The sequence below is a fragment of the Bacillus rossius genome (assembly GCF_032445375.1).
Source record: "Bacillus rossius redtenbacheri isolate Brsri chromosome 9 unlocalized genomic scaffold, Brsri_v3 Brsri_v3_scf9_2, whole genome shotgun sequence".
Taxonomy (NCBI): domain Eukaryota; kingdom Metazoa; phylum Arthropoda; class Insecta; order Phasmatodea; family Bacillidae; genus Bacillus; species Bacillus rossius.
Genome location: NW_026962013.1, coordinates 29,054,738 through 29,115,685, shown reverse-complemented (window position 1 = coordinate 29,115,685; position 60,948 = coordinate 29,054,738). Strand labels below are relative to the sequence as shown.

At 40.4% G+C, this 60,948-nt stretch overlaps 1 protein-coding gene across 1 annotated transcript; it reads left to right on the top strand.

Annotated features, from left to right (window-relative positions):
• The first annotated feature begins 12,036 nt into the window (after positions 1-12,036).
• LOC134542890 (uncharacterized) lies at positions 12,037-32,936 on the top strand. Its single transcript, XM_063387475.1, has 3 exons — positions 12,037-12,340; positions 26,458-26,676; positions 30,603-32,936. The coding sequence occupies exons 1-3, from the start codon at positions 12,037-12,039 to the stop codon at positions 30,809-30,811; spliced, it is 732 nt and encodes a 243-aa protein (XP_063243545.1). The 3' UTR covers positions 30,812-32,936.
• The last annotated feature ends 28,012 nt before the right edge of the window (positions 32,937-60,948 follow it).

Genomic DNA, 60,948 nt, shown 5'->3' with positions numbered 1-60,948 from the left:
AGACACTCAATTCGACACTCAATTTCCATCATCGACACTCAATTTGACACTCAATTTCCATCATCGACACTCAATTCGACACTCATTTTCCATCGATGACACTCAATTCAACACTCATTTTCCGTCATCGATACTTAATTCTACATACTCTTTCCTTCTTCGACACTAATTTTCCATCATCTACATACAGTAAAATGGAAACTTTCCACACACACACACACACAGATACATATATAAATATATTCATACTCAACTCAATTCTTTAAAGTAGCATACACATGAACTTTATTAGGACATGAATAACGACACATTTTAATAACAATTTTTAAAATTATATTTATATCAAAAATACAAAAGTATAAAAATCCGTCAGTCAATACACATTACTAACTTATTATATATACCCTGAAATTCTAAGTTCATCAAGAATAGCCCACGTTTCTTTGATAACTGATACAATTTCGTCATTTTGCGAAACAAGTAAAAGTCGCAACCTGTTCGTTAACACGTTCGGGTCTTTCCACGATATATAATCAATTTCACTTGATGACACCATCTTCTTCGAATGTTTGCTGAACATATTCTGAAAATCGTTGTAATAATGATTATGATAATTTGTATCATCATCATCATCGATGCTATCCACATCTTTATCAAACACACTGACATCTTCATCTTGCATATCCCAGTATTTCGAATTTTTTGACATTGGAGTACCATCATTGGCAACAAGCTTACTTGCTAATTTTCCAAAAAAATATTCCAAAGTCCGTAGAATTCTACTTTAGGACGCCTTGACACTTTTTCTGGAGATGTTACTTTCATTATCTTTTACCTTACTTATATCTCCAACACCATTTAAGCTATATACTTTCTCAAGACCTGGAGAGATTTTAACACAATCGCTTTTAAGACTAGGTCGATCAATTTCATTGTAAGACATACTGTCCCCGAGCATATCGTCTCCATCTTCGTACTTTATCTCCTGAACGAGCTTGGCTTTACAAGTTTTATAGTGTCTTTTTAAATTCTCTCTTCGTGTCATCCGCCTACCACACTTGTCACAACTTAGTATTTGACGGAATGGACTTTTAAAACAATCGGTCTTTTCATGTCTACGAGCATTATAGCTTTTATCAAAGTATTTGCTACAGTATGTACAATGTCCTTCAGATCGAGATCGATATTTGAGTATCGTACTTTCACTAGACTGTATGTACTCCATAATGGTTGAATAGCCACTAAAAGTATTATTTAGGTACTTCGTATTTTTATGTATGAACATTCATTAATTATTTACGAAAAAAGATTTTTTTTTTTCTCATTTTGACTAAAAAACTCATGTTCCACGTAGTTTTACTACCCACCTTCATATTTCCTCATATATTATGTTGTAAAAGCATCCAAAGTTGGTTGTAGGTTACGGAATGCTCACTCACGATCTCTTGAAAAAGGTGTGCCTCCCTAGATCTCAAGAGGAAGAACATTGACCTTATTTAAAAATTAGTGAATAATATCATGACCTAGCAAGACTCACAAGATAATCTATTCACATATTAGCAACCATAATGTATCAGTTGTCTGTATATGCAGTCTCTGTTGTCTGTATAAGTAGACAATGTTTTGTGTGGGATGCGGGATGCTCCCTAACGATCGCAACAGAAGGAGGACTTCGCTAGAACTCAAGGGGAAGGGAAATCTTCGTGTGTGATAGCTTTTTCCATTTGTTTCAAGGCATAGTAATCGTCTGATTAATGAACTTTGGTTTTTGTGTGATTTCCACCTGTTAAAATTATTTTTTAAGTGTTGATTTGATAATATGACTTCGGAAATTTACACGAAACTCTGAATAAAATTACCTGTCTTAGACACCAAGGACAGTACAGTTTGTCTTTCATGTTAATGCTTCTCAGATGTCTCAAAGCATATTATTTGTCTGAGTAAAGTTATTATTTTTTTTAATCCACCTGATAACAATATTGTAAGTGCTGATTTATTGACAGAATTTCACTGATTAAATTTAACTCTGAATAGAAATAACATGAGTCAGTAAGTAAAAAATTCTTCATGCAGAGATAGATCTCTCGCAAATAATCAGGAGCACTCGGCGAAATCCATCAGATGTCTAGCCAGGAATAATCAGAAACACTTGGAGAAAGCAATCAATATAATATCAAGATTAATCAGAAGCACTCGGAGAAATCCATCTGATGTCTTGTTAGGTATAATCAGAAGCACACGGAGAAAACCACCATAATATTGTCAAGAATAATCGGAAGCTCACGGAGAAAACCATCAGGGAGGATGTCGTTTATAAACATCATAAATTACCAATTTTTTTAAAAAGTCCAAATTTAATCCTGCTTAAGCAAAGAGTTCACAAGCCCGCTTGTGAACTCTTTGCTTAAGCAACATGAGAGTTCTAGCACAAGCCAGCTTGTGAACTCTTTGCTTAAGCAACATGAGAGTTCTAGCACAAGCCCGCTTGTGAACTCTTTGCTTAAGCAACATGAGAGTTCTAGCACAAGCCAGCTTGTGAACTCTTTGCTTAAGCAACATGAGAGTTCTAGCACAAGCCCGCTTGTGAACTCTTTGCTTAAGCAACATGAGAGTTCTAGCACAAGCCCGCTTGTGAACTCTTTGCTTAAGCAACATGAGAGTTCTAGCACAAGCCCGCTTGTGAACTCTTTGCTTAAGCAACATGAGAGTTCTAGCACAAGCCCGCTTGTGAACTCTTTGCTTAAGCAACATGAGAGTTCTAGCACAAGCCCGCTTGTGAACTCTTTGCTTAAGCAACATGAGAGTTCTAGCACAAGTCCGCTTGTGAACTCTTTGCTTAACTCTTTCCTGTTTGTACATTTCGTTTTCCTGTTTGTACATTTCGTTTTCCTGTTTGTACATTTCGTTTTCCTGTGTGTACATTTCGTTTTCCTGTGTGTACATTTCGTTTTCCTGTTTGTACATTTCGTTTTCCTGTTTGTGCATTTCGTTTTCCTGTTTGTACATTTCGTTTTCCTGTTTGTACATTTCGTTTTCCTGTTTGTACATTTCGTTTTCCTGTTTGTACATTTAGTTTTCCTGTTTGTACATTTCGTTTTCCTGTGTGTACGTTACGTTTCCTGTGTGTACTGTGTGTACGTTCCGTTTCCTGTGTGTACGTTCCGTCTCCTGTGTGTACTGTGTGTACGTTCCGTTTCCTGTGTGTACGTTCCGATTTCCTGTGTGTACTGTGTGTACGTTCCGTTTCATGTGTGTACTGTGTGTACGTTCAGTTTCCTGTGTGTACTGTGTGTACATTGCGTGTTGGAGCCGAGTAGACTTGTATCCATGTAGCTTCATAGACATGTAGTTTCGTAGTCATGCGGTCTTTTAGTCATGCAGTCTCTCAGCCATGTATAACTCGGAACCAGCTAGATCCTCTTAGACTCGTAGCCTTGTAGCCTCGTAGTCTCTTAGACTCGTAGCATTGTAGCCCAATATCATTGGAGCTGTTGAAAGAAAAGGTAGTTGGAGCATTTGGAGCTGTTGGAGCCATTTGGAGGCTGTTGGAGCATTTTGAGGCTGTTGGAGCATTTAAAGCTGCTGGAGCATTTGGAGCTAAGAAGTAGTCGTTGCACGTCTATGCAAAGCTAAATGTTTATAAGTTTGCTGGCTTTCGCAAGTGTTCTGTAGTAGGATAGAAATTGTGTAATAAATATTATGTTTGTAAAAGACTTTGTGGTGTTTTATTTCTCGGACCTGCCACTATTATATTATTTTTAAATTTTTTTCATCGTTCAGAATCGTACCAAGGACCCTAGACGACCTAATTAATCGGTACATTGATTGGAAATTTATTTTATAAATTTTTAACTTTTTCCTGAATTTTTAGTTAAATTATTACGAAAATTCCAAGATGATGGTCTTGATGTCGGATAGGATGATGGTAGTAGAGGATTTAAAGTCTCTTAAGAATTTTGAACATGGTTTATTGAAATTATTATTATTTTTTTCATAAAATTAAACATTATTGCATCGATCGGGTATCGAACCAAGGACTGGAGCGGATCAAATCGATATGTAAGTTAATGAGTGATTTTTTTGATGAATTTTGGATTTTTTTTCCGCTTTTCTAGCTACATTATTACATGATTTCAAGATGGCTGCCGAATTTCAAGATGGCGGGGGCACCTCGGTAATAAATGATTACTGCACTGTTGCGGGTTAGAATAAAATCATCCAGATGGAAATGTACTCTATAATACAAGTACACACACAAGATGGTGTACTCCGACAGGTGGTAGCTCCTGGTAGCATGTACTGAACATAAAATGACGGATCCGTGATGGACGACAAGGACAAAGTCAAATTTAAAGGACATAGTCAAATTTCAAGGTCAAGGTCAAATTTCAAGGTCAAGGGCAAATTTCAAGGTCAAGGTCAAAGTTCAAGGTCAAGGACAAAGTTCAAGGTCAAGGACAAATGTGTGGTGACTAGATACTTATACTAACATGGTATCAGCACACTCTAGCGGTCGAAAACAAGATGATGATCTCCAGCGGGTGATTTCAAGATGGCGGTCGTCACGAAAAGTGCAACGGTGGTTTTAAGGATTTTTTTATTATTTAATTAGGTTGATTAATTTTTTTAATGATTTTTGAAATTTTTCCCGATTTTCTAACATAAGAATTACGGATTTTCAAGATGGCGACCATAACGATAATTGCAACAGTTACGTCTTAATACAAGATGGTGGTTCTGTCTCGAACAGGTGGTGCTATTATTACTTTAAATTAAAAAAATTACAAGTCCAAATATGCATGTTATTTTTTTTATATACCTTATTTAATTTTCAGTCTGGTAAATGTCTCGATAGCCGAGCGGTTAAAGGCGTATGTTTTCCAACCTAGAGATCAGAGCTGTGATGGTTCGAATCACAGCGCTTCCAATATATTTTTCATAAAAAAATAAATTTAATATGTCGATAAGGATCATAATAGCTCTGGTAGGTAATGGAACATCGACCTTATGTGATGAGACAGAGCGACGCTGTCGCTCTCTAGGAACAAACGACGGAAACAAAGTTGTCGGTATCCAAGATGGCGACCTCCAGTGGAACAGAAAAAAAATCAAGAGCGACGATGGTGCTATCTAGGAACAAACAACTGAAACAAAGTCGACTGTATCCAAGATGGCGGCCTCCAGTGGAACAGAAAAAAAATCAAGAGCGACGCTGGCGCTATCTAGGAACAAACAGCTGAAACAGAGTCGTCGGTATCCAAGATGGCGGCCTCCAGTGGAACATAAAAAAAATCAAAAGCGACGCTGGCGCTATCTAGGAACAAACAGCTGAAACAGAGTCGTCGGTATCCAAGATGGCGGCCTCCAGTGGAACATAAAAAAATCAATATGGCGACAGAGATGAAAATTTCATCATAATGAGTGGGGCGCTCGATTTAAATATGTCGGATCCAAGATGGCCTCCGTGATCTACTTGTCCCGTTACGTTGTGTCCCGTTACGTTGTGTCCCGTTACGTTGTGTCCTGTTACGATGCATCCAAGATGGCGGATCCAAGATGGCGGATACAAAATGGCCGCCGGGGTCAAGGTCAAGGTCAGAGGTCAAGGACAAGGTCATCCAAGATGGCCGCCGTGACGTCACAATCCAAGATGGCGGTCGGCTCCACAGGCTCCACAGCCTGAAGCCTGTTTCCGGAGCCCCCAATATATACTACTGGCCGCGAAAGCCGGCTAGCAATTTTTAACGAAATTGTAATGCTATTTGACAATATTTATCTCCATTATTCCGCAGATAAATTGGTTCAAGTTGAAATCTGCATTTTATTGTTGGAAAGTGGGGTGCAAAGTAGGCCATTCATGGGAGTTGGCATATCGTCCAGACTGCATCGAGGATATGAAATATGTAGTCATTTACAGCTTTCATTGTGTTGGACGTGTTTACTGTTTTGACGTGTAAATAGTGTGTGATTGTTTAATATTTTTTATTTTTAGCGTATTTTTAAACTTCCCGCGCCGCTAGCTATAGCAGTGCCAAGTTTTCAAGTTGGCTGCCTGCCAATTTGGACAGCGACTTCCGGTGAAGAAGCACTCGTTGTTCGACCAACATGGCGGTAAGTTGTTCTTATGGTGCACGCTTGCTACCAGTAGAAATCGTCAGTCTATTACGGTCCGAGACAAACCCGTTCACTGAACAAACTTGTTCATCTCTTCAAGGAAATCTTTCACAAAATAGCCCATTTATATAATTATTTTTGCAAGTATGAACTGTATGTTGTAGATAAAACTCGAAGAACAGTCTCACAAAGATGAAAACACAAACACGTGTTAAATGAAAAGACAACGCAGAGAATTACGTGGTAGGAATTAGGCAGAACAAAATCACAGCACTGACGAACACAGTGGACTGACGACGAGACATTTGCAGGAAAAAAAAAAACAGGAAACACAGACAGACAACAAACTTGGATAACACAGCGACACACAGTGTAACCCAACTGATACAGCGACTCCCATACGAACCCAGTGATGAAATTAACAAGTATTCTGACAACAAAACGACGAACACACAGACGAACACAGTAGGATTTACAAGACAATAAAGTTTTTCGACAGCCCATGATAAACAAGTGAAATACTATCATAAAAACTATCCCACCCTTAATCACCACATCACCAACGAGGTTATTGTGAGACAGTGAATTATCTTGTTCACTAAATATGGCGAATAATTTTTTTTTATTATATATGTGTGTGTGTGTATGTATAGTAAGTATCGGTTTTGGTGGTTTTAAAAATTAAAACCATTTCCAAAGATTAAAATAATCTGAAGAAAAATAGTTCTAAGTGTTTCTTTTAATCAGACTTCAAAAGCAAGAATTTTTTAAGTTGTATTGGCTCCATTTAGCATATATTCTTTTATAGTCTGTGTCACGTAACTTGTCTAAAAAAATTTAATTTTAAATAGTAGTACAAAATATCTACGTATACTTATGCCACTGTTGTTCTGTCAACAGTGTTTGTAAACCACATCATGTGGTTGTCAGTTTTCGTAAACAAACATCACGTGTTTCTTTGCAAGTGACACTTGGAGAAAGAGCACCACTTTGAGAACTGTCAAATTCGAGTCAATTTACATTTGCATAGACTTTAAGTTGTTTACTCTACAAAATAAATCGTTACAATCTGAAATTTAACCAGTAGCTTTCTATTTTAATTTTGGCTCACTGCTAGTTCTCCATTTCATCTATTTGTGATCTTTTTTTCGGAACGATACAGCACATGTGGGCTTTTTCAGATTATCTACACTTAAAAATACATTCTCACTGTCAACACCAAAATGTGAGACAGTAGACAATGAAGAAAAAAACTTTAACATAAATAAAATACACTCGAATGTTGTAAACAATTAGAATTGACTAAACTCTTTTGTATATCTTGGCAACACCCCTGTGAAGGTTTTAGCCTCGTCATTTCAAGGCACTTAAAGATATTTAGTTTTTCTTTTTTTTTTTTGTTGTTGTTGTGCGAGGAGCTATGACGTAATTTCCTTACGTGTCTATTCTGAGTTCGTGGATGAAAGTTTTATAAATAGCCCATACCAATATTTACAAGCATCCGACCAAATCGTGCCAATTTCAATTTAAACTCCGATCTAAAAACATCCACGCAGTCTCGCAGAGAATTTTCTTAACGCATTTGACAAAATACATATCCTTAAAAATTAATATAATATATTTGCTTGAGGCACTCAGATAATAATTATTTGTTTTTTAATATATAGCTTGGTAATATTTATTTATATTATTTAAGTAACTGTTGATGGGATATTTAATGATAATTGTAATAGTATATGATTATTTTACGTTTAATATTTTTCTTTTAAGACAGAAAGTGTAGCTAGGTATATAATGTATTTTTTTTAATTATTTTTTTTAATTAATATTTTTTAAATTAAGTTTTTAATAAGCCTGCAATTAGTAATTTCATTATACTGTAATGTCTATGTTTTGTATTTCTTTTTATATTTTGATGTTTATTTTTAATAGTTAAGTATACTTATTTTAACTTTACTCGTTTGTTTGTATTGTTTATATGTTGTCCTTGTATATATGTGTCGTGCCCACCGCTAAAGCCCTCGGCTGTTGGTGGGCATGTTACAATATTAAATAAATAAATAAATAAATAAATAAATAAATTTATATATATTTTAATCATTGTAAACTGCATAAGTTGTATACAAGGTTCAGGCAAACGCACTTCAATTATTTTCTTTCGCTAACACCTTATTACTTGGTCCTCCTTAAAATTTTTTTGTCATTATTTGTTTTCTCTGCTCACAGACTTGCAAATAATGAGCAGCTATCATGATGATTGCAGTGTTTTACAACTCGCTGTTTTTAGCGATTTAAAGTTGCAATGTTTTGTTTGCCGCGTGTAAATGTGGCTGCTCTTAGCGAGTCATGGGGACTGTCACTGCCTTCTGTCCTCGCGGAGGACAGTGACAAAGTATGACACTGCTAGGATGAGACTAGTGATATAGTAATAGGGGTGTAAGTTTGGGTTATTGTGAATTTTTTATACTCCAAAATGGCTGTGAATGAAATATTTTATTTGGAGAGGGATGAGTTGTCAGTGAAAGCCGAAGCTGCAGGGGTAGCTGGAATGGAAGATGATATGGATCTGCTACGATTAAAGGTAGCGAGTAACTTCATTCCAAAAAAAATTTGAACATAAATGAGGGAGCTTCCTGTGATGATAACGAAGGAGGTGGAAGAGAGCGTTCTCATGAAAACAATTGCGTCAATTCCGCAGTTGCAGCCGTGGGGAAAATTGAAAACGTAATAATTGTTGTTTTTTTTTTTTTGCCGAGAAGTTGAAACTTTCATTGAAGCAAAAATTTTGGTAAATGATTCCAGTATTTTAAAATGTATTATAAATAAATGTCCAGATGTAGCTTGCGCGATAGTTGTAAGCGAGATATCACAGAGATGGAGTTGGGAAAATGTCAAAGAAATGTTGTGGGCTAGTTTGTGCCCTCACAGGCGTAAGTAGGCATTTATTAATTCAAAAACCATGTGTTAAGATTACAAAAAAAAAAAAAGTGAGGAAAATACAGGAGAGTTTGTGCATTGTATTATGTTGAGTTTAAAAGTTTTTGGTTTTGGGACTTTCGGAACAGGCTATATAATTGATCTCATGATAGGACATAATGAACCCAGAAATCATAAGGGAATGTTCCTTTTGTAAAAGCACCAATAAACTACAATAAACTACAATAAAGCTTAAAGATACGTGCTTTCATGTGCCAGGCAAGGCTGTGTCTGGTACGCATGCCAGCAAAGTTGCGAGACGCAGTTTTACGCGCTACATCGAGTCACCCGCCCGGTCCCGATGAAACATCTGTCACGACGTCTCCCAGCTGTGCTTTACTGCGCATGTGCAAGTATGGTCGCGTAACAACGGCGTAGTAACATTTTGCCGCTGAGATGGTGGTTTTAGACCGCATTATACTGCGGGACTTTTAAGTCAAGTTTACAATATATATTGGCCAAAATTTGCGTAACATTAAACAGGCTGTCCTGAACGATGTACAAGAACAATCTGAAAGATACTTAAAAAAAATAAGTATCATTCTATTATCTAACTTTTTAGATAAGTCCGGTATTGTGTTGCAGGATGTTGCGTCACGCGACGGGAAGGGCTGTCATCGACGAACATCCCGTGAGCCCGGAAACTTTAGTCACGCCTTCGAGTTTCGCGCGTGCATTAGTCACCACATCGGTCGTGAGGGCGTGACGGGTGCCTTTAGCGCGTCGCCGTCACCCGACACGAGTAGTCACCGGCGGCAGAGTGCGTGCCTGGGGACCTGCCACCCACGCCACTTAGGTTCTGTAATGTGGACCCGAGGTCGGGTTAGCGAGCAACACTCAACAAACGCAACACGCTGAACGTTAAAGAAAATTCGTTTTGTCCGAATGCCCCTTTGTGAACTGAAAGGAGGCGCAAAAAGACTTTCAACTTCTGACTTTCCGGCTTCCGTTTACACCTTCCATATTCGAAGTCAAGTGTTCCGAAAACTTTGATGTGTGCAGATGTAAATTATAAAGGATACTATTCTTTTTTACCACTCACGTCACTTTTTTTTTGACGTGACAACGTCTAGTAAATCGATGAACGCCGGCTGCACGCACGAAAAGGTGTCCCGTTACGCACATTGTCCCGTTACGCTCATTGTACGCTTGCGCCGCATCTATCTCTCTTCCACTCGATTGGAACAACCATCGATTTGACTTTTTCGAGGCACATTAATCTTGAAACACTCCCATTCGTCTCCTATTTTTCCTATAATCGTCCTATCCTTAACCGAGTAACACAGATTGGTAGAAGTTAAATAGCAAACATGTATAAAAGTTATAGTTAAAATAATCTCGTCGTTAAAGTAATCAACATATTTGAATTAATGAGTGCAAATAAAAGTAAATTTATCAATTAAATTGTAGATTTAATTTCACTCCTTCTTTGTATATACAAAATAGTGATAATTCAATAAAAATGATTCAATTTTATTCATAAAAGTATTCAAACATTTCATCAATGTTATGTTATGACGTTGTCACGTTAAACTATCGTCCGTAAACCAACTTTACAGACAACCAATTTTTTTTATTTTTCACTCAATCAACTATCGCTCAATAAAAAGGAAATGACGCTTTTAAATGGGATTATTTTTCAGTTTCATTCTTTTCCTTGAAAAAAAAAAACATTATTTATGGAAAGAAGCCCGACGAAGAATATTTTTTTTTCTTTTTTATTTTTTTTTTGCAAATCTGCAGTTTCAAGTTGCGAGTTATATATAGTACTGTAGTTATCTTGCGTTTGTTGTGTTTTGCGTTTTTGCGCATTTGTGTTTCTTGCGAAGTGTACAAACCTAGCCTAGAAGGGGAGAAGAGTTCAAAACAGTAACCATCGACTAGTTAGATAATTACAATATTTTCTGTAAACAAATTACATTTATTAATTTTAAGGTAGAGATTTTATTTATTTGGCAGTTTTCTTAAAAAATTTAATTAAATTGCCAGAAAACTTGTCGTTTCAGAACATTTGTTTTGTTTAAGAGATATCCCATATATTTGTCACTATAGCTCTGTTGCCTTTTCTGTGTGATGACAAATTCTATTGCCACGTATTTACTGAAGGTTATTTGCTGGCTTTGTAATGTCACGCAACGAAGAACACATGAGTTAGCCTTTACCGCTATAAGTCTTAGAAATTAAATATCTGGTAACAAAATTGGTGATAAAAAATAAAATACGAGAAAATATCATCACGAATTCATAGGACTAGCCCTTAAATATAAGATTAATAAAAATATAATTAAATAGCCAACCTAGCAGTTTAGCATCAAGAAAAAATATTCTAGAGGTTACAGAACAATATCGCTAAACGGGAAATTTTTTAACGTAAACCGATACATTTGTAAGTTTAGAACCTAAAAAGTGAGGTAGTAGGTGAACATATCTACGGAAGGACAACAACCCATCTTGCTTTCCTTTTCTTCCTCCATATCTCCCCACAAACATTAGCTGTTTCCAAAAGTTAAGTCCTTTACTGATACAGCCTTGACGAAAATAATTATTAAATATTAAGCTGCATTTAGTGAGAAATTAGTTTACCTAATTCTTTTGACGCTAACACAGACTGGTGTATCGAAAATTCTCATTCTCGCCGGTCAATCGTGAGTGTTTCGAACATAAGATAGTTCAAACCTTATGGCTTTCTTACTTATAAAGTTTGCGTGTTTGTATTCGCGTTGTGTTTTTTCTAAGTTACTACAGTTTTTTTAAAAAGTGTATTTCTAAGTTGTGATAGGTCTAAGTTATGACTTTCCGTTTTTATGGCTTTTTTAAGTTGTGTGGTTTGGCAGTGTGTGCAGTACCTAGGTTATTTGTTTCTAAGTTATGATCGTTCTGACTTATGGCAGTTCTAAGTTGTGTAGAACGTTCAAGGATTCTAAGTTCTGAGTGTTCTAAGTTACGATGGGATCCTGGTGCCGCGCGGACGTGACCCCGGACTTCCGCGGGGAGCCGCAAGGTTGCCAACGGCACGGAAACTCTCTTCGAGACGGGAGGTTGAGTGAGGTTGCCGGGCCTGCGGAGCGCGTCGTCCGGCGCGGCGTCAAGGCCAACGGCTTTTCGAATGGCGGCGGCGCTGCCTTTTTTTACCCCGGGTCCGGGGCACCCGTCGGGCGACGCCCCGCTCCCCGCCAGTCGCGCCTCGAAGCCGCAGCAGCGACCATGTGCTCCCGCGTGCTGGTGCTGCTGGCCGCCTGCGTGGTGTCAGGTGAGCGTCGCACCCTCGCCGCCGAGACTCAAGTAGTTCCGGGCCCATCCGCTAGATGGTGGCTTTCATGATATACAAAACTAGCACAGATACGTCGATTGTGATAAGTAATGCATGAGCTGTCATCAGGCAAGAAAAACCAGTGAAAAATTAGTTCACTTTATTTTTGGTGGAAACGTGTTTTGTGTTGTGGCACACCAGAAATGTTGCATCACCTACTCATTTGTACAGAAATACTTCTTTAGTTTTCTTTTTTTGCACAGTAATTGTCTTCTACTTTGCAAATAGTCGTCGAGTATTTAAATTATCATTATAAAGCCAACAGTTTTTTTTTCCTTGTTAGTGTTTTATTGGCCCACCCACTACTGAAAATGATTTCACTTAATTTTGGTAGCCACATATTTTTTTTTGTGTGTGTGGCACACCAGAAACTTCTGCATATCCTACTCATTTATATAGAACATGTTTTTTATTATTATTACAAAGCAGCATTAAGTGTTGCCCGTGCGGTAACCCGGGCTCCGCTGTGCTGGCAAACAGCTCGCCTCAGTAATGACAGGTGTCACGGGACGTAACAAAGATACTTGCTCGGGTTTGATGGCAATGGCTTGGTGCCATCATGTCGCGCTTTTAACCCACGCGTTTTTTTTTATTCAAACTTAAAATAAACTTCTGAAATCACACGAGGGGAAGTAAGTATTCGGGCATTTACGGAAAGTATTTGTGGTTTTCTTTGCCAAGCCTTGATAGACAACTAGCCTTTCCGTCTGTATAAAGTTAATAAGTATCGCAGACCTTCGCGGCCATTGTCAGATGTTTCTGGCCTTGTTGGTTTTTAGCCGCGTCAAAAATTTAGAGGTATGCTTTTTTCGGAACATGTATTTAAAGGGCCTTTCACCCTACAGTATTCTTGAAAATGTATGTCTTAAAGGATGTCAGCCATTCTTGTTGGCCTTTTTGAATAGATAAAAAGGAAATTTTCAGAAAAGCTATCCAGTGTTTCATTGGGCGGCCGCCTATGTAATGTTTTTATTTTCGAAAGTAAACTGAGTTTGTAATTTTTTTATTTTATGCAATGGTCATAAGCCAGAGTTTACAGTCGCCTTTACACGTTATGTGTGATCCGTATGAGTTTAATTCACATGCAGTGAATTGGAGCGATTTAGAGGATGTTTATAACTCAGTGTTTTTCCCCCTCATGTTCCTTATTTTTTCTATGAGTAAATTTAGCAAGTAGGCATATCATCTTTGAGCCATTCCCGAAACTGTACAGCACCTAACAAAATTGGCAATTGTGACATTTAATGTCAAAAAAATTTAATGTTTAACTAAAGTACTAAAGATTAGCTATGCACTGCTATATTTATTTTTATTTGATTATATCATGAAGGTGAACTCCAATATTTATTTGCATCTAATTACAATAGTAAATTGGATCCTCTCCCTGAATAGTTTTTTTTATCTACAGAATTTTGAAAAGCTGTTCCTGAATTTGTTAACTACGCCTCAATGTTGTCTAAATATGACAATTTAGGATTTTTTCACCGTACAAGATAATGTGGATGCAGTTCGTCCTCTGCGTACTTTATATAGGATTCTGTTCTCAACATAAAGACAGCAGAAACATTAACTGATCAAACTATTAAGATGGCACAAATTCTTATTTATGAGAATTATTCTAGAGTGAAATTCTGTTTTAAAATTCCAGATATTCGTATTATTCTAGAACGAAGGTCCATTGTGTATTACGATCAAACAGTTTCGACAGATTTAAATGTGATTGGCCCATTTCCGTTCGTGAAAAAAAAAAAAAAATTCATTGGATAATTTTTTTTCCCCCTAGAGAAAACTCGGGAAAACAGTGTTATTTTTTTTTGTATATAGTATGTACAATTTATCGCGATAACGAAAGCCTGGGCACGTAACACGTCATGGAAAAAAAATTGTGAGGTCACCGCTTCGACGATGTTGTGTAAACGTTTTCCCAGAAGGTCCGTCATACTGATTCACTGAGCAAAGAGCGATGTGCGCGCGCTCTTTCTTTGTGGCTACGAACTTCGTAGCTGCTCCGTATGCCGACCTCGGAACCGCCTGTCTGCTTTCACTCACGGAAGCGGCCGGTTAGAAAGCCTATGTCCCTTCGGCCGTCAGACCCACGTGCTTGCCTCGGGCCGTCGGGCGGCGAAACACAACTGGATCACGTTGATGTCGGATCAAAAACATGTGGTGCGTAAACAAACTTCCGATTTCGGTAACCAGCATGATGCAAATAAACTTATAGTACGAAACTCTGAAAACAAAATTTAACGCAGAATTCTTTTTTTTTTTAATTCCGAGCGTGATAAACATGCGAAAATTGTTTTTTTTAAACTACACGCGTAGTTTACACGCCCGCCACTAGAATTCGCTGACGGAGCAGCTACGTCGACTATAGATCGATTCTGTTTTCAGAGCGAAAGGTTAAACTATATATTGAAAAGCCTCCGATAAAAGCGAAACGTTTTGAAAAAAATACTAAACCCCGGCGTTGATCCTGATTTTCGACAAGTAAGTTCATTGAAATACCGCCTATCTTGTTAAAATTCACTAAAAAGTTAATACTATAAATTTTCCCTTGTCTTAAGTGAACTTCGTTTCGCGCCATCTACCACAGATGGCAGCACCGTGGTTACACAGTTCCGTTTCATGCTACTTCCGTTCCATTCACTAAATTACTCCTACCAAATGCCGTGCACTGAGAGCTAAGATGTTTACACAACAAAAAAAGTCTGGAATAGCCTACTACTAGGTCTTGTAAAGTTTTCAGCACAAACGCCGCAAATTGGGCCGTTTCCGAGTTTGCCTGAAGTATATACCTACTTATACGTACTTGTTCCAGAAAGTAACATCACAAAGGCTGTTGTTCTAACTAGATGTGAAGTAATCAAGTAAACAAGTAAACGAATCTGTGAACTTCACGGTTACTTCAAGAAGAAACTTGGATATTTAAAAAAAAATGTTTTGTAGGTTCTGTTTTGAAATAACATTTTAAAAATTAAAAATTTGTAAAAATTATTATCACTTTATATTTTATTAATATTCATAAATCAAATAAAAAAATAATTGTTTAAAATGTTAATTAGGAAGTCTCAACAAAATATGCACATACACACCGATCATAAGTACAAAACATGTAATCATAGAGTAAACCATAATAAATGCGTGTGACATTAATCAAATGTAAGAAAATAACTTATTTCAGTTGAATATTGTTTTTCCAATAAAATTTATTTTCTGAAGGAAAAAATCGGGCTAATGCCGTTCTAAGAGGCCAGGCTTTGAAATCGCCCGGATTAGTGAAGTACGTCACAAGGGCAAGTTAAGTACGCAAGATAATGAGTACATACACAACTGTGTGCTTGAATTTAGACAAGGCCTTAAAAACTCGCTACTAATGTTGTTTTAGGATGTTTCAAGAATGTGGAAAACTGTGATTACGTAATTGGAGCCAAATAAACCGGACGATTACGAGGCAATGCACGCACATTTTCTCTTGCCGATATGGCAGTCATAAGATCCACTCAATGCTTTCTTATGGACCAAAAACATTGATGTTTTCAAAATGGTGCAACAGCAGTACCTCCAAAAAGTAAATAAAGTACTAGTACAGAGTTGACTCTCAATGATATTGAACCTTTGTGTGTTTTTTTTTTTTTTCGTAATCGCTGTACAGTATCTCAAACTTGACAATCATGAAATTGATTATGCCATGCTTTTAAATAACCATAAGTAATTCGCAAGTCAATAAACTATGTATGTTATTCATAATCATATGTCAAAATTCTAATCTTCAGTGTAGGTATACAATAAGTAAACCAATCGTGTATCAAATCTGTGTGGAATAACTAGGGGGATATTTTTTTTTTCCCGTTGGCTTGTTGAGGTACGTGTAACATTTTAGCTGATATAATGATGTGAGATTGAAGTAAAGAATATTAAAAGTTTATTTTCTGACCAAACAATGAGACTCCTTGCAGCTAGCACGCAGTCACCATATCCACGCCAATGGGCGTAGATCCCGAGAAGAGGTGGAATTGACAAGTCTCTCACTGAGGTAGCCCGCTTGCACTTGCAAAATGTGACTGTGGAACAGGGTGGATAAACTTAAACGTCAAAACTATGTTTTGTGGAAAACTTTCTGAATAATCCAAAGTTTTCTGCTTATTGAAAGCATTTAGGCCAAGTATGGGCGGTGTACAACATACAAGCACCCTATCTAGAGATTACTTGTGTCGGTTAAAACCCACACGCTAAACTCGGAGCACTCGTCCTAATCACCCCTCCCCTAGACACGAGCCTTCCTGGCGAATTCTACAGAATTGTATCCCTGACGCCAATTTGTCTTTTTCGTTTGACTATGATTCAGCACGCGCTACAGGATAAAAAATTAAATAAAAATTATTTAATTTTCGCATGTGTAATTTAATACTAAGTTTAGAGTTTCATAAAGTTGAAAATACGTAAAATAAAATATTTCATGACGAAATATAAGCAACACAGTGACTTTTAAAGATTGTTTTTTTTTATTTATCGGTTTTCGTTTTAGCGTATCGAAACTAAAAAAAACTGTCTTTCTGCTTCTTATAAAGTGTCTACTGCATGAGTATTTTCCTTTCCTCTTAGCTTAACACTCTCCCTCCCCCCTTTGTTTTCTTCTCGCCTGTTTTACTAATTATACCTAAACAGGCTTTATGCTTTATGAAGTTTTTCTTCTTACGAGTATTCTCAGTAATATACGTTGAAATGGCGATAGTTGCATTAGAGGGTTTCTACTGTCACAGTTCTGTCATCGCGTAAAGCTTGCAATAGTTGAGCGCGTTTCGAGTTCGCAGGGCGTTAAAGGCGTAGTGACTTTTTGCAGTACATTAAAAATATATATTACCTTTTAAAAAAACGTTTTTGAGAAAAAAATCGTAAACTACCAAAGACTAAAAATTCAAATGTTCATCTTGAACATTAAAAACTTATAGCTTTTAAAAAACTATAAAAACCCGCTTTTATCGTCGAATGTACTAAGATTTAAAAAAATTAAATTTAACTTTAAACGTGGGGTGCTTGATATCATTTGTCTTAAATTTTATATCACTAATTTTAGGATATAGTCATTACGCAAATGAAATAAAAGAACACCCCACGCTTTTAGTTATACAGAGTTGTGGTGCATTTTTTTGTCTGTTGGACACAAAACTTAGAAAGGTTAAATTTTATATTTTAATGTTTAGTTCTTTCAACGATAAGTGCTGGTTTTTTTTAGTTTTTTTTTATAAACGATAAGTTTATCATGTCACTGGCGAGTACTGAAGACTCGCTCACTTTTTTTTTTTTTTTGTTAAATCATCTATCGTCTCCTCGGCAGCGAGGTCATTCGCGAAAGTAACACACGGCAATACAGAACAGTTGGTATATTGGGGAAGTCCTATTCAAAGATTACCCTGTCATGGAGTCCTCTGTAACACCTCTGTCCTCTGTCCTCTGTCGCACCTGTGTTTCCGTACCATGTGCGTCTCTGCCTGAGGTAGAGGTGGGTCGCAAAGTATCAACCTGATACTTTGGAACTGATCCACGCCTGTATCAGGAACTGCAAACGAGTACACTTGAAAAATATCAAGTACTTTAGTATCAGTTCAGAATTCGCCTGGAACAACACCACGGCCAATGTGCGCAGAACAGGATCGAAGATGATGATAAGTTGGGCGGAGCTTGTGAAAGGGGTGGGAGCAGGAACGACGAATAAGGGATAAAGAAGGTAAAGAATGTAGGGGAGGAAGCGCAGGGGAAGGCGTTGAAGGAGAGGCGCAGAGCGAAATTGTTACAAGTCGTTTTGTTTATTGTCCTACTTCAAAGTACGCTCAGTGCGCAGTGCGTGCACCGTCTCGTTCAATAATAAAACTAATGAAATTTTAATATTAAAAAGTACATTAATACAAGATATAATATTTATATTTGTGCACCTAACAGCTATGAAAATGCAAATAAATTCTCAGTTGACACTAATAACAGATGTAATCAACATATGGACTTTCTTTTTTCGAAAACAATTAGTAACTAGTGTTTTTATACATTAAAAATTCACGATTTTATCAAAAATAAAAAATAAAAAACAGATAGGTACATTAGTGAGCATACTATATCAATGTTTACGTTTCAAATGTTTCTTCAGGTTAGTCGATGATGATTTATAACTCAGTTTTTGTTTACACAAATTACAATTAGCAAACTCATTATTTTCCGTGAAAAAATTCCACACAAATGAAGTCTTTTTCGTGCACTTATCCATTCGTTATTTCACTATAAAGATATTAACTACAAAGCATGACAGCCCGCAACATGGTGATACACGGCCAGGACGAACTGCAGTGAATGTTGAACTGATTGATACTGGCTGTATCAGGCGGGCATGAGAGTATCAGAGGTAGAGAATTACCGGGCGTGATAAATAATGTATCAGAATCTCCTTCCGGTCGCACGGTCTGCGTACGCGGAGCTTTGTTGCCTCCTGGGACCGTCTGATACAGAAATATCAGATACTTGTAACATGATACAATGCTGTATCAGTATCAGGTTGGAACAGATACCGAAAATTGCTGTAACAACCCACCTCTAGCCTGAGGACGGGAGCAGATAGCAGTTCCCGAAACGTCGCTTGTTTCTGTTTTGGTAAAACTATTGTGTTCATTTGTCTTTTCGTTTTGTCGTGTTTTTGTCTCGTTTCAACTGTTGTGCTGAATTATTTTGGGTTCAATATTTTTGTGTTGTCATCATTTGTGGGTTTTTTTTCGTTCTCTTAGTACATTTTTCTTTGTTTTTCTTTGTTCGTTGACCATATTCCTGTTACGGAATATTTTGTGGTGTTCATATTCTTGTTGACAACAGCAATTGTTTGCTTAATTTTGTGTGTTTTTTGTCTTTTTTGTGTATTTTTATTTATTTATTTCTTTATTTTATTTATTAGTTTTTCTTCTACAGAAAAAGTTCTTAGCAATGGCGTATGTCCAAAAAATTACATTAAGTCATGCACTCCCATTGCACAAATCTTTTAAAGATAACAGTCCTCTGTAAAGCGATCACCAGTGTCTCGCCACTGAGACACTTCGCTCCAGCTCCTCAGTCTCGTGACGAATAACATCGCGCAAAACAAACTCTCTTCACTATGTCATGTCAGAACGGATGGACGGATTAGACATAGGACATCGACGTCAGCACGCCACGAACAGGCGTGTGAAACGAGCGAGAGAACACGTAGTCGATCATTGCCTCTGGTGGAAAGTCTTTGGTATGCCCCACGAACCAGTTCTCTTTTCGGACTATTTTTTGTTCGAAAAATGTATTTCCTTGACGGGAAAAAATAATAACCTACTGGCAATTGGTTGGCAACACTATTAAACATTTACACTGAAGGCTCGGTATCATAATTATTTTCCTGCAAATTTAACACGCTAGCTGTTACATATTATGTTCCCTCGCAAATTTTCTACTGATATTTGCTATATATGACTTAATAGTAGTAAAATAAGTCACTCAAGTGTTCATGATCACTTCATGACCTTTTACATCTCTGAAATAACGTTTGGTAAATATGATGACAGCAAATTCAAGAGAACTAGCGTAATGAATCTTGCAGGAAAATCCCTCTGTGAACAGTAATGACAAGAAAATAAATTTTAAAAATTTTTCGTTTGATCTTGAGCCTTAAATTTACGTAGAAAGCTGGTTACAAATTATCCAGGAATTTTCGTAGATTTACGGTTATCTTCGTAAGTTTACGTGTACTTACTTTCAACGTGAGTCCACGTAAGTAACCATACTGTATTGAAATTAAATTTTTTTTTTTTAAAAAGGTCAAGTCTGCAGAACAAAAATAAAAAATAAATATTTCTTTACCTTGTTTAAAAATACACTCGACTAAAAAATAGCTGGCATCAGGAGAAGTTCCTACGAAGATCCAGTAATCTGAAATTACGGAAAAATTTTCTTTGTTGCTCTTTGATTTCTGACAGTATAACGTAGGTGATTCTTTGGATGACAAGACAGTTCATTTCTTTTCAGTGTAATGATTTTCGTGGAATGATCGCTTAATGCCGTCCATGAATCTTTTAAAAAAAGGGATGTGGCTGTATCATAGACACGGCCGTGTGTTGTACGTGAATACGTGTACGTAACAGGTAATATTTTCTATACAAAATATAAAATACGATTTTTTATTTTAACACCATATATATTCACTGTACTATTTTACACTAATGTTTTATATCCGCAATCGATAGATTTTGACGAAAGATGACGATTGAAACTCAAACGAACATCGTAACTTCTCCGAGTCAAAAGTTATACTAAATTGAAATCTCGAAACGCAGCAAAATGACCTCAAAATGGCTGCGCTTGCCCCCTCCACCGCGCACGATGCGTCACAGTCCTCACTTAGCGTAACGAATTCTTTGATCCTTTAGCCAACCAGTGGTGAAATTAAATTTTGGATGGAGATGATAGATATGTAGTGGCAACACCAAACTGTATCCCCCGATTTTGTTTCCATTTGTTTTTTTAATTGCCTTCCACTATGGAAGCAATTTTAAATACGTATTCACGTAGAAAAAAAAAAGAACTCGTTCTTCCAGGGATTAGAAAATGCCTTCCCCTCCCCCTTTTCACAGTGCTCGTTCCACAGGTATGGCGTCCCACTGCAGATAGCTGGCCGAGGCGCAAGGCGCAACGCATGGCCAATTGTGGCGTCGCGTTACTAATTGGCTTAGGTCAATTGACCACCGGACGAACAGCGGGATCAAAGACGCGATGCTGCGCAGTGGCAAGACACTGCACTTGCATTTCAGAGGATCCGTGTTCCATCCGTCCTGGTTTCGCTTTTCACGTAGTTTCTTGGATTCACCCCCCACTGTCGGTTTTTTTTTTTGTAAATGGAACTGAAATAGACATGTCAAATTACATAATTGTAATTTCCATGAAAACAACTTTATCGCTACAAAAATAGTGTTCGCAGTAATACTGGGTTCAGATTTTTTCCCGGGCATTTGTGCTTTGTGTTGTCCCAGTACCACCAATAGTTGAAGTTATTTGTAAACCTTTCCCTGAATTAACTACACACATAATTAAGCATTATACAACAATTAAAGCCTAAATATTTGATAATCTTTTCCTTGGTCAAAATACATTTATGCTTGAACTAAACATCAATTAAAATATAAAATTATGCACCAATTTTCATTTTTTTTTTTAAATACTCAATTATGTATCCAAAAATAACCATAGCCATGTGTTGTACAAAGTTACAATATCTATCTTGTAGTTTCCAAGAAATTGTTTGTGAGAGTACAGTCTCTTTTTTTTCTGTGCCGGCAAATGCTGGGGGGGACGTTTCCTTAATGTAGGTCATCTACCGATTCCTTCTACAATATCCCTGTTCTGTGTACGTTAACGTATCTAATTACTTCAAGGTCGACCACAACAGAAGTATGAACCCAAGTATTTTTTTTCAATGGAGTAAACTGTGCGACTGTGTAAAGGAAAAGTTGGGTTACTTACGTAAGAAGCGCATAAATGGCAACACTGCAATCTGCGAGCCTCGTGCTTCTTTCTCGCTTCTCGTTAGTAAGAACATTTCTAAGCCCTTGTTCATAATTGGTGCGTTCGCATCCCTTGCACAAAGAAATATTCATGGAATCTGGTGTCGTTAACGACCACGCTTAAGTTAAAAAATGGATAAAAAAAATCTTTATTATTTTCTGCTATATGGTAGTCTGAATTACAAACCACTCTGGTAATTATTATCGTTACCATAGGCCTACACTAAATATGGCTATACTAGTTATTTGTAAAGCCCCCTAAGGAGCCCATTGAAAAGTTATGAATACAACAAACACTTTGATTTAACATACACAAAATAATTACTTAAAATTCGGTTACTTTTAATATTGTGCAAATGAAAATTATTTATGATATATGAAATAATAAAACAAAAATTGTGCGTTGAGTCCACGCACGACAGGAGTGAAACTTCTTGCTTATTAGATATAAATAGGTATAGATTGGTGCCTCTTTTTGCTGTTTATTCCCACGATGCCTTTGCTCCTGCCTTCTTATTATTTTTTGACAAGATGTCAAATCACGACCTCCAGCTGAATAAAATTAAAGAACAGATAAACACTCAAATAGAACATCAATAACACTCATAAATTTTATCTCACAAGTCTTTTAAGTCATTTTCACATTTCATATCAAAGTGTTCACATACCAAAAATAAATTACACTGTAAATCTAACCTCTTTTTTACATTTTCCGTCACACTATTCACATAAAAATGAATGATACTTATAAAGTTGATTGCACAAATCATTAAAAATTTTCACACGAAAAAATAAGTTGTAGATGCTTTAAATAAAGTAAAAGAATTATGGTAGCGTCAATCGTTAGCCGTTGCGAAAATTGAGGAGTAGACAAGCATCGCTTCTACGTCATTCCTACCTCTCCCCTGCAGTCTCCTCTTCCAGTCGTTACAACTAGCATATAGCATACTTCGCTAAGTACATATTCCACCTTCACCATCTTCACATTCGACCGCTAGTACATGTGTTGGAGTAGCGTCACCTAACCCCCCCCCCCCTCTTACGTACCTAACAATTCCCCTCATGCGATCGGAATTTTCGTAACGCTCGAAAATTGTAGCCCCTTCAACAAAGAAGTTACACATCAAAAAAGATATTTGATAAAAAAAAATTTGATGAAGAACCTCTTAAAAACATCGCGTTGTGCAAGTTTCCAGAAAGGGCGCAAACCTGAAATATTCTGTGCCCCGAGGGTTTTTTTGCGTTGAGGTAACCAAGTCTCCTCACGAAACGTGTTGAGCCTAAACGCATGCAATAAGCGGGAAAACTTTGAAACATGCAATGACTGTTTTCCACCCTAATTGGTTTACCATTTGAAGTGAATATTGTTCGGTTTTTTTTTTTTTTTTTACTTTCGTACCGGAGAGGATCTTCGCGGGTACTGGGTACAGGCGTCGTAATTTGGGTACTTGTACTCGAATTCGGGTACGTATGGCAACACTGCCGCTACGTATAGTCGGTTGCGAAAGGCAGCTGCGGCATCACAACAGGAAGTCGGGCGTAAGTGGTCGCCACAGGCGGGCGAAGTAGGGGAGGGATGAGTGTCCTCCCTCTTCCCCCACTCATGTTTGCCATTAGCTTGCGGGTAACGACATTCGCGTAGCCGCGGCGCGTGACTTGGGAGGGGCCGTCGAACAAAGGCGGGGGCCATCGGACCGTGTAGGGGGGAGCCGGGATAAAAAAAAATCCTTTTTCTTAAGAGAAACAGATTCTAAATATTGATATTGTCAATATATATTATTATAGTATTGGTGATTATTTATTCGAACTATTCGAGCTTTCAAAAGCAGAATTCAAAAAAATAATTTATGTCTAAATGATGTATTGTGCTGATTCGTCACCCACATGAAGTTAAATATAATAAATATAAACTTTAAAAATATAAACATTATGGACTGTCGCCTCCCGTGTGCGTGTCTGCCATGAACTATGCTCCATTGTTTCATTGTTTACGTTTTGAGAGAGTCCTACAGACACAGTACTCAATGAACCAATTTTCAAATAACCGGAAGTGGGGTTATACACCTATAGTCAGGAAGCCGCGGGATTTATTTTCATATTTATTAATAATTAAATGCATTTTTTAGTAGAACTTTTATAATACGTAATTACTGCGTGTGTTTTGGTGTATGCACAACTACGTAACTTTTATTTTGGATTGTTTTTTATTGCGATTGTTAAGTTAGGCGCTTAGGCGCCAAATCTGGACCAATTCCAGCAAGGCGTCTGTACGCCAGATCTCGTTTCCACGGACTGAACCTGCGACACAATTTGGACTTAGTGAACTTAGAAATTTTGAAATAGCAATTGCCTTTGTTTTAGGCCTAGGGACTTGCAGCATCTTATAGCCAAACATGCAATACAAGATAGGCTGGGCTGCGTTATAGGACTGTGCGTGTGTGTAATTGCAACGCCGTAAGTGCTACACCGGCCGTCATACTGGTGTTCCCTATGCTGGCAGCTGTCTCCACCACGGCGCACCGCAGGTAACAATAATTTCTTGTTAAGCCACTGGAGGTCATAAACAAATATAAACGCAACCATCTAATTTTCCTTAACGACAATCTGTGTCCAATTGACAGTATGATTTTGCGGAGGTTTACCGTTGCAGTCAGCAATGTTGAGGTGAAGGACAAACACGTATCCCGGATCTGAACTCGGGAAGAATAATCCGGACGGGAATCGAATCTGGGACGTAAAAACCGCTGGTTAGGAGTCATGTAACTGCGTAGAACAAAAATTGAGCAAGTTAATCATTCAAATGTGCTGGACGAATATCTAGTGGTTAACAACGGCTATTTCCGAACCATTGCGTCAAACGTACGGGGGGAAAAATAGTTGTATATCACAATGAGTAACTATGTATACTTATAATTACACTTCCTGGTAAAGACCCAGCCCCCTAGTTAGATGTGTAATTATTTGATTTGGCGAACGCAGTAACAAAATTTATTTTAGATGAACTGTAACAGCAGAAGTCGTAAATAATTGCACTTACACGTTTATATCGACACAGTTGAATGTGATACACATGAAGAGACAAGTCACTAGGACCTCGACAGTGTCAATATTCATGAACAGCTGAGAGCTAAACGATTATTTTGATATAGATATTAGCGTTATGTATGTGTATATATATATATATAGTAAGAGGTACGTTAGAAGTGAAACTAACAGACTGGTTGAACTTCTACTTCAGCTCACTAACGGTACTGCTGCTGCCATCTGAGATTTCGGCAAACAACTAAATAGCTAAAATATAAAAAATAAATTCGCAATTCCAAAGACTTTCGTATTAATGGTAGTACAGTACAATTGAAGGCTATTAGTATAAATTGTTGTTTTGAATTTATATGGACCTGAAAATTCAGGATCTTCTGGCGTCAAGAGACTTCCGATCAGTATGTGAAATTTTCCAGTTGACGTGTCTGAAGCCACCAGACCTCGCCACACCCGTTTGAAACAAACATGGCGCCAAATAACAATGGTATTACACCACTCTATTTCTCATCGTGACACTCTCCTTAAAGCTCTGAGCGTTACACCTTTTTTAGTTACGCTTCTTTTCATTAGTATCTCAAGATGTCATCTCCTGGCGTATCCTACAGGCTGTAAAGGAATTTCACTCCAAAAAAACTTTAACATTTAAATGTGAAAACATTACGTATGGTTTTATAGGAAACCGATTTCTGTCGAAAAACCTATATAAAGTATTTTTTTGACTCTTCTTACCGCCTGCAAGTATGGCTACTAGCAACGCGGCCAAGAGAAGCTTGCTGCCTAACCCACAGGTCGCTCTCGTTGGAGCTTTACGTTTCTTTGTCTGGTGTCCGTGTCACAAGACTCACACGAAAACCTGCAACGTCGTCATGAGGTTAAGTGATAATTTACGATTAGAAAATATCAGTTATAATAAATCATGTCCCTAAAATTAGACTTTGTTTACGAAGTTACTGGTTAAAGAAAATCTGTCCTACCGCATACTCATATACACAGAGCCATATTTTAAGAACAGGACTAATTCATACTTTCAATTCCTAAGTACTCAGTCGTAAACTAGCCTTACGATTTTAGAGTTTAGCAAAATGTATTTAATCTGGCATTTTATGGTTTCACGTATTCTCAAATCCGGCATCAATCATGCCTCAAGCGGTCAGACGTTTTTTTATTTCAGGTAGATTCCTGATGTTTACCTTAGCATATGGTCATAATTTAGTTTCCTATGGTTTTTGGAAAATCCTGATTTTTATTTAATGATGAATGATGTACTAAAAATGCAGAGTGTCGATACGAAGGCTGCATACGAATGGTTTACCCAAAACTTTAAACCACATGATTTCAGTACGTGCCAGGACTGACATGAAAATTTGCCTTTACGTGCATGAAAACCATTAAATAAGCCCTTTGTTCACTATCAAAAGGTATTTTGGAAAACGACCAAACGAATCCTCGTGGTTGCAGGCGCGGCTCTGAGGTGCTACCAGTGCAACTCCCGCGAGAACGGCTACTGCTCGGACGCCGAGATCCACCGCGCGAAGATCCCGCCCGCCGTCTGCCCCTTCGACCTGGTGGAGGCCATCTCGCAGGGTCTGGGGCTGGACCCGTCCCCCGGCCACCCGCGGGCCTTCGCCTTCCACGGCATCCAGGAGCCGGCGCTCTGCCAGAAGATCTACTACTCCAGTGCGTGCCCCCGCCACCCGGCCCGGAGACGCCATCTTGGTTTCAGCCGCGCTCACCTGCTCGAATAAGGGCAGAAGAAAGCGTTCTTGAATAACTGTCAGGAGACGCCATCTTGGTTTCAACCGCGCTCACCTGCTCCAATAAGTGCAGAAGAAAACGTACTTGAACAACTGTCAGGAGACGCTATCTTTGTTTCAACCATATTCACATGCTCAAATAAGTGCAGAAGAAAATGATACCATACGTACTTGAATAACTGACAGTAATAGTCCTGAATACACCAGATCAAACCAAAATAACTAATAGCTTATGCGTAGAATACTCGATCAAGCCAAATGGGAGAGCTTAGTCAGTTACCAACCCGTTAGAAGCTACGTGAAACTCGTGACGTAACTCGGTTCCCATGTCTGAGTGACAAGACTTTTTTTTAACTGCGACAACAAGGAGTGACCAACGTGAGTAATTTTGAAAATGGATTAGCTATTCACGCATTGTCAACTGTTAAAATTTTTTGCACAGTTGATAGCGGTTAAAATTGATCCTCATATCTTCCTAAGATTACGGATGTTAGTGAATTTACGGAAACTGAGTTAACGGTCTTTTACTATGGCTTGATTTTCAAAATTTGGCTAGTTTCCCCTGTAAAGTCATTGGTTTTTAGTATTTAATTTTTTTTTTTTTGGGAATGGCTGTAACATTAGTAATACTGCTCGTAGCCACCATGTTAAGGTCTTTGTAAATATTTTGATGTGCGATGTACTATAAATACGATATATAAGTATGCGTTAACGAGAGCCCAATTTATGTTCTTAAAACTGTTGAAACCAATATGGCGTCTGTATGTTCCTAGTTCTCATTCTTAAGACTTAGCCTCACACGTCACGATGTTATTTATTTTCCTTTCATTAATTATATGTATGGATTTATTGTTTCACCCAAAAAAATTTCAGCAGATGTTTAATAATGTAATTCAATAACGATAAAAAGTCACGAAATAGTTCATATTTTTGATCACTTCTGTGATCATTTACAACTGTGAAAACAACGTTTTTTTAAGTATCTGGTAAAAGAATTTTTTGCCTAAAAAACAATGCAAGAGTAATTACAGAAAATGTTATATATATATGTATATATAGGTATGTATGTTTGTGTGAGTGTGTGTGTTAGTTCAGTAAAATAAATAATAGTTTTTTTTCCCAGGAGGGTAGTTTAGGTTAATATATCGTTACTAAAATTAAAGGTTGTTTTGTTTAGCTTACTTAAAATACATTATGACCATAATATATATAAATCCTTGCAATCTGATGTTTTTCCACGAGCGATCGGTGAACTTCGGAGAACTTCGGAGATCTTCGGAACTGTTAAGGGTGTGGCTCTCTTATCCCTGTGAACTAGAGGCTTTTATTTATTCACTCTTAAACCGAGCCATGGCGGTAGAGTGGTCAGATCACTCGCCTCCGTCCAATGATGTCATTAGGCCAACGCGTCGCGCTCAAGTGGCGAGGGTCGTTGGTTAGATTTTTATGAGCTATTCGATATTTATGAGCACTGGTTCTCCGCTCTGGTAGTTTGGAGCCGACTTTAAGTTTCAAAGGTGTACGATAGAATCCGAAAGTATATCAATTTATAATTTATGTCTTGACCATCACAAGCTATGAACTGTCACGACAATAAAAGAAGTGCATCCAATACATCATCGTTGTATTATAGGTATTGTCGCTTATTTGAAAATACCACATAAAACATTTCAAGTATTTTCATTTAGTGTGTATTTAATTAATTGCATTTTTTTTATTTTAAAACATTTTAATATCTTCTTTTTTACTTTAAAGCAAGGGTAACAATCTACACTCCTCTTTTTACCTCAGCATGGGGCCTACTGCAGTTAGAAAGTCTGCTTTGCGATGGTGCTGTTATCTCTAGAATTTTTGCCGTAAAAGTTGTATCGGTGGATGCGAAACGTCCGCTAGAATGCGTTGGAACCCAAAAGTCAATCTCGTTTAAAATGGCAGTTAGGTGGTATTTGCGAAGCGACTGTATGGACCCAAGATATAGGTCGTCTCAAGAGCTGATGTACAAAGCGAGTACGCTCGACGGTAAAACTCCGAGCTCGGGTGCAGCAGATTTTGGGTTCGAAACCCAATCCTTCCATCCCTGATTTCGTTTTTTCCTTGAGTTTTTCGAAATATTTCACCGAGATGTTATAGCACAATAGGTCATTGTCAATAGCTTCCCGCAATTTTCTTTACTTGTAACATTATGTCCATCTCCGATGACCTCGTCCGAACAGTGGCGGCCATGTGGGAGGGGTGATTTGGGGTATGCCCCCCCCCCCCAACCCTGCCCCATTACCCAAACCCAACACCAAACTTGTAATATTTAAAAAAAAAAAAAACTTTTCAATATGTCAGAAATGCATTAAAATGGACTAAGAGGCCAATATTTCTATAAATTTGTGACTCATTTAACTGGGAGGCATTACATGCCTACCACCAAAAAACCACTCGTGACATGGTTCCACTTAACCATCGCTCATTCGCCTCTCTCAAAATTCTAAGCTTATTGCGCCACTGAGTCCAACCTACTGCCTCAGTGATGAAGGCTTCTGTTTGGGTCAGTGTCAGTATTCGCCGGTTCAGGAGTCCAGGTGTTGTGTCTGTACTGCGGAGGGCAGTGAACAACCACCGAGAGATGATCATCTGGCCTAGTTGCACCCCATTCAAGGCCAATATCCATCAACCCATCATCGTGTTGTCTCATTGTCGACGAAACGGTAAACTAAATACCTGCATAAATATCTACCTAATCTATCTTCAGTGAGTTCCGGCAAATAGGGACTTTTGAAGAATGCACTGACAGTCGTTATAAAAACAATTCTACTAAAGTCAGCCTGCCTTACACCTGTTCCAAGTCACCACATATCACCTAAGGGCGTACCCATCACAAAATATAAAATGAGGGAGGGGGTGGGGGAGGATATTCCGAAATTCTACATCTTGCATGTTGTTGCTACAATTTCCCTTTTCAGCTAATGACTATAATGTTTCTTAAAGATGATGCTGTGTGTCTACTTCGTTATCGGTTTCTTTCATCAACCAACCCGTTAAACATTTTTCGATGTGTAACATATTATCTCTCGGTATACAAAGGGAAACATAATATTGACTGTTTAATAAATTTTAACATGGTGTGCAGTTTTTAATATACTTCCTAGTCAAAAACCAGATCCAAAACCGGGGTTTAGTACTTTTTCCAAGGGGGGGGGGGTTGATTTTATTGGAGCCTTTTAGTTGTATAGTTTAAAATTTCAGTCTCCTGCTCATATAATTCAATAGCCAAGGTAGGTGCTCCGGCAGCTAATTCTAGGGCGGGTGTGGAAACTACGTATCATTTGCGTCAAGAAATGTAGTTTAAAACACCATTTCTATTCTACGTAAAATTTCGTGTGCGAGTTTCTTATTATAAGTGTGTGTGCATCATGAGAACACATGAATTTGGTCGTCCGCCATTTTGCTAAATAACCTGGAATCTGTTACATGTAGCTGAAAACTTGCCCTATACGTTTTTTTTTGTCAGAAAATTATTTTTTGAACAGTATACATGACTTCTATTTTATCAAAAACAGTTGCTGAAATTTCGCCAAAACAATGTAGTGTTGCACAGCGAGTCGTTATGGCAAAATTTAATTTATTGGGTTTCGAAAAGTAATAGAGCAGCTTCATAACTGTTTATGTAGGAAATGTAATTATTGTAATTTTTATGTACATTTAACATGTACATTTATCATGTCCGGCGAGTATTAAAAGGCACGTTCACTTCCCCCCCCCCCCTTTTTTTTTTGTGAAATTTGTTGTTTGTGTTTGATTTATGTGATTCCCCCTTACACGAATAAACCCTGGATGTGACGACTCGTGTGGTTTGCGCAGACCCGCGCGGCGGCGGCTTCGTGGAGCGCAAGTGCGTGCTGAGGAACTCGCACGTGTGCGAAGAGTCGGGCACGGAGACCCCCTACGGCCGCGCCGACTACTGCGGCACGTGCGGCTACGACGGCTGCAACGGCGCCAGCAGGCCCGGGAGACACCGCGCCTGGCTGTTGCTGCTGGCGCCCCTGGCGGCCTTCCTCCGCTGGTGCTAGAGTGCTGTCTTGGGGAGCCGAGCTGGGAACCGGAGACGCCATCTTGGTTTCAACAGTTTTAGGCCAGAACAAAGTTATTGTCTATTATTACAAATTTGGTTTCTTAAAGCTAAATTTATAATTTAATGGACTATCTGAAGTTAATAATGCTGGCTTATATGGATAACTTAACCTGTGCAGTCATTGATGATATGTATTTAATTCATTTTTGAGAATTACTACAACAGTAAAAATACTGTTAAAAGACACCATATTTTGATTTTTGAAAATAAAAACTCTTGATTTGAGATATATATATGATTTAACATTGACTATTTCATTATTAAAGTATACAAATTGTTTTGACATAAAATTGTTGAAACCAATATGGCATTTTTATTTCCTCTCTATACTCCGTGGGCCACCCACAGTGCATCCCAGTAGACTGAGCACTTCGAGAATCAATTGTCTGTGTTTTCTTGAAATCGATAAAGTGGGTTTAAAAACAGTTGCGTTGCATTAAGAACCTGCCATATTTGCGCATTCACATCTGACTGATGCGTCGGAACCTGTTTTGTAGATGCCAATATGACATTTGATTGGTTCACATGACCTGTGACATCAGGTGCTGATGGTAGAGTCGCGTGGAACGAATCTGTGTGAGCAGATGTGACGAACTTGAACTTTCGAGGTCAGACAGGACAGTCAGCATCATCATCATCTCATGTCATGACAATATTCACCAATGAGAATCATGATGATTACAAACAAATTTTAAAATAGCAAGAGCATGATTATTTTCAAAAAAAATATATTGGATGTTTATATATTTTCATCTTGGGCACCATTTTGTTTTATTTGTTTTTCTTTTAGCTGTTTTGAAACTGAATACGAAGTACCCATGAAAATGAAAATAACAGGTTTGGTCCAAATATACATATAACTCTTGATTAATTTTTTTGTAAAGTATCGAAATTCCATTAATATATATTTACACTAATCCCTCTTTTGTATAAAGCTCTCGAGTAAAGCCAAGGCAATCTTCAATACTCCCTCTATGTATAATCATGTGAACCAGATGTATCAGAATAGTAGACATGCACGCTGCTACAGACACTCCGTCCGACAGCATGGTTGGACAGCATGGTCAGGCAGATCAGAGTGATCAGACTGATGTGGCTGCACGAATTTAGAAGATGTTTTATGCTGGAAAAACAATAGTGCGTAAGGGTGCAATGCGCGCTATGTCAATAAAATAATTTTCTAACCAATCATGTTTGACACATTTGCCAGCACTATAATTTTTTTTTTTGTGCGACAGCCTTTCTAAAAAGAAAGTTTTTTTTTTCTTTTTCCCATCGTTTCGCGGACGCGAAGATAATAAAATAAGCATTATGGTTATTTATTTAATGCTGTAATGCCTTAAGAATGTTTAATGATAAGTATATATAATAGAATTTTCAGAATGCAGGGTAAGAAACCAGCAACCATTTAAATCTCACACTTAGAAACTCTTATTAACTTTATATAAATATAAATATGCGCTTGAAACTCAGTTGTCCCAGATTTATTCCATAAGTTATCGCTAAAAATCGAAAAAGCGCTAGGCGAAAGTCTGACTTGAAAGTCATTCTACCCGGTAGGTATGTGGCCAGGTGGGACAACTACTACTGATTTTTTTTTCCGGTGGATCTGTTCGTAATTTGGTTTCTAGCAATCTATTCCGTAGTGCTCAGACTAGTTAGATTTAAATTTTTACTTGTAAGGTGGTATCGCATCTTGGGTGTAAGGCCTCTGAACTGACAAACAGTTTTTCCGCTGTACTGTGTGCTACGGAATTTCTAGTTGTGTCCCGAACATGTTGTGTGCTCTTTTAGATATTCGTTACAGTCGCGGATGGGGTAACTTGGTGAAGAATCGTGGAAAAAATGCCCATTTTGAGCTTTTGTCTGCCACGGTAAAAGGACTGGCAAAGAAAATGTGTATATATATGTACAAAACATGGACAACAACCAAATATTAGCTGTAGTCAAAATATGCATGTAAATTTTATATGTATATAATTTATCATCAAACCTTTTTATGTAATATAAATAAAGATAAATTGTACAATCCCCTGTGGTGAATTAAAATTTCTGTACCTTTATTTATGTGTCTTTATAGATAGTGGTGTGTTTGTGTTAGCAACTTTCAATATCCCAACGTCATTCCTACCATTAGGACATCAGCTTTTATTGAAATTTTGGTTGGTAAACTGATGCTGAATGGATATTTTGAGCATTTTTTTAACTACATGTGATCTGAAATATTTAATACTATTAGTGGTTCTTTGCCTACCTGGCATTGAGTGGCCAAGCTGCAGATACTTAAACAACCCTAGTTTTACCAGTAGTGGTAGAACATGCATCAAGTATCAGGGACAAAAATTGCAACAAAAAATCTGATGCAGTGTTAATATAATTTAGTTAGGAATTGTCAAGAGATGGCATGCTGTGGCATAGTTGACATTAATTTTTTACCTTGCTATGATCATATTGTTTCGCCTAAAACATTGCATAATTAGTGTTTAATAACATCAGGTGATGTTATTAAATATTAATTAGAATTTCTATTGTTAAAAACAGTCACTTTCGTTTTTGAAAAAGTTATTAAAAACTGTTCCTACAATGAAGAGGGGTCAGGAAGAAATGCAAGGAGAATTGGTAGCTGCTCAAGAGGAAAAGTGCAGTGTTTGGATCAACATATTGCAGAACATGACGAACTAGTGGCGCAATAGCTAGTTTAATTCGAGCAGGCCACTGAGCAGCAAGTAGTAACTGTAACTGAAGAATGCCAAAAAAATGATCAAGATAGCTACAGCTGCTACAAACTGGAAGAGTTCTTCAGGAAAGGTGAAGATGGAAGAACAGGGAATAGAGCTGTTACCAAACCCTCGTAATTATGTATTGAAAGTAGGATTTTACTAGTATCTGTCCATAACTTCCATGGAATCTAAGAACGAATCAATCGGTTTACAATAAATGAAAATATGATTAATAACCTTATTCAAAATGTCTTCACACATTGTCAAAATTGTAGTGCTAACACCGGATCAAATAGCGAATAACGAAATGCGAAAGTAGATAAAAGTATGATAAAAGTATGTCGACATTTACAAAAGTATTGGAAGAATACGAGGTCATATTCAGTTGCTGCCATCAGTAACCGATATAATTAATACCACTCCATCGAAAATATTCGTGTATCGCGATGTCAAGCAATCACTCACCAGCTATCTCTCGTCCCATCTTCCACAGCAGCACTAGAAAGTAATATAAAAGTTAAATGCGAGAACCTAGTATAAGAAGTATAACTTCAATATAAAAAAATATTGCCTTCAAGCTTCCCCTCTCCCTCTGTACAGTCCTTTCAAAACAACATTATATCTCATTGTTTCGCCGATAACCTGTCTTAGGATGGTATTCCAAGACACAAAAATAAGTGTTAGATGTTGAATATGCTACACCTGTACCCTAACCATATTCCTAGTAAATGTCCAGTCCAGGGATTAGGAAAGAATACAGATGGAGCATTAGCTGTCAGACGTAAAGCCTCCCCCCCCCCCCCCCATATTTTTCTGATTTTAACATACCAATATAGAGGAAGATTTTTATATTTGTAATAGCTGTTCTAGTCTGCTTTCATTAACGACTGTAGTAAAGCTGTTCTGAAGAAAATTAGATGAAAATATTATTGTTACTGTTTTTATATATATTAAAAGTCCAAAAAAAGAATCTTCATAGTAAAAATGTAATGATATTAGTTGACATTTTTCTCCACTTTAACCTCCAAAACAGGTACAACTGATACATTTGTAAACAAACAGTTGCCTTATTGATAAGTGTAGTATATATAGCCCGGCAACTTAGTGATTGACCTTGGAAATTTCCGTTCCACGCAGCTCCTCCCTCCCTGACTCCCACCCCTCCTTCCCCCCCGAATCGTCTGCAGGTAGTAGATGGCAACTCCTCCCTCAAGGACAACGTACACGAACACACTTCACTCTCTTCGCGATCTGGCTGAAAGGTATTCCCACTAACGCAACACTGTATAGTGTAAACCGACCTGCGAAGCACTATCTCGGGGAGCGGCGTATCCAGGCAGCGCACAACTGGCAACAGTGTCAACTGATCCCCTCCACTCCACTCAGCTAGAATCACGTGACCGCCGCCTGAACACTGGGGTCTGCGCATGTCGAAAACAAAGTTGCAGGACTTTTACATTGAAATCCCCCTCCCCTTTTGGCTCCACCCCCTCATCAAAATCGGTCCTTATGCTCCTTCTGGTCCAGTCCCTCATTTTTAGTCAATGGATTTTTGTGTCCTATCCACCGCCGCCTCTCTTGTATGGGGACAACAGTCAAGGACTCGACCCCCTGCGGCTTACCTCCAATCCTCCAGGGCTGCTCCCTGTGACATAGTTCGCCAGGTGGTGCATAGTGCGATACTGGCGCTGTCGGATCCACTCGCCTGGCAGAAGTAGATTGTGGTCCTGGACTATATATCTGCTGGGGTCATTCTAGAGAGTTATTGTCGTTTGTCCTAAAATCGTTTGTCCGAAAATTACGACAAATGACACTAGGCCAAACATCTTTGGGGGGGGGGAGGGGGACCTTTCCAAAATAATGGCCAGTTGCGCCATTCTGAGCTTCGCTCAAAATTATCTAGGGATCATTTATATAAACGTTGTGCTAACACAACGATCTTCGGTCGCGTGAACGAAGCTATACAACTTTAATGCATTCTAACTAGTTGTGATAGTGTCGACGAAACAGATGTACATCTGTTAATATTGGCTGGAACGAATTGAAGTCGTTATAATCGATTGTAACACGGCGGAGCAAATGCTTGTTGTAGTTGCCACAAGATAGCAGCTCTGTACGTTCGCTGACAGTTACGGACTCTTAAACATTGTTTAGTTACAAATTACATTTCAGCAAATGTTTTGTAAGGTTGAGATAGATAACATTTGGTTAACTGTAAACGAACAATTTTGGACTTATAATTTCTGGACCAAAATGTCGCACACCCAAATATATTGTGATAATAACGATATAAATGCGTAATTTTTCAATAAATAAAATAATAAGCTAAATTATATAATTAAGCTAAAATTAATACGTCACTCGCAAACTCACATACAGATTCATGAAGTAGGTAAACAGCCAAATATTCTTTTCCATAGACTGTGTTGGAGGGTATCTAAGTTTTTCGTTTGCCTTGTCGCAGAGCAAGAATTGAATTCACATGTAGTTTTTTTTTTATGTAATACATTTTGGAATACAACAGTTCCCAGTGAGGAAGTTAAATTTCTTTTTATTTCTGTCCCTTAAAATGCCATTAAGAATATATATATATATATATATATAATATTGACGTCGTACCGACCATGGCCTTTAAGCCCGTGCTCCGCACCGCCAGTACCGTATCCCGTTTTCGGAGCGCGCCCCTTGCCCAGCCGGATTGAGTCAGGCGAGCGTCCCGGGCGTGACCCCAATAGACAACAAACCTTATTAAAAGTCACCGCGGCCACTGGCCTTAATTAAAATGTCCGTGACTAGGATCGTGTCAGATTAGAAGAAATCCAACTATTACAGCTCACAGTGAGACAATATGTTGATAAATACAGTCGCCAACTTGACGTCACATTTTAAATAATTAAATACATTAAAACTATTGTTAAGCCTTAAGCACCCAATTACCAGGTGCTACATTTTAATTGGGCACCTGGAACATGTTTTAACTGGTAATATAGTAAATTAAATTAATATATGTTTTTTGACGCCGACTCACAAACAAGAGAAAGTTTCTCTTCCTTGCGAGGCGGCCATGTCCGGCAGTCTCGAACCACTCTGCGCCGGGAACAGACGTGTGTCCGTGGGCAGCATCCAAGTTTCTTTCATTTTATTAATTTTTATTCTATACTAAATCTTTAAATTTAAACCTCATTAATTCCTAGCTGCCCACGTCGACTCGGCGCGTATTTTACGGAACCGGGCCTATCCCGACCGTCTTCATAGTGATACCGTGCGGCAGATCGTATCACTCACGTAAGTGTTTCGCCTAATTTAGGAGCCCGCTCATAGAGCCCCCCCTGCACCCGTTAATGTTCGGCGCTGGCCGTCTCCAGCGAGCATCGACCCGCGTCCCGCGAGACTGCCGCGGTAACCATCAATGTCGCGTAGTGGTATGTTTTTCTGTGTTAGTGTTGGTGAGAATTTTTGTAGCGAGAATGAACCGCGGAGCGGACTTGTAGAGTGCACCGTGTACCCACATGGACCCCCGATGAAACTCACAAATTAAACGTATTCTCGCCAACTCGTGTACACTAATTTTCCGTAATTCCCCGTCCTCCACACGTCCGAGCGGCCTTCACAGTCAAGCGTAGAACCATTCAGGTTACATTCAAGCCGTGTACCTGGCGGGGCACGCGGGGGCAGAGTACCCACGACCCCACACCAACGGCCTAGCAGCCCGTTAGCCTGGCGCCCCTCCGGACAACCAGAGCATCGCGACGCCCGTAGCGCCCGTCAGGTACCCCCCGGACCTTTCAAATAGGTCGGGTGACGGCAAATGGCGCCCTTGCGTTGGGCATAACTACAGCCGAAAATCAGACAAAGGGGACAGAAGACGGCCATTTTGGACGCGCGCAGTGGAATTTGGCACACAGGAGGGCAGCGACAAAGGGACCACCCGGAAGCGCGCGTCACCGCCCGCGCCGACCCTCGCCAACTTTCACTTTCACCCCCACCCCCCCTCTTTAGGCCTTCAGCGAACATCCTCGCCCGCACACCCCCCCCTATCCATCTTCACATCCTCGCGCTCTCCGCTTTGTGCGGCTGTCCGGGCGCTCTCGGCCGCCGCTACACACGGCTATCCGCATCCCCCCTTCGCAGTGGCCAGTCTCGGCTCTCCCTTTTGTGCGGCTGTCCGGGCGCCTCTCGGCCAGCGGCCCGAATCAGCGCGCGCGCCAACCCCCCTCACCCCTCTCCATTCATCGGGAGTCTGTTTGTAAACAGAGCAACGTGCGCGCACGAAGCGACTGTCAACACCGACGTGCCGCGCGACGCAATGGCAGACAGACTCAAGATGAACACCTGTCGAGTCTGCTACTGGCCACAGGGCAGGGACCTGGTAACGGGGAAAGCGAACCCTCTACAGACATGTAAATGCGCACCGGATTACAACTTGCCGGCAATCAAGGTCGAAGCGCTCATAGAAGCGTGGCACGACAGCACGGAGACAGAATTACAGGCGCGAACACCACCGGTGGACCACACACCCCTACCGAGCCGTACCACACCGGCCATCACCGCCCCCCCAACCACCCACGCCAGCGACTGGAGCTCGCACCCTGGCCGCGCGACGCACGCGCTGGACATCACCGAGGCCAAGTGCGTGTGGCCCGGCCTGGAAGACCTGGCACGAGCCCTGCCGCCCCGCAGAGCGACTCTGCCAGAGTTCGCCGGAGCCCCGCACGAGGACCCAGGGGAATTCCTGACACAGTGCGAGGCGCGCCTGACCGGGTGCCGGACGCACCAATCAGAGTGGGCAGAGCGGGTCAGCGAGCAGCTGCGAGGGACCGCTCGGAGCTGGTGGAGCATGTGGGGCCGGTTTGCCATGCCATGGGGCGAGTTTACGGACACGTTCCGACACCGGATCGACACAGGATCGCCCCTCGTCGAGTGTTCTGCCTCATTCTATGGGGCTCGGCAGAAGGACAGCGAGGCAGTGGAGGCGTTCATCGCCACTAAACTACAATTGTTTCGCCGCATCTCGCCCGGCACTCCCCTGTCCGGGGCACTGCCCATCATCACGGGCTTAGTGAGGGACGAGCTGCAGCCCTTCCTGCGTCGCTGCCACACCGGCGGTGTAGCGGAGTACGTGCAGGAAGCACGCAAGACGGAACGCAACTTCCAGAGAGCCTGCAAGCGCGGCCCGACCACGAGCACCCGAGGGGGTGACAGCCCACCAGAAGCCCGGCGGAACACCGCACTACGGGACTCACCCTCACACCAACACCGAGGACTACGAGCCATCGAGGCGCCGCCAACTTGGCGGGCGGAGCGACCGCGGGACACCGGAGCACGAGAGCAAGTCCCCCTGTGTCGCTTGGGATGCCCGCGTGGCGAACGTCACTGGCACAGTGAGTGCCCGCGGGGATTCCGGGCGGCGCGACCCGCCACAACGCCGCGCCAAGAGATGCACGTGGTACCACCTCCGCCACAGCGCACCAGCCCGGCCCAGTCGGGAAACGACGCCCGGGGGGACCGGGATTAGAGCCCCCTCCCCCCTCACAGACCATCAACCCCGCGCCTGGCGGTGTGCGCGCCCTCCCGACCTTGGGACAGCTGGGCCGCCCGCGGGACAACCTTTTCCGCATCCCCGTGGAGGTGAACGGCCGGCCAGCTGCCGCGCTCGTCGACACTGGAGCGAGCGACGTGTTCGTACGCCCCGCGTTCGTGCCCGCAGGCGCGTTGCGTCCGGGCAGTGGCGAGCTGCGCCTGGCTACCACCACACACACCGGGCGGATGCTGGGGCATGCTGAGATCGTGGTGAGTACGCAGGAATTGAACAGTAGTGTGTCCGCAGTAGTCGTGCAAGACTTGTGTGAGGAGGTGGTGCTAGGACTCCCCTGGTTGGTCCAGCAAGATGCGGTCTTGGAGCTAGGAACCCCCCGCCTCAACCTGGGAAGAGCTGAGAGGTACGTGGTGTACGCGCTAGGACAGACGCCCCCCCGACAGGACGCGGTGCTGACCCTGGCGGACGTGCGCCACGACATCCCCCCCTCCTACCAGGCTGAGGTAAACAAGGTCCTCGCCGCCCGACCCGAAGTGTTTGCCGTGGACGGAACCTTGAGGCGGACCACCGTCACCGAACACTGCATCCCCACCCTGACTGATGACCCAGTGTTCGACCCGCCCCGCGGCTACGGGTTTTGCGAGCAGCGAATCATCCGGGAACAGGTGGACGAGATGCTGCACGACGGAGTCATCGAGCCGTCCCACAGCCAGTACAATGCGTGCATTGTGCTGGCCAACAAGAAAGACGGGACAAGCCGATTCTGTGTGGACTTCCGGCCGTTAAATGCCGTGACCGTCAGCGCCCCGCCCCCCCAGATTAGCGTCGAGGCCGCCGTAGCCGGCTTGGGAAGGGCCCAGGTCTTCAGCACCTTGGACCTGAAGTCCGGGTACTGGCAAGTGCCCATACGACGCGGGGACCGGGAGAAGACGGCGTTCACGGTGCCAGACGGACAGAGGTTCCAGTTCAGAGCCATGCCGTTCGGCCTAAAGTGCGCCCCGTCCACCTTCCAGTGCATGATGACCCGGGTGCTGGAGGGCTACATCGGGCAGTTCGCCCTAGCATACCTGGACGACGTCATAGTGTACTCAGACACCTGGGAGGACCACTGCCACATCTGGCCTTGGTGATGGAGCGGTTGGCCACAAACCACCTGACAGCCAACCCAGCCAAATGCCATCTCGGAGCCGCCGAGGTCGACTTCCTGGGCCACGTGGTCAATGCGGAGGGGAACCGCCCCCAACTAGGTCACCTCCAGCAGATCGCGATGGCCGAAGTCCCACGCACCCGGAAGCAACTGCAGCGCTTCATCGGGCTGCTGAACTGGCTCCGGAACTATATTCCGAATTTTTCACAAGTCATCGCGCCTCTGACGGACCTGTTGTCGCCCCAAGTCCGCTACCACTGTGGCTCGCCCGCCCAGACGGCATTCGAGGTCGTAAAGAGCGCGTTCACCCGGTGCCACACACTGGCCCGCATCGACCCCGAGCGCCTACTCGTCCTCCAGACGGACGCAAGCGCCCTGGGAACCGGAGCCGTGCTGTACCAGGTGAACGACCACGGAGAACGGCAGGTGGTGGACTACGCCAGCGCGAAGTTCGGCGCGGCGGAGAGGCGGTACCACAGCAACGAACAGGAGTGCTTGGCGGTGGTGTGGGCCGTGAACAAATACCGTCCACACCTGGAGGGCAGGCATTTCACCCTCCGCACCGACAACCGCTGCCTCACCTGGCTCCACACCATGCAGGGGAGGAAGGGGAAGCTGATTCGCTGGGCGCTGCTCCTACAGTCGTTCGACTTTACGGTCGAGCACGTGCCAGGCGCGGAAAATCAGCTCCCCGACCTGCTCTCGCGCGAGCCAGATGGCAGACGGGAGGTGCTGGACGAGGAGGAGTGGGACGAAATCCTGCCTCCATCCCACACCAGCACGACTGCCGACGGACACCCTACCTGCACCCGCCTCACGCTCGGCGTAGAAGGGACCGAAGACCCTCCCAGTACCGAGGCCGACCTGGAGCAGCGCGTCCTCACGGCCCAGCGCCGCTCGCCGGACGCCGGCCGGCGCCGCGAGACAGCGCGCGGAGGAGACCACCCCGCCTGGCAGCTCCGGCGCGACCGGGTCATGACCAGACCGCCGGGGGAAGAGGACGAGTGGAAGACCTACGTCCCACCCGAAGCGCGCGAGGCAACACTGCGATTCTACCACGATCATGACCTCGCCGGACACCCGGGCTCGGACCAGACCCGGAGAGCCGTCTGCCTGTACTAACACTGGCCGGGGGTGAACCGGGATGTCCTGGTCTACGTCCGGGAGTGTGAGACCTGCCAGCGCCGCAAGGCCCGCCGAGGAGACGGGACACAACAACAGCAGCCTCGCCAGCCGTCAACACCGTTCCAGACGCTCGCGCTGGACGTGATGGGGCCGTACCCCCGCTCGCCGCGGGGTAAGCGCTTCCTAGTGGTCGTGACCGACATGTTCACCCGCTGGACAGAAGCCTACCCCTGCGGCAACGCATGGGCGGCCACCATCATCGAAGTCCTGACGCGCGAGTTCCTCACTCGGTTCGGCTACCCGGAGTCCGTCTTGACGGACAACGGCAGCCAGTTCCTGGGGTCCCGGTGGAGAGGGTGGTGCCAAGAGGCACACATCATCCACCACACCACACCCTCATACTACCCCAGGGCCAATCCGACCGAGCGCAGGAATCAGGATCTGAAAACTCAACTGCGGCTGCGCCTAGGAGAGGACCACACCCAGTGGGACCGCCACGTCGCCGACGCACTGTTCTGCGTTCGGCGGCGCGTGAACGCGGCCACTGGGATGACCCCCGCCGAGATGATCCAGGGGCGTAACCTGCCGCTGCCCGGCGAGCTGGCAACACACGGCGTACCGCACCCAGGAGAGCAACCAGAGAAGCGCGACGAGCGACGAACCCAGGAGCACGACGCAGCACGCGCAAGACAAGCCCGCTACAGTCAGGGAATCACGCCCCAGACAGCGCGACCCCCGGCACAACTGCGGGCCGGCGATCGGGTGTACGCCCGAGCGTACCCCCTGTCGGCAGCGCCGCGCAATTACTGCGCCGGACTCGCTCCCCGCTGGGAGGGGCCCTACACCGTGACGCGGCGCCTGGGGGCGACGTCCTACATGGTGGACTTGGGTGGCCGCCGCGTGCAGAAGATCCACCGGGACCACCTGCGAGTGGCGGCGACCCCCGGGGAACCACTCCCGGCCGAACCCGAACATGGGGACACGGCAGACGGACCAGACATCCCCCTTGATGCACTCCCTCCTGGAGTACTGGAGCAACAGCGAGAGGAAGCCGAGGACACCGCTCCAGACGAGCCCGAGCACCTCTCCGACGGGGAACTGGACGTGGACGCACCCCACGACCCCGGCGAGGCACCCTGTCCCGCAGAAACCGCGCCACGAGGGGAGGCCCCCGAGAGCGAGCCGCCCCCGCAGCATAAGGAACCTACGGAGACTCACACCACGCCGCACCGGCGGAGAAGGGGCCGGCCCCGCCACGCCAGGTGCCGGGTGACAGAAGTCGCGGCAGACGACTCCGACGAACCCGCCAGAGCGACCCCTGACCCCGAACCCATCATATCCGACCCAGACGAGGACGAAGAGGAATCGCCCCCGAGCCCGACCAGAGGTTGTTGGGGGCACGCGGCCTCCCTTGCCAACGCAACTTTTCGCGTCACCGTCACACAACCGCGCGAGGAGGGGGCTGGACGTCCCCGTCGGACACGACGCAGACCCGCGAGCCTGCGGGAGTTCATCCTGAACACCACCCCGGGGCGGAGCTCACCCAGCCCGGCGCTAATACCCGAGCGGGAACGCCAGCCCTACGGACGGCAAGGCCCGACGAGCCCCGCGGAGAGTAGCCCGCGAGAGCGCCCCCGACGGGAGCGCCGACCCCCGGCCCACCTGGCCGAGTATGTCCTGGGCAGTCTCGTCACGCCACCCCACACATCATGCGCCGCGGCGTCGCCTCCCGGCCCAGCTGCCCACGCAGCGGCCGAGGCGGCGTCCGCCTGCGCCAGCACCTCATGTGCCGCGGCGCCGCCTCCCGGCCCAGCTGCCCACGCAGCAACCGAGGCGGCGTCCGCCTGCGCCGACACTCCATGTGCCGCGGCGCCGCCTCCCGGCCCAGCTGCCCACGCAGCGACCGAGGCGGCGTCCGCCTGCGCCGACACTCCATGCGCCACGGCGACGCCTCCCGGCCCAGCTGCCCACGCAGCGACCGAGGCGGCGTCCGCCTGCGCCGACTCTCCATGCGCCGCGGCGCCGCCTCCCGGCCCAGCTGCCCACGCAGCGACCGAGGCGGCATCCGCCTGCGCCGACACTCGATGCGCCGCGGCGCCGCCTCCCGGCCCAGCTGCCCACGCAGCGACCGAGGCGGCGTCCGCCTGCGCCAGCACCTCATGCGCCGCGGCACCGCCTCCCGGCCCAGCTGCCCACGCAGCGACCGAGGCGGCGTCCGCCTGCGCCGACACTCCATGCGCCGCGGGCGCTAAGGCGCCACGCGCTATGGGATCGCGTGTCGAAGTGTGCCGGCTGAGCTAGGGGGTCGTCTTACCGCGGGAGCGGGAACACGGGGCGGAGACGGGCTTCCATTGGGGGGGGCATTTGACGTCGTACCGACCATGGCCTTTAAGCCCGTGCTCCGCACCGCCAGTACCGTATCCCGTTTTCGGAGCGCGCCCCTTGCCCAGCCGGATTGAGTCAGGCGAGCGTCCCGGGCGTGACCCCAATAGACAACAAACCTTATTAAAAGTCACCGCGGCCACTGGCCTTAATTAAAATGTCCGTGACTAGGATCGTGTCAGATTAGAAGAAATCCAACTATTACAGCTCACAGTGAGACAATATGTTGATAAATACAGTCGCCAACTTGACGTCACATTTTAAATAATTAAATACATTAAAACTATTGTTAAGCCTTAAGCACCCAATTACCAGGTGCTACATTTTAATTGGGCACCTGGAACATGTTTTAACTGGTAATATAGTAAATTAAATTAATATATGTTTTTTGACGCCGACTCACAAACAAGAGAAAGTTTCTCTTCCTTGCGAGGCGGCCATGTCCGGCAGTCTCGAACCACTCCGCGCCGGGAACAGACGTGTGTCCGTGGGCAGCATCCAAGTTTCTTTCATTTTATTAATTTTTATTCTATACTAAATCTTTAAATTTAAACCTCGTTAATTCCTAGCTGCCCACGTCGACTCGGCGCGTATTTTACAGAACCGGGCCTATCCCGACCGTCTTCATAGTGATACCGTGCGGCAGATCGTATCACTCACGTAAGTGTTTCGCCTAATTTAGGAGCCCACTCATAGAGCCCCCCCTGCACCCGTTAATGTTCGGCGCTGGCCGTCTCCAGCGAGCATCGACCCGCGTCCCGCGAGACTGCCGCGGTAACCATCAGTGTCGCGTAGTGGTATGTTTTTCTGTGTTAGTGTTGGTGAGAATTTTTGTAGCGAGAATGAACCGCGGAGCGGACTTGTAGAGTGTACCGTGTACCCACATGGACCCCCGGTGAAACTCACAAATTAAACGTATTCTCGCCAACTCGTGTACACTAATTTTCCGTAATTCCCCGTCCTCCACACGTCCGAGCGGCCTTCACAGTCAAGCGTAGAACCATTCAGGTTACATTCAAGCCGTGTACCTGGCGGGGCACACGGGGGCAGAGTACCCACGACCCCACACCAACGGCCTAGCAGCCCGCTAGCCTGGCGCCCCTCCGGACAACCAGAGCATCGCGACGCCCGTAGCGCCCGTCAGGTACCCCCCGGACCTTTCACATAGGTCGGGTGACGGCAATATATATATATATATATAGTGGCGGCTCCAACAGTTAGGCTGCCTAGGCACAGGCCTACCCAACATTTTCAAAATTGAAAATTAGAAAGTCTTATTATATAAATACACAATTCATATTAAACTTTAGGTTTATTTTGATAAGGGCAGTTGGCAATGGAATGAAACTATACATTCGCCTAAGAGTTGTGTTGTAATATTCACCTTATATTAATACAAGTTTAATCCTAACAACAAATTTTGTGACCGTTATAAGTATTAAAGAGTATTTTGTTGGCACACGATCATATGTTTATAATAATTAAATTTCCCGGACCGCCCTCTGATATGGGGGCCAGAATCCCCCCTTGTGGTAGAGCCTGGACTCCCAAAACTGTGCATATTCATTATTGTAGCCCACTATATAAATATAAAAATAAGTCCCTACAAGATGATCTTAAGTTCAACTATTAGTTTCTTTTTTTTTTGTTGTTGTTATATATATTTGTCCTATCTTTACTATTGATTAAAGAAATATTAATATTGATATCAGTAACATCATTGAATATATATAATGTATAGAAGTCGCGAGCCCAGGTTAAATTTTCTGTCCGGTTTCTTAGAAGAATTGTTGTAGTTCCAAGCTCCGCCGCTGCGATCGCTTTCATCGCTGGGTATCGGCTGTATACGCCCCTGGCGGTATTTGGCAGAACTAGGTTAACCAGCCCAGTCGTGACATCATCCTTCACCCCCCCCCCCCCTCGAAAATCCCAGACCAACGATTCAAATTACCCGGCAGGTCTTATCAACATCGTTAGGCGACCTTGAAGAGGAGCTTCCCTTACCGTCGTTTGAGAATGATGAAATCCCAAAAGAAGCTAGCCACGGAAATCACTGAATGATGGGATTCTGTACCCGAGTGAAGTGAAAATTAGCTATTAAAACTTTGTATTGGGCCAATAGTCAGTGTTACGTTCAAAATATGGTTTTATTTTAAAAGTAAAATACTTATTTAAACTATATTTCGCGTTTGTGCAAATTTACTTTTAGATATTGGCAAGGAAAATCAACATACCTTAAACAACCTTCTCTTATTCAACGTTATCTATTAAGTAGTAAAAGGGGTAGATATTATTTTTAAAAATAAAAAAAATTATATAACCCACTAAATCAGTATTGGCAAGATATATATAAATTCAATATTAAAATACGCACATTAAAAATTTTTGTAATTAACTTTTTTCTGTAATAAAAATTCAGGATGATTTTGGTTTAATTGGTTTACGTATATTGCTATATTTTCTAAATCACATAGAAAAGGGAAAACAGTGCATCAGTGAAAATTCAAAAATTTAGTTTAAGTAATACTAGCCATACCAAAAGATCAATATGCGAGATAAGAAATTTGGTAACTGCTCTACATTTCAAATAAAAATGCACTGGTTTCATGAATACTGAAATGTATGCGTAATAAGGCATATTATGTTATTATACTAAGCATGACTATAACTAAAAAAATTACAGTAATTTAAAACGATGGCATTCTTAACATACAATAAGTGCGCGAGTCTTAGTTTATTTTTTAATTGGCTTCTTCGTCAGATGGAAAAGAGTTAAGATTTCATCAAGGAAAAATATATTCTCAAAGTCACTAAACCGGGAGATAGAAAATAAGGTAGGTACTTAATTTTAAATAAAAGTTAAAATAGACTTACGCTAAACCAATTAAAAATAAGTCGTAAAAATACTTTTATTTATTAAATATGTTCTATACTTGACAGTTCTTTGTGTATAATTCTTCAAAAATATTTGAAATTTAATACATATTTTCTTAAAATGGTAGAATATCAGCAATACCCGGAAATTACGTGAGCAAAGCCACGGGTTATTAGATACACTTTTATTATAAAATAAAAACAATTATGCATTTGTAGTTCACGAATGTGATATTTTGTTTATTGCTTCACAACATTCATTTGCCAGTCTCAAATTTCATTGTACCACTTGTCAGAAATGTCACCAAAAATGAGAGATAGTTTTTTTTGACGAATTTCAATTACGAGGAAACCTTTCGCAAGATTTTTTTCTTCGCAGTAGTCACTGGGACACCATTAATTTAAATCCACTAAGATAATAAAATTGTATGTATAATGATTTGTTTTTGTATATTTATATAACTTTCCAACCAATTTTTAATGATTTTCATGTGAATAAAAACTTGTAAAGCAATTTAATTAACTGTGTCATAATACTTCTGATTAGATGGAAATACAAACTTTTCATCAGTAATATACGATGATAAAAATATTTATTATTGTAAAATAATATTCACTGTTCAAATGCAAATTTAAATAGATTATTCATACATGTTTCCTGCTAATTAATGGTTTAAAATAATAATTTTTTAATATAAAATCATTTTTCTCTGTTAAAATGGGTTGCTAAAATGAGGAATTATAAATATGTCACTTACTAAGTCCGTGCACAGATTTACACAAAACAGCAATGTAAATAATCTTTTTTGGTAGTTTCTAATTTTGTGCCCTGGATAACATGAATTTGGTTTAATTCATACCAAAGTGAATTTTTTGAACAACTTAAATTGATGTCATAAACAAATATTTATTTTATATTAAAAATCCACAAACAGTTTTTAAAATATAATATTTATCACGCCAGATGGAATAATAAACAAAAAATAGCTCTTATATGTTGTCTGTGTTTAAAGAATTGTATTATATTTCATGGAAATAATATTTACCTTTCGGTTATTAAAAGAAAATATATTTGTATTCAAAATACTTGCGCATCGTTTTTACGAGCATAAAGGCCGGGATACATTCGCAATAGCACGCAAACAGCACACAGATAGCACACACGCACAGAGATAGCACAGAGCTTGATGCTACATTCACGCACAACACAACACAAAATAATACCGGAAGCATTCAAAAAAGTTTTTTAAATGTAAAACTCCCGTTCACAATTTTGGTCACTGAAGTTGGCATACGTGACGTTTGTTTAGATTCGTGTGTTGTTATTGTGGTACGGTTTTCGTTAAACCCAGAAATATTTTAAATATTTCAAAGTTTACGTACAAAACACAATGAGCATTCAAAAATATATATCACTGTTTATTTCAAATCCGGCTTCTTTAACACATTCAGACACAGACTTCCAAGCATTTAATTTAGCTTCTTCATTTTTGTATCCTGCGGATCCCCTGTCATACAAAATATTTTTACTTTCTATTACAGCTATCAAAAAGCTATCAAATGTGCCTTCCATTTTTATGTTATCGCGTGTTTGAAAACAATAACAAACTACTCAAGTCAAGAGCACCAATACTTTCGTGACAATTGTTCTTTTATAAGCCCACTCGAGTAGTACTTAAACTGTTTGCTGATTGGCTACCATCATGGTCGCGCACAGAAAATAACCTAAAAGTTAAAAGTTAATGAACTTTCTGTGCGCCGATCCTGTGCTATTTTTCTGTGCGCGTGCTATTTGCCAATGTGGCAGCTCATATCTAATAGTGTATGTTGAACTTCTGTGCGTCTGTGCTGTTTGCTTGCTATTGCGAATGTAGCCCGGGCTTAACTTGTGTATCTAACCTCAAAGCAAGGAATATAAAGAGTGGGAACTCAATGCTATAACAAACACTCTTATTTTCTTTGGAGATCCGGGAAATGTGCTTTATTTATAAGCAACTTAACATAGTAAATCGTTAACTTTTCAGATCTATGTTGGCAAAATTGATTTTTTTTGTGGTCATTCGCTACTGGGAATATTCACCATATAACGTTTAAGATTATTTATTTTGAATAACGAAACAACCAAAACATTATGTAAAAATGCTTCATCTTATGTTAAAAAAATTATAAACTGCATAGCCACAAAGTATGACATCATACCATTAGTTTCTGTTACTAATAACAACACGTGCACGCGTTTGAACAGTCATCGCAGCCATAGTTGTTTCATAGCTACCAAAATCATTCAACGTTGTCAAGAATTATTCCAAATTATGTTTTGCCATTTTACTCAATGCGCCACTCCGTTAACACAACATTTTATAAATTCTGAACCACGAATGTCAGTGGGAATGTACACTATACTGTACATTCCAATCTGATACGCTTTAAGAAATTTCTGTAGTTTTCTTATTATTAAAACTTAATTTTTGATGTTGGCATCTTTTAACCGCACTTTTTTTTTTTTTTTTTTCGGTGGCCGTACTCCTCCAATTCAGTTGCGCTCGCCCGTATCTAAGCGCTCGGATTTCAACAAAAGGCACCGCCTCTCGATAGAGTGAAACAGAGAATTACGCGCACGACCTTGAAAAAAGCGACGCTACAGCGCTCTGGCGTGGAAGCTGGTAACTACGAGTACCCTCTTGTGGAAAGAAGAGCTGTCTAGCGGCGGAGCTAACAACTACCTCAGTTTTGGATCCGAAAATTGGAATAATAAATCCTATCCCCTCGCGACTTCTATAAGTTATATATATTCAATGGTAACATGTAGATTAATGTGTGATTTTTTTCATTACCGTAGTACTTGTTAGTAATTTTTTTGTTTATTTAGTTTGTATTGTGTTTTGTAAGTTGGTTATAATGTTCTTGTTTATTACATTTTAATTAGGTTAGCTTAGTTATAATGTTTTTTTTTGTTGTAACTTTACATTTACTTACATAAAATTCTGTGCATAAGGCTAAAATCGTTTCTCCCGAGCGCGCAGAGAATGAACACAACACACGTAGTTCCTAAAGTTCTCGATAGAGAGCACTAGCTGTACGGATGAGCGATGGCGTAGTTTTTTTTTTTTCCGAGCGCGCGGAAAAGAAAACACGTAGTTTCTAAAGTCAATGATAGAGAGCACTAGCTGTACGGATGAGCGATGAAGAGGCGTTTTTTTCTCTTGACCATTTCCTAGACGGTGTGGGGGGGGGGGGGGGGTGGAGACGGTGCATGTGAAGGGGAAAGAGATGGAAATAAAGCGTTTTTCTCAGAATTTCGAATCGCCCAGCTGGGTGTCATGTTTTTGCGCGTTAAGAGAATAACTATTTACTCATTTCGTTACATTTCAGTTCTAAACCCTTAAGTAACCGTGTACAACCCAGCAGAATAATAATAAATATTAATTTTTTGCATATATATGTAAACAATTATAAATGTAAACAATTATAAATACCACTTCACATATACGATAAACATATTGTACGTTTTACCGCGGTGGGTTGGTGGCGAATAAAGTGATACGCGAGTAGGAGTAATTCTCTCCCCCCCCCCCTTCTCACTCAAACCACCCAACCATTAAACAACAATCGACACGTCAGCACATTAAGGGCGCTGGAAGGCTAATGCTGTCGCCCGAATTCCGCTAGGTAGCAGAGGCTGCTCTATCCGCGGTGGCGGCTGGAAGCGCGCCTTATCTCAGTTACAATCTGCGGTTGCCCTCTCTCTCGCACCCGGGCCGTGCCGAGCCGCGCTGGGCGACAGGCAGGGATCAGCTTACCAGTGTTGTCAACTCCACTGACATCACACCCGAGAGCTTTTATCAGCGAGTCCTGTCCTTGAAGGAACACATGGCTCTTGCCGATGAGTAGGGCCTACTCGGCTTTCTGAAGCGAGTGGTTGCCACCGTATCTTAGCATATGACCTACCCGAGTTAAATATAGACAAATTTGTATGATAAAATATTCTATAATGTACATTCCTAAACTTTTATACTTGCATATAATTGATAATGTATTTTGTGTTCCGTTGTTTTGTATACATTAGCTATATGTGAAATTGGAAATCTAAAAACTACAACGCCGAGAATTACGATTTATGTAATTATTATCTTTTAAATAAACACATATACAAACATAGCGTGTAATAAAAATTATATTCTAAAGGAATGGTGTCGCTTACGTATCACTAATGTGCCATGGGTCGTGGGTTTTATCCCAACACTTTTTGTCTTAGTTTATCAAAACTGAGTTGTTACCACAGTGATTGCATGTGTAATTTTTGCAGTCTAATTTGCACATTATTACATCGTTTATTATAAGATGTTACTAAATTATTGATGTTTTACTACACATAAAAAGGTTATTTAAAAGGAAATAAAAAAACGGGATTTTTAAGTTATATCTCAAACAGTTCTATTTAAAATTCTAAGTGATCTAAACTTCATACGTAACAGTTTTCTTAGTACATAAGAAATGGCGCGTGGCTTGATCGTTGAATCTTGATAACTTAAGTAAGACATGCGTACTCATTTTTAATGATAAACAGCCCTAGCATTAAAACTCTCTATAGACGGGAACACACAGTTTAAACTTTTAAAAACCGACAAAAGAAAAGGAATATACTTTATTACAAACCAAAAACTTTCATCAAGAAATATTCTGCTTACTAACAAATTGTTTGGGATCCCAGTTTTTCTGTGTTTTTTTTTAATGAAGACATTTTTTAGTGATTAACTACCTACCGTGTTTATTGCCCTACAAATCTTTGTAGTTGTATTACAGATACATATTGTTTCGATATCGCCAAACATATCTAAATGCAAACTTGATTTATTTATAGTAGACCATAATATATTCTTTTATATACATACATCAATTACCATTTTGGGATTGTGTCATTATTGAGTATTACAGTCTATGGAAGTCTCCAAACAGCGTTTTATATTTTTATATACTGTATACATATTTACGTATAAAAACGTTACGGCACGATATTTAGCGAGATGCTTTTGTTCAGGAATCACTAACATTAATTTAATGAAACATTTATAACTGGCAATCACCAACAGCAAGGCCCTTCCTCAATTAAATATTAATGTAACAAGAAATTTGTAAAAATGTTTGTCCACTGCCTCAGAGAAAGCAACTGGAGGGAATTATTTTTATTTAAATATTAAATTCAAACAGCTAATATATTAACACGCACAAAGTGATTGACCAAATATGGTCAATTGTTTGATTTATTTTTTGGCAAACCTTTTTGTACAAAAGCAAACAGGCAATGTAATAAGATGTAATGTCTCATTAGCTAACTATTCAGCCAAATACTATTAGAATATTTTTACTGTAATTTTTGTTTTGATACTATTAACATATTTACAACACAAAAAGTAGAAACACATAACAGTCATCTGAATACAAATTTAAACACAAGTTCTATAAGCCAATAAATTAGACTAAAAAAAGACAGTGCTGACGAATAATTAGAGGAAAGCTGGAAACTGTTTTAATGTATTCAGCATACCCCTAGTATGATCACATTAGGTTTTCCCCAATTTCCGAGTAAAGCTTCATCCGCCATTTTGAAAAAACTGAATATTTTTGTTTGTTTTTGAGGTTTTTCTCAAATTTCTCCAAAACGAAGCGACCAATCAAAAAGTATGTAAAGAAGTTAAATTTAGATAGTTGAATTTCGCTTCAAATGAATACCATATATACGAAAAGGGGTATTGCGTTTTCTTTAGAAGACAATTTGAAAATTACTCATTTATTTAGATTTGTGGGAAATTCCAAATCTATCGGTTTTGCACGTTCAACATCTCTGAAGCGGCTCATCATTAAACAAAAAAAAAAAAAAAGGGGTACATCATTTATAGGAAATTTATTTCAATATTTAGAAAAACCTAATTACTTTACTAATTTTTTACATTAACAGGTATATGCGATTTTACATGTTGAGGTGTGAATGATTTTGGTTTTTTTCCCACTTATAGATAATTCAGTAGAATGCTTGCATTTATTCATCGTAAATATGTAGGTTAAAATCAAGTATATTAAACATTTGATTTTATTAGATATTCATTAAGTTATGAATATGGAAACCATTTACATGTACAAGTAAGATGTATTACAGACAGTACTCTGGCAAAGTGGATCTCTTCAATGCCTGCTGCTATTGCGATTTTAGACCAAATTGAAACATTCTGTGGAGTGTCATTTGCGACAACTGAGCAGCATGTTGATGCCAGGGCATCACGTATATTAAGAGACGACATTGATGTACAGAAATTGCTGGACTGGTTTACCTCTCATTATCCATTCCCAGTTAAGGAAGAAGTAATGTCCATAAGTACTGGACTGACAAGAGAAGAGAAGATTAACTGCCACCTAGTTTATGAAGCCGGAAATTTCAGCATTTCGAGGATGATTGGCAGTAATTTTGGTATTGTCAAGTTTCAGCGAAAACAAAGAGTGATGCCCCTACGATGTGTTAATTCTGCTGTGAAAATTCACAAGGAAGAAGTTACAGTCAACCCTGTTACGATTTTCCGCAGAATTTCATTACATAAAAAAATCAAATGAACAACTGAAACAATACTTTCAATTTGAGCTGGCTCCGTATCCGTTGTCCTTATTTGACGAAGTTGGTGTGCGTAAAACACGCAAATCAGCATTCTACGAACTGTTTACTCTTGAAAAGGATTCAATGGATATGAGTAACTCTGCTTCTGTCATAGATGGAGGCTACCTCTTACACCGTGTGTTGTGGCAGGCCCGAGAACCATTTTCGTCAATATTAAATAAATATGTCGAGTATGTTAAACATTACTTTGAACAAGGTGCAACCATTGTTTTCTATGGATATCCAGATGAAACAAGTGCTAACGGTATAAAATCTGCGGAACGACTTCGAAGAGGCAATAAGCTGACAGCAGCAAATGTTATGTTTGATGAGACAATGTCGGTGACAATGCCACAATAATTATTTCTATCAAATGAACATAACAAGAACCGTCTTATCTCCATGTTGAATGAGAAATTTAAAGCTGAGCCGTTTGTTGTAAAGCAGGCGAAGGAGGATGCTGACACTAATTGTGACCAGTGCAATTGTCATCGCCCAGCATGCTGATTGTGTGGTTATTGTGGGGGAAGACACTGACCTGTTGGTGATTTTGACTGCATTAGCTCCAGACTCCCCCAACATATATTTATTGAAGCCAGGAAAGGGTCAACATAGCAATGCACTTTACAGTCCACGCAATTTCAATTCATCCAAACCTGCTAAGGATAATTTCCTATTCATTCATGCATTCAGTGGTTGCGACATTATATCAGCTTTTTTTCAGAAAAGGAAAACTGAAATTCGTTAAGATGCTGGAGAAATAGAGTCAGTTGCAAGAAGCTGTAAGGGTGTTTAACAAAGCCGAAACTACTGCAGATGAGGTTGATGTGGCAGGACTGAAATTCATTGCGGCAATCTACTCTGGACGTAGTGATATACCACTAGATGAAATACGCTACAAGATTTTTCAGAAATCGCTACAAAGAAATGAATTTAACCCCGCTTCTTTGCCTCCAACTCCAGCAGCTGCTCGCCAGCATTCCTTGAGAACATATTTGCAAGTGCAACTGTGGAGCAACAACCACACCGATCCACTGCTATGGGGCTGGAAGATTTCCAAACATGGTCTAGTCCCTGCTACAACAAAGAGTTGCAGCACCCGAAGAGCTCCTCAAAACTGTGTCTTGCAGGTGTGCCAAAGGCTGTCATGGAGTCTGCTCTAATATGTCATATTCTCAGTGTCGAGTTAACTGGCCAGTCTTTAAATCATTATCATATGTGTTTATTGTATTCTCTGTGTTATAAATATTTTATTTTGAATCGTTATTATTTAAAGAGAAACTGTTTAATTCTCCACGAATGCACAGTGCTAATTGATATTAACAAGTTTCTGATAATGTTGTCATGAGACTGATAAAGCCATAGTACATTATATTGAATATATTTGATAGAACAAGTTTCTAGTTTTTTTGTTTTATTATAATGTTATATTTGATAATCACTATTTTGTATTTATCTATAAAGATACTGGTAAAACATTTTAATGCTGTTTTTAATCACTGTGTTTCTATATTTTCGGTAGTATGTATGTTACGAGTATCCAATAAATCCATCATATATGATAATTCTTAAGTGCTAAAACTTTCAATGGATTGTATGTATAGTGTGTAAACGAATAAGTATGTATATTATTCCTTCATTTTCAGTAACAATAGAACTTTTTCGATTGTCAAAATTATTTCGGATTAGGAAACATTTATTTTATTTTTTACCTTTGTCGGCACCCAGCCTTCCATTGATTTTGATTACCTTATTTTCAATATATTTATTAAGTCACAAAACCATTTCTTATTCTCAATACAACAGATGAAGTAAAAGAAAAGTTTATATCACTTAAGTGGTTTAGCATGTGTGATCCTTTTTAAAGTGTTTTTAATCCTATGTTGTATAAAGTTTGCGTTTCCTACCAAATCAAATTAGATGGTAAATGTTATGTTTGACCAAATAAATATCTGCTTATCAAAAAAAATTAATCGAAAAGAAAGATTTCTCACAACATAACCGTTTTACAATAGTGGCTCAAATTATTAATTTATATATACAAATGTATGTGTACTAAATAAAACTCGGTGTTCGTAAAAAGCATAATAAAATGTTCTTCAACTTTTATTACATTAATTTTTCGGTTAGGATGGGCTATTTCGGATATATTGCTAGTAATTAAACTAAAAAATTAAATATTTAGAAAATACTTTTTAAAAGGTGGTTTTCAAAAAGTGTTAATTAAGTTAAAAAATAACCCATTTCAATGTATTTTGTACTCTTACGAATCGTAATTTAATAAGCTACATTTATCTTCGGAACAATTTCTTTGATTGGAAAATTCGTTTTCGAATATTGAGAAAAATCAGGAAAAAAATGAAAAAATATACAGTTTTTTAAAAATGGCGGCCAACGCTCCACTCGTAAATCGGGGCAAACGTAGGATACTCTTACTACGAATGAACTCCGTCGATTTAAACAGATTCCAGCTTTCCTCTAATTATTCGTCACCAAAACCTTTATTTTACTGGCCTATATTGTCTACCAACAAAACACCAAATTACAAAAGCATTAACCCACAGACCGAATCGGTGGATGATAAGTTAGTTTAATACAATGTACACAAAACTCTGAAGTTAATATTCAATACAATTTACATAAAACAACCCGAATATCAAGTCAAATAATAAGAAGGGAAAATGTTTACACAAAGAAGTGACTAATCAAGGTATCAGAATTAATCCCGGTAACATTTATATACATTTTATATTGGCTACTAATAAAACTAATAATAACAAAAACATATTAACTCACAAAAAATGTCAAATACCTAACAGAGAAAACAAATGCCGATAGTAAAAATACTTTAAAAATAATATCACGTTATTTAGCATTTACAATGTAGGTATAGTGATTATTTAAGCTTCCTAATAATTTTTGATGACATACATATCTTGTATTGCCTACCAATAAAACTTGTTATTGCAAAAAAACATGACAACATACAGAATTACATGGCAGATGCTTAGAAAAACATTTCACTACACTATTCACAAAATAAATGTAATAATTTATTTGGCGTAAATATATCAATTATAGCATATACAAAATAGACTATATTATTTAAATGGATACATTCGTTACTAACAAACGTGTATGTATATATATATGGTGTGTGTGTGTGTGTGTGTGTGTATTTACTGCTGCCACAATTTTTTATAATACACATACATAAAACAAAACATGGAAAAACGCATCAATATTTTTATCTTACATTAAAAAATGGATGGCTGGCACCTAAAATAAACTTGTTAAGACATAAGAGAGAATATTATTTAAATAAAAATATCAATATACAACGTTTTTAAAACGGACTAAAAAGTATAAAATAATTTATCCTAGTCTCATACAGATTTATAACCCCATCCAGATTCCTAACTCCACACAGATTGTCCTGTAATATTGTATTTATGAAATTTTAAAATCTATGAAAATGCCTGTCCACATAAAAATGAAAACAAATTACATTAATTTAATTAGTTAAAACAACTTAACACGTACTTCTAATGTAAAAATGCTTCTGGGCTCATGAATAAACCTAGTTATTTTTAATATGACCCACTACCATGGGCGCCGTTAGCGAGGGGCAGGAATTGCCCCCCCCCCCCTCCTCTAATATTTTAAAATTTGTGCCCCCGGACCCTCCTGTGCGCAGTATTCCATATTCTCCCACTCCCCAGATTAGGTTCGTCCCCCTAATTAATTTTTCCTAACGACGCTGGTGCCCACTACTATGGAGGCACAGTTTTTTATGGTCTATATCATAGGCGGATTTATGGGGTGTACCCTAGAAGGGTAAAATATGCACTGGATAATATGACTTATGCAGTAATACACAGGTATTATACTAGATACAGACTACCCGTGCACCCCCCCTCCCTCCCGTCACCCAAAGGTCATTCCGCTTGGGCCCCCCCAAAGGTCATTCCTATGCCCGTCCCCCCCCCCCCCAAAAAAAAGAAGGAATTCCTGGTTCCGCCCCTGGTCTATAGTAAGGAACCATCCCGGCGTTTGCCTGGAGTTATTTCAGAAAATATTGTGGAACGGGCCTTAGAAACACCGTAGCACCATGTAAAATTAGTAATTACAACCAACTCTATTTTAAATGAAGCATATATTTTTTAATTCACCCTAAGATAAAATTTAAAGAAAGTAACTGACAAACCATTTTACATTATTTTGTGTAATAACTTACCGCTCATCGGCACATTCTCGGTACATTTAACATTCACCGGAATTAGATGCTGTAGAAACAGTTAATTGCACGCATTCGGAAGTAGATGCGGCAGGTGCGCACAATTTTGAATCGGAACCTTCACATTGTTGTGAAATATAATTTTTTAATTTTCGCTCTGCGTGAAATTTCTTTTTAATCCTCGCTTTCTTGTTGTTTTTTGTTTTCTTATAAGGCCGCCCAACCACAAATTTTTGTAGGGCCATTTGGAAACAAAATAAAATAAAATCTACTCAAACGCGGAAAAAAAAACCACTAGTTTGTGTTGCACACTGAGCGATGCTAGCCGCACGAGTGGAGCTACGGGCTGCTGCCCGGCTGGCAGCGCGGCAACAGCGCGCGCCACGAGGCCAGGCCGTGCCGAGCTGCGCTGGCTCCAGACGCGATAACACCAGACACCGCGGCGCCTCCAGTGCTGCGGGCTGCATCCGATATATTCTCAGAATGCCAGGCGCAAAAAATACATGCACTGCTTGCATCCTACAAATCTGCTGCAATTTTATTACAATCCAGCATTGTGAAACATGAATAATAAAATGAAATCCAAACGCATTTCGCGCATGTTCTCATTTTCTTATAAGTATTACCATGACGTTTATATAGTCTAATGAAAAATGACTTATTTACATGCCTGCACACTTTTTTCGTAACAATTTATGAGTAATTTCATTTAATCCCTTCAATAGATTACTTAACATACTTCAGTTATACCAAATTTCATTGACATATCTTATCTTGTTTTCAAGATTTGTATAATGCAAAATTGAAAAAAACCAAACTTTGAAAGCGATTTATTTAAAAACTATTTGCCTAAATAATATTAAATTTGGTACAATCGATGCTCTTCGCAGGATGAATAAATGTTACAAAGAAAAACGAAAAAATATTTTGCGAGCAGCCCCCTTAAAAACACTGCTTCAGATCTAGACCTGGATCATTTAAGTGGGAATAAGGCGTGTATAAATCACGACCACTGATGTATACAGAAATCAAATGAAGGACTTAGCTGAACTTGAAACAGAGTATAAGCTTTGAATATATATACTGTATAGAAGTCGCGAGTGGATAGGATTTACTCTACGTTTTTCAAAAGCGTATGATGAGCAGCTTGGGAACTTCACCGCTACAGTGCGCTGCCGTAACGCCCTGTATCGTCTTAGTTGTTATTTACACGTTAGAGCGCAGCTCTGTCGCCCGCTGTCATTCCCCGCACCCCTCATCAATCATTCACTGCAGCTCAAGTTCGTTCAACAGGAGGGGGAAGGGGTGTTTGAAGAGTTCGACACTTGTCCACCAGGGACCACCACGAGTCGATGCCCTAGAGATGGTGGCGATTGCGGCGGTGAATTAACCAACTACCTCAAAACCGTATTAGAAATTTTAACCTGGGTGGCGACTTCTATACAGTATATATATTCAAAGGTATAAGTGATTAGGAGTGAGGTATACTAGTACAATAAATATAAGTCATTTATGTAGTTTTATAATAATTTATACTCACGCTTTAGAAATTGTAATTGCTGCGTGACGAATTTACATTTTAAAATTGCCAAATAAAGAAAAATTGGGAAACAATACAAATTGCTCAGCTTAGTATATAATTAAAGGTCTTAGGACAAATGATAATAAAACATTTTGAGGAGAAAGGTAATTTATTTAAATAGTTATGGATTTTAAAAAAAATACGTAAAAAAAATAATTACACATTTGTTGAAAATTAATAAAATAATATTCAATATTTCTTAGATATACAATAAGTATTATTACATTTTATTTTCGGCCACTGGAACACATAATTATTATTCTATGGGCCCTGTCAATAATACATTTTCACTTTGCAATCAAGAATAGTCTACGTAAGGGCATAAACGTATGAGGCACAGAACATAAAACTTAAATGATTTACAACCAAAATCTACCCAGTTAACATAGCATACCAACACCAATACACCACTAATTTGAACTAAAACTATTTTGGAGGTAAACATAGTTTTATTAAAATGACTCTGAAATTGAAGTAGGCTCTAATAGCATTACAGCATATTTATTTAGGCCGTGTCCGAAGTCAAGTTTGTAGATATGTGCTTGCGACCTTGCGTGCTTCACTTCCCCTTGAATCCGGACGGGTTCAATGTTTGACCTCTTCACATGGTACTATACAACTAAAAAGGATGTTTACATTTTATTTTTACACTCAATTTTTTTTAGAATTTTTTTTTTAGCTGCAAATAGTCATTTATAACACTTAATTGCTGTCCCGCGAATTTACGGCAATTTAATTTATTATTCTACCTTTGTTTTGTAGTTACGATCGGTAGGCTGTGTATGTGCATGTATTTGTTGAAACTTCTTTGTAAACGTGCATAAATTAATGTTTTCATTAAATATATAATAAAAATGTGTTATGGTTTTAATAATTCTTAAATTACGTAATTAAATGCAATACTAGATATAACATACAAAACGTTTTTCAAAATGGTGAAGTATTTTCAACTGGAAGTACGTGAGAAGTACACAGATTTGTTTACTTGCGTACTTATATAGCATACTTCACTTTCAGTTGGGCAGCCTTTGTGATGTTACTTCCAGGTACTAATACGTACTCCAGGCGAATACTGACACGGCCTTACAATCTTTAATTTATCTAGAAAAATTAATTTAAATTTAATAGAGTTTAAAATTGATTTTATGAAACAGGGAAGGTTATTATAAAGTTTAAATCCACTGCAGAAACACTTGCCAAGGCAGTATTTTTTGTGGTTATCTGCATGTGTATTTTGTGGTTGTTTCTGGTTCGATAGTAAAGTTTTTTTTTTTCATGTTGTTTTGATATATCAAATGGATACAAAGATAAAAATACAATGAACAAGATTAATCTTTAACGATTGAAACAGTTCTTTGTAGTGAATCTGAGGTGGTTTATTCATTCAAATCCTTACTGCTTTTTTTTAAAGTTGGATTTGTTTATAACTGTGAAAATTAATGCCGTAACTAATAGAGTGAATAAAAGAAAAAATGCTGTTTGTATGCAATTGTATTGGCATGATTTTCCTAGCCTTTAAATCATTGAACTAAAAGTAATCAATTTTTTTTCTAGTTAGATAGATTTCGGGGAAAGACTTCCTATTGTAGCTGTTACCACTGTGCGACTTCCAGAAAATTTTTACAAAGCTTTTCGTTACATGGTTCAGTGTCCCCAAAACCATTGTAATCTCAAAGCTTTACACACACACACACACACACACACACACACACACACACACACACACACACACACACTTTTCTGAACACGATAACTGACGTAATTTTGCACAAATCATTTTCAAGCTAAAACAAAAAAAAAAAGCATTGGGAAATCTTGGTCGAGTTTGT

What these genes read in the sequence shown, in the direction of transcription:
- LOC134542890 (XM_063387475.1), top strand. Translation starts at nt 12,037, where the DNA reads ATGGGATCCTGGTGCCGCGCGGACGTGACCCCGGACTTCCGCGGGGAG. An exon ending in GGCCGCCTGCGTGGTGTCAG is followed by an intron (nt 12,341 to 26,457) that starts GTGAGCGTCGCA and finishes TCGTGGTTGCAG; the next exon opens with GCGCGGCTCTGAGGTGCTAC. An exon ending in CCAGAAGATCTACTACTCCA is followed by an intron (nt 26,677 to 30,602) that starts GTGCGTGCCCCC and finishes TGGTTTGCGCAG; the next exon opens with ACCCGCGCGGCGGCGGCTTC.